This window comes from Ochotona princeps, chromosome 20, assembly GCF_030435755.1.
Source record: "Ochotona princeps isolate mOchPri1 chromosome 20, mOchPri1.hap1, whole genome shotgun sequence".
In the NCBI taxonomy this organism is placed as follows: domain Eukaryota; kingdom Metazoa; phylum Chordata; class Mammalia; order Lagomorpha; family Ochotonidae; genus Ochotona; species Ochotona princeps.
Window position 1 is genome coordinate 12,597,060 of NC_080851.1, and position 71,602 is coordinate 12,668,661.

The 71,602-nt window shown below is 45.7% G+C and overlaps 1 protein-coding gene across 1 annotated transcript; it reads left to right on the top strand.

The window, feature by feature from the left end:
* Window positions 1-15,222: 15,222 nt before the first annotated feature.
* SDHAF3 (succinate dehydrogenase complex assembly factor 3) lies at window positions 15,223-57,655 on the top strand. The gene is made up of 2 exons (XM_004582331.4): window positions 15,223-15,460; window positions 57,272-57,655. Exons 1-2 carry the CDS (start codon window positions 15,287-15,289, stop codon window positions 57,473-57,475), a joined length of 378 nt encoding a protein of 125 aa, XP_004582388.2. The 5' UTR covers window positions 15,223-15,286; the 3' UTR covers window positions 57,476-57,655.
* The last annotated feature ends 13,947 nt before the right edge of the window (window positions 57,656-71,602 follow it).

A 71,602-nucleotide genomic window follows, 5' to 3' on the forward strand; every position in this document is an offset into this window, starting at 1 on the left:
GCATCAATTGTTTCGATGCAATCAAAGTTGACCTATTTAACTCAACTTTCAGAGTCCTCGTTAGTGCAATATCATGATCTATGCCCATGCTTCGTTTCTTTTCTTCTTTTTTTTTTCAAAAGTATTGGTCTTCCTATTCAGAAATAGCCTGTTCAGGGTTTTCTTCCAGAATGCACAATGATTGAATGGCTTATACTGTTTATGTGTAATGGAGTATGTGTGTATATATATTTGTATATGTATTCCCTGGTCGTAGCCTGGGTTCAGAACTGTCTCCGAGGTGGCTTCCCACCTGGTCGGTGGTCACCCAGACTGAACAGCTGCTGATTTCTACATCGCGGTGATGTTTTCCTTCAGTCGTCATACTGTGCTAGAATTGGCATGGATGAAGACCTCAGACACGGTCTCCCTGGCACAACCTTCTGTGTTCTTCCCTGCCTCTTTGCCAGGGTGATGATTCTCGGGGCAAAGCTGCTTCCAACGGGCTTCCAGCAGACTCGCTGGCTGCCAGAGGAGGGATTTCCGAAAGGGCTGTAATGCTGGAAGAAATGATCCTAACCACATCTCTTCCCTGTGCTCGCACAGAGCTAACTCACAGAAGAGGCCTCGCGGAAGGATTCTCATGGGGTTTCTGCCATGGAGGGCTTAGCGGGTCTGGCCCTGTGCACTTACACAGGAGAGATTTAGACTGGGTGGTGGAATTCCTCTCTGCAGATCATGGAGAAGGCAGATCATGTCACATGAAGGAAGCAACGTGTGGTCACCTGAGGCTCCCTGGCCTCTTGCACTGAGTGCAGAAGTTCCACCAGAGGCAACGCCAGGCAGTGCAGCGTCAGCTTCTGGGAATGCTGTGCTGAAAGGAAGACGTGAGGCCACAGGCTGGGTGTCCTGAGTGCTCTGTGGCCGGTCCTGTCGACCCTCCCAGCTTGACCCAGAGCTCTCAGGCACCAAGGGCTGCTGCTGGAGACTGCTGTGCCTCGGTCTTTTGGTGTTGTGGACTCCAGTTCTTTGACAGAATGTTTTTTCACAGAACATGTGGCAGACTGGGCCTCTGCAAAATAAATTGATACCATGGACAGCATGAACATGGATGAAAACCAGGATATATCCACATTTATATGGGAATAAGTGACATTTATGACTGTGTTCAGGAAAAGCAGGACAAAATGAGGAAAAGGACAATGCCTATGGTGCTTGCCCTAGCTGGGGGCACGGGAGTGAATAGGGGAATATCTGGCCTGTGGGCCACACGAGGTCCAGAAAATCATTTAGTCTAACCTTGTTAAGGCTATCATAGGCAGGATTTGAAATTCAATACATCTATAGCAAACTGACTTTTAAAAATATTTATATTTCTGGGCCCGGCGGCATGGCCTAGCGGCTAAAGTCCTCGCCTTGAAAGCCCCGGGATCCCATATGGGACTCACCAATAACATTTAGGGAGATTTCTTTGTCTTTTTTTCTCTGTACACCTTTATTTACAGAAGCATGAGTAATGCTACCTGGACCTGAAGAGTTTAGTGAATGAATGAAATGTGCATATATAAGCCCCTGTCATAGGTGGGTCACTGTTAACTTCATCACACTTGCCATGTCAACTATTTCATCATACATGTTTAGAGTCTGCTGTGTTAACACATACTTGATAGCATGTATGTGTTCCTTCTTTTTTTTTTTTTTAAGATTTTATTATTATTGGAAAGCAGGATATACAGAGAGGAGGAGAGACAGAGAGGAAGATCTTCCGTCCGATGATTCACTCCCCAAGTGAGCCGCAACGGCCGGTGTGTGCCGATCCGATGCCGGGAACCAGGAACCTCTTCCGGGTCTCCCACACGGGTGCAGTGTCCCAAAGCTTTGGGCCGTCCTTGACTGCTTTCCCAGGCCACAAGCAGGGAGCTGGATGGGAAGTGGAGCTGCCGGGATTAGAACCGGTGCCCATGTGGGATCCCGGGGCTTTCAAGGCGAGGACTTTAGCCGCTAGGCCACGCCGCCGGGCCCTGTGTTCCTTCTTGATCTCAACTTCTGCAGCATTCACAGTATTCAACAATAAGAAAATCCAAAAGTTTTGAACTCTTCAGCTTTCTAATTATTTATGTATTTATTTGAAAGGTGGAGTCACACACACAGAGGAAAGGAGAGAAAGAGGAGAGAGATGGAGAATGAATGTCCTATCCATTGGTCTACTCCCCAAATGGCTATGATAGGGACTAGTGTGCGATAAAGCCAGGAGCCAGCACCTTCATCCTGGTCCCCATGCGGGAGTCACATGCCATCCTCTGCTACCTTCCCAAGTGCATTACCAGGGAGCTAGACTGAGAGCAGCAACAAGGACTTAAACTGGTGTTACATGGGATGTCAGCATGACAAATCATGTATTCACCCACTGTACTACATTAGCCTCAGCTTTTTAGTCTAAAAAACTGTTCATCTACATGTGCCATTTATCAACCCTGGCTTTCTTCACTGAGGCTGTTAACGAAGTGAAGAGGGAAGGCAGACGCCTTCCCATGCCCTCCCATTGTTTATTCTGCTGGAACACGATGGCAGCCATTGACACTGGCTTCCTGAGGGGGCATCCTGTTGGCAGATGTTTGCTGAAGATGGTATTTGGGCCAACAAAATAGTTGAATACGTTGGCATCGTATGCTTGGGCATGAGCCTTGCTTCCCATAGGCCTTGGAATTCTCTCCAGTACAGGGAAGTACCAAGGACTTTAGGAATTCCCTACCCTATCAGCTGTAGGTGAAATCACAGGCTTTTCTCCTGCAAGATAAAAGAGGGTCTCTCTGAAAGGCACGTAGTTTGCAAAGAACTCCTCTGAGCTCTTTGCTTACCTAGCTGTGGAGGAGGTGAGGGCAAGAGGAGGGCTGCAGGCACTCCCCACTCCCCGTCCACCCCCCATCCCTTCACCACAACTCCAGCCGCCAAGGCTGAAACAGCCACACAGAGAGCTAAGGAAACTTTAAAAACTTGATTAAGGGGAAAAAGCAAACAAAATAATACTATCGTGGATTTACTTTGTCCGTGGCCTTGCCAAGGGAAACCACAGAGTCTTGCATTTGTATGCTTCTTATATAAGACCTATCTAATTAAAACAGAAGACAGGACAACACGCTTTCTTCTAAGTTCATTTAAATACATGTTTATGTTGCATTTAAATTCCCTGTGGGGTAATGTAATGAGGATCCGAAGGCATAAAAGCAATTTGATTAGGCAGCTGTAGAGCTTCCTGTGTTGTTTTTAGCCTAAGAACTTAAGAATCAATGGCCGGACTGGACTTCAGAGAAGATCCATCTATGCAGTTTGGGCAAAACCCCAAACTCGGAGACACTGCTGCCAGCGCTGGACGGCACGGCCTACCCTGCTGGTGTTCTTTCTCTCTTGCCTTAGCCTTTTTACTCAAAGATTACATTTTACTTTATTTTTATTCTTTTCTGTATTGATTTGTAAGAATGTTTTGTTAAAAAAAAATTTGCTTGTTTGAAATACAGAGTGATAGAAAGAGCGGGAGAGACGGAGGAGGAGGAGGAGGAGGAGGAGGAGGAGGAGGAAGACCTCCCATTGGCTGGCTCACTCCCCAAATGCCCATGACAGCTAGGGCTGGCTAAGACCAAGCCAGGGCTGGTTCAGACCTGCCAGTCTCTCCGGGTCCCCTGTGTGGGTTGTTTTCTTTCAAATGCATTAGTAGGAAGCTGGATGGGAAGTGACGGCGGAATTGATGCTAGAAAGTTCTGTTGAGATGCGAGTGGCCAGGGGCTCAGCTGCCTGTACCATGGCACCCACCTCTCTGCCATGACTTGAAATTAGACCTCAGTTTGAACAATACTTTTAATTATGTGAAATGCTTTATAAATCACACAAAGCTAGAGTTTTATTTTTCAATATGAAAGTAGTGGGAAACTTTCTAATCCAAGCTTGAAAGTTTAAAGCAAACAGAGTTGACCATATGATCGGAAAGGTGTTCTTTTTGTTCCCCTCATTTATTTGAAAGGCCAAGAGAGAGAGAGAGAGAAAGAGAGAGAGAGAGAGAGAGCGCCTCTGTCCGTTGGCTCACTCCCCAGAGGGCCACCATTGCGGTGGCAGGAAGCAGGAGCTCTGGTGGCTTTCCCACATGGGCTGCAGGGCCCCAAACGCTGGCGCCCTCATCCACTGCCTCCCAGGATGACCAGCAGGCAGAGGAAAGTGGAGGCGGCGTGGCTGGGAGTCAGACAGGCACTTTGGTATGCAGGCCTACCAGGCCTCACCGGAACCAGCTGCACCTCAAAGCCCGCCCAAAAGACAGCATTCTTCGACCAGCAGCCAAGCGCACTGAGGACTAACATCTTGCTATTTCCTTATCTTTGTTCTGCATGTAGGTTTTCTAAGTTTTTGTTAAAGTTGCACCAGTAGGGCCCGGCAGCGTGGCCTAGCGGCTAAAGTCCTGACCTTGAACGCGCCGGGATCCCATATGGGCGCCGGTTCTAATCCCGGCAGCTCCACTTCCCATCCAGCTCCCTGCTTGTGGCCTGGGAAAGCAGTTGAGGACGGCCCAATGCATTGGGACACTGCACCCGTGTGGGAGACCCGGAAGAGGTTCCTGGTTCCCGGCATCGGATAGGCGCGCATCGGCCTGTTGCGGCTCACTTGGGGAGTGAATCATTGGACGGAAGATCTTCCTCTCTGTCTCTCCTCCTCTCTGTATATCTGGCTGTAATAAAATGAATAAATCTTTTAAAAAAAAAAAAAGTTGCACCAGTAGAGACTTCCCTTGATGTTTGCCTTTACTATGGCTTCGAGGCAACCATGTTGCGCATGACTATTTAGTAAACTGCTTAGTTACTCTGCTTTTTACTGATTTTCCATTATGGTTCTTCTGTTCAGAACCCTTCCCAGATTGCCATGTTGCATCCAGACACTCTATCTGGCCTATGATCGTGTCTGTCTTTCCTTGTTCTCTTAGGACCTTGAGACAGTCTTTGTGTGGGCTTGTCTGTCTCCTTCGTGGCCAGACCTGGTTTTACCAAGCCACAGCTGCCTTCTTGTGGCTTCGTATCAACACAGGCATTTTAACTGCTTCCAAGGCAGTCTGAGTAAGAAGGTGAAGTTGCCACAGGCAGAATGTCTGTCAGCGTGGGTCTGGGTTTGAAGACGGGGTTTGTTCAGCTCTAGCTGGCGGTCAGGTGGCACTGGTGTCCCACAGCTTGTTCAAATGCAGTCTCTGCCCCCCTCCTGTGCCCCACAGAGTCTACACTTATGCGTTATGCCAATAGATGTGTTAGCTTGGGAAGCACTGACATGGGTACAGGCTTTCCGTACAGTCAGCCCCCGGCAGGCCGTCCTGAGATGGCAGGAGGGTTCTGCAGCAGCAGCACTCGGAACCAGCGCCGCGCGTTTCGGTCTGGTTTTTCCTGAGCATCTTGAGCAGCCGTTTTTTATCTGATGACTCATCAGAGCAGCCGGCCCTGAAGAAGAAAAAACGAAGCACAGCACACATTTTTTAACCTCCCCTTTAATTATGTCTAAATTTAATTTATGATTGTTCTGGATTCTAAAAGGATATTTTTAAAGAACAGAGTTAATTTTACATTTATGAAAACATTTTAGTTGGGTTCTTGTGAACACAGAATTTCTTTAATATGTATTTAGGAGATACTTTAAAAGTCTATGGCAAAAAGGGTTTAAAAGATAGGTCTATTTTGGTGTGAAGTGTTTTTGAAATACATGCATTTTTAAATAATATGCATTTTTTACTTTCAGGAGAAATCCTCATATGTCTATGAAAACCAGTCTCTGGAATCTTTACTCTGTCAAAGTTCTTAAAAAGGCTAGAATTCTAACATTTATCTACAAAAGGATACATACATTTGTTCTTCTTTGGTTTTTATTTTTGTTAATACAGATTCTATCTGATCTGACTTTTAATGTACATTTCTTTTCTTTTTTTAAAAATATTTATTTATTTTCATTGGAAAGACAGATTTACAGAGAGAAGATACAGGGAAAACTATCTTCTGTCCACTGGTTCACTCCCCAGGTGGCCACAACAGCCGGAATTGAACCAGCCAATCCAAAACCAGGAGCCAGGAGCTTCTTCCGACTCTCCCACGTGGGTACAGGATCCCAAGGCTTTGGGCCGTCCTCTACTGTTTTCCCAGGCCACAGGCAGGGAGCTGGATGGGAAGTGGGGCCACTGGGATTAGAACCAGCGCACATATGGGATCCCAGGACTTGCAAGGTGAGGATTTAGCTACTGAGCCATTATGCCAACCCCTTAATGTAAATTTTTTACTTGAGGCTTATGACATTGTTAAATATTTCAATAATCTCATCTGGTTAAGAAAACAATTTTACTACCCCAGATCCACTTGGAATTGGGAGTTGAAGTAAACAGACAAATTAAAATTTTGTGATTTGAACCACAATTCTAAACTTAATTCTAAGATTTTTGTGGTGATTCATTATGTTTGTAAAGAAACATAATGCCAAAGTCTTATTTTGTAGAACAGGAACAAATGCTTATTTGTTTAAATTCTCTTCGTCCAGGTTTGAAAGTAATTTCTAAAAGATTTATTCATTTCTTTGAAAGGCAGAATTAGAGAGAGAGGGAGAGGCAGAGAAAAAATATTTTTCATCTTCTATTTTACTTTCCAAAAGACTGCAAAGGCTGGAGCTGGGCCAGTTTGAAACCAGGAGCCAGGAGCTTCTTCTGGATCCCCCACGTGGGTGCAGGGGGACCAAGCATGCGCGGTCATCCTCTATTGCTTTACCAGGTACATTAGCAGGAAGCTAGATCAGAAGTGGAGCAGCAGGGTCTAGAACCAGCGCCCATATCAGATGTCAGTGTTGCAGGCAGAGGCTTACCCTGATATGCCACACTGCTGGCCCCAAAAATAATTTTTAAGAAGTTATTATTTCAGAATAAGGTGGTTTGCAAGCCCATCAAGGCCCTATTCTTCATTCCACGAGTTAATAGTTTTCCTTTATTGTGAATACAGAATGACAAGAGTGATTAAACACTAATTTTCACTTGAATTACCATATTTATTCTTAGCATTAGTAATAACAATTCAATTTATTTCATAAAACAAGGCCATGACCAAAAAGTTCCACACTCATCATTTATGCTTGAAAATTGAGTATTTACTGCAGAATGGCCCTTGAACCAGTGCAGATTTACTCTTAGAAGAACTCACCAGCTCCAAGAACAGCTCTACTTGTTATTGGACACAAGGTCATGCAGCTTGTACGCAGCAGGACTCTCAGGTATGAAACACACACACACACACACACAAGTTGCTATGGAGATGACAGATATGTTAATTAATTATAACACTCTTTTCACAATGCATACATACACAACTGCTTCAAAAACTATGTAGAGGGCCTGGTGTGGTGGCTCAATTGACTAATCCTCCTGCTTCAAGCACCAGGATCCCATTTGGGCGTTGGTTTGAGCCCACTTGCTCCACTTGCCATCTGGCTCTCTGCTTGTGGCCTGGGAAAGCAGTTGAGGATGGCCCAAAGCCATGCAACCCTGTACCCATATGGGAGACCAGAAAGAGGCTCCTAGCTCCTGGCTTCAGATCAACTTCGCTCTGGCTGTTGTGGCCATTTGGAGAGTGAACCAGTGGATGGAACATCTTCCTCTCTGCCTCTCTTTCTCTTTATAGATCTGACTTTCCAATAAAAAGAAAATATATCGTTTAAAAAAAGTTTATGGAAACTTTATATTTATTGTATTTCCTCTCAACTTTTGGAAACAGCCTTGAATGTCAAATAACACGTTGTGTACCTTAAATAGTACAGTTTTATTTGTCAATTATTCCTTAATAAAGCCAGAAAGATAGTGTTAAGATATTAAAAAATTAGGTAATTGTAGTCTGATTCTACTATATCATTATTTTAGATAGTTCAAATTTCATCTACCTAACAGTAATATTATGATCCAACATAAGAATTAGTTAAAAATCTTATTTCTAAAGCAGGCTGCGTAGTTTCTGCTGGCAACTTACACCCTCATCATTGTCATCACTCATCAGCTTTCCTAACTCTAATCATTACTTCCGACATGTCAGGCCTGAAGAGTCTAAATGCTCTCTACATACTAGATCTTTAAATTGCACAAGAAATTTAAAGATTTATTTTAATTTTTATTGCAAAGTCAGATATACAAAAAGAAGGAGAGTCACAAGAAGTTTAAATATTTTTTTAATATTAATTTATTTTTGTTTTACTTGCAAGGCAGAGAGAGAGAGAGCTCCTCTAGCTCATTTCTCAAATGCTCGTAACAAGCAGAGCCAGAGCAGGCCACATCCAGGAGGTCATCGCCTCTCCCAGGTGAGTGGCAGTGGCCCAGGGACTTGAGCCACCCTTGCCGGTTCCAGGGTGCATGGTAAAAGGAAGCTGCAATCCAAGTGGAGCCGCCAGGACTTGAACCTGTGCACTGTGATGTGGGGTGGGGGTGACCCAAGGAACAGCTGACTTATTGCTCCACAGAGTCCACCCCCAAGCAGCTTTTGAGACACACTGGGTCACTTGCCTTCCGGGAGAATAAAACCAAGGTTAGAGGAGTTAAAACGAGAAAGTGCAGCTGAAAGGCGCCGGAGCTGGAACCAAGCCCAACATTCTCCTGTCGCCTTAAATATGTGGAAATGTGAATTTATTCTAATTTGGGGTAGAAATGAGAAGAGAAATAATTTTTTCTAAAGTTTGGTTTTTTTTGCATTTACTTACATTTTTACTTTCATTTTCTGTGGGCTAAAAATATGGCACTTTCAAGTAAAAATGGTGTCTGAACTGTTGTTTAGAATTTTTTCTTTCAATTTTTTTTTAAGATTTATCTATTTTTACTAGAAAGATATGTTTACAGAGAGGAGATAGAGAGAAAGACCTTCCATCCACTGGTGCACTTCCCAAGTGGCCACAACGGGCAGAGCTGAGCCAGCCAGCCAAAGCCAGGAGACAGGGCTGCTTCTGACTCTCCCACGTGGGTGCAGGGTTCCAAGGCTTTTTGCCGTCCTCGACTGCTTTCCCGGGCCACCAGCAGGGACCTGGATGGGAAGTGGAGCAGCCAGGACACGAACTGGTGCCCATATGGAATCCTGGCAGATGCAAGGTGAGGATTTAACTACGAGGCTGCTGTGCCAGGCCCTTTCCTTCAATTTTAAGAGCACCAAGCATAACATGTGGGTTACGGCCTGTGTTGGGTTAAGCCACTGCCTACAGTACTGGCTTTACATTTGAATGTTGGTTTCAGTCCCAGGTGCTCTGCTTTCAATCCAGCTCCTTGCTAATAGCCTGGGAAAGCAGCAGAAATGGCCCAAGTCCTTGGCCCCTGTTGCCCATGTGGGAGAAGAAACTCTTGGCTGCTGGTCTAGTCCTGGCCATTGTGGCCATTTGGGGAGTGAAGCAGTGGAGGTAAGCTCTCCGTCTCTCTTTATCTTTGTAACTTTGCTCTTCAAATGAATAAATAAAATTTATTTTATTGAAAAATAAGACAGAGTTTTATATATATAAAGAAATCATGCCTTTGCCACTTCACTCCCCAAGCAGCCGGAATGGCTGGAGCTGAGTTGATCAGAAGCCAGGAGCCAGCAGCCTTCTCTGAGTCTCCCACGTGGGTGCAGGGGCCCAAGAACTTGAGCCATCCTCTGTTGCTTTCCCAGGCAATAAGCCGGGATCCAGGTGCAAAGTGGAGCGCAAACCAATGTTGATGCTGTAGGCAGAGGTTTGCCAAAATGCCATGGCACTGGGCGCAAAATAAGATTTTTTTTAAGGTGGGTTAATAATTCAGTTGCAATTTTTGCCTTTGGTTGCAGCAGGATATTCTATCCTAGTGTATCAAGACTGTAGGAGAGCTTTAGAAGTCTTTGTGCCATGAGGGATGCCTGAACAAGGCCATGCTTTACAAAAATGGATCTGAGCATTTATGTCATACTAATTGGAGGTGGAAAGAAATTAAAGAAAGGAGATAGAACACTATTGCAATACTTCCTTTTAAAATATTTATTTATTTGTATTGGAAAGGCAGATTTACAGAAAGAAGGATAGTCAGGGGGGAAGATCTTCTATCCACTGGTTCACTCCCAAACAGCCACAGTGGCAGGAGCTGAGCAACTCTGAAGCCAGGAGCTTCTTCTTCTGGGTCTCCCACGTGACTGTAGAAACCCAAGGACTTGAGCCATCCTTTTCTGCTTTCCCAGGCCATAAGCAGGTAATGGGATTGGAAGTAGAACAGCCGGGACAGGAACTGGCATACAAATGGGATGCGGCACCAAAGATAGATGATTAGCCGGCTACGCCCTCGTGATGGCCGCAACTATTGAAATTCTTGCAGCAAGACAGAGTCCAGGCTGCACAAGAGCGAAATGCGGAGTCCACTCAGCCCCGTCTGTTGTGGCCACTTGTGGAGTAAACCAGCAGACGAAGCTCTCTCTCTGTAAATATGCCTTGCAAATAAAAATAAAAAATCTTGAAAAAAGAGAGAAGGAAAAGTGAATGAAGAGGAACGTCTCGGCAGTCAGATATGTAAAGAACAGGAAGATGTCACAAATGGCCAGAAAGAGATATGGGTCAGAGAGAAAGTTCTTTGGGGAAAAAAGATGGGGTGAGTTTGGTACGGATCCAGAATGGGGGAGAGCACCTGCAGTTCGGACCTACCCAGGGGTTCCAGAGAGCAAGGCTGCAACCGTGGAGAGGTCAGAGGTGTGGCAGCTGTGGTTAAGAGTCTGCTGACGTGAGGAGAGTGGGCTTGGCCAGGCGGGGGCAGCAGAGCATTGCCAATTGCTGGGGACAGCCGGGCAGGCCAAGTGCAAGGGCCCTGAGCTGTTGCCGGTTAGCCTAGGGTGGGGGCTGGAAGAACTGCACAAGCGGCTCCCACACGTTCTGGATCTCTGTCCAGGGCGTCCAGGCTGTCTATGTAAGTTGTGCTCCAAAATGCTCATTTTCCTAGAGAAATGTGTTTTTTGGCGGGGAGAGGGGGTGTAGCCTTAGGGAAGATTCTGGGGGAGCGTCAGACATCTGTGTTCTCTCAGTTATGGTTTTTCTTTTTCTTTTTTTCACGTTATATTCTTTTCCTCAGAGACAAATTTCACTTTCATGGGTTTAAAGTGTTGTTAATTTTACAGAAATCTTTGTTTTCCTTGTTGCCAGGAAATCTCAAAAAGGAGGCTGACCGTTTAGTAAGTGGCTCGCACCAGCCCGTCATGAACGTCTTGGGCGTGTTTCCAGGGACCCAGTGTTTCTGAGGTGGCGATTTCGGCTGTTGTCCATGCTGGCTGCCCATCTGACTCACCTTAGGGGAGCTTCCAAGCACGCTCAGTGTCAAGGTCACACCCACTGCAGTTCAGAGTGAGTCCTAATTGAAGCGCTTTGGAGAGAGGCCCAAGAATCAGTATTTTCTACGAGTTTCCTAGGTGATAGGAAATACAGTGAAAGTTGAGAAGCGCTGACTCAGGTCATTAGACAACTGCACACAACTAGGCAACTTTTCAATGCATGTCTCAGGACAGGCTGCTCCTCCAAGCACAAAATGAGTAAAATAAGCTGTGTTTCCACAAGCTGTTCTCCCTCCTGAATGTAACTGCTCTTGCATAAAGGAAAATGTGGAGACCTCTTAGTCTTAGCCCCTGTCTTCCATTTCTCCACCTGTGACTGGTCCCTAAAGCCAGTATCCTCCGTGGTCCTACACCTGCTCTCCCCGAGCATCCCCGGGGTGCTTTGGTGATACAAGGAGAACTGTTGCACTAATGCAGTGACTGGCATGGGTTTGCTATGGGTCCATGAAGGTCTTTTTCTTTGAATGAGCCAAGGTGGGAATTCATCTGTTCTCTCAATGGTGTCTCCTGCCCCAATTGCCAGGTTATTCTTTTTTCCTTTTGTTTTAAAAAAGTATTTTTTTAGATTTAATTTACCCAAAGGCCAGAGATACAGAGACAGAAAGAGAGAGATCCCTTTGGTCTGCTGATTCACTTCTCAGCCACCCATAGAAACCGAGCAGAACCGAGCCAGAGCCAAGAACCAGAAATTCCATTCAGAGCCAAGAACCAGAAATTCCATTCAGAGCCAAGAACCAGAAATTCCACTCAGAGCCAAGAACCAGAAATTCCACTCAGAGCCAAGAACCAGAAATTCCATTCAGAGCCAAGAGCCAGAAATTCCATTCCATTCGGGTGACCAGAACCCAAGTACTGGAATCTTCATCTGCTGAGGCTTATAAGCAGGAAGCTGGAACTGGGTGTGGAGCTGGGACTTGAACCCAGGAACTCTGAGATGGTATATGGATGTTCCACACAGGCATTGCAATCACTGGGCTGAATGTCCTGCTCTGATTTTCCTTTATAAAAGACTCATCATGTCCTCCTGGTTCAAACCTGGAAGGAAATGCCCGTTTCCTACCCACTAAAGATGAACTGCTCTCTGGACTGTGTAAACTCTCTTTGAGTCATCAATTGAGGTTTGGTTTTTAACTTCCCTGACCCCAGTTTTACCAACTATACAGTCCTACATTCACACACACACACACACACACACACACACACACACACACACACTCTGAGGGTGTTTCAGGCAGTTGTGCAAAGGGCAGGTGTTGTGGCACAGTGGGTTAGGACATCACCTGGGATGTGCGCACAGAAGCAGTGATCTGAACCCTTGCTTCTCTGCACTTCAAATCCAGTGCCTGCCAACTCACCTGGGGGACAGAAGACAATGGCTCAAGTATTTGGCTTCCTGACACCATGTGGAGACAAAGATGGGGCTCCAGGCTACTGGTTGTAGCCTGACCTAGCTCAGACTGTTGTAGGCGTTTGAGGTAGTGAACCAGCGGAGGGAACTGCTCTCTCTTTCTGTCTGAGATTCCGAGGTAAGATGAAAAAGAAGGGATCACTTCTGATGTTGTTGGAAGCTTATTCTTCCTGTTCTGGATGTTGTTTCCTTATCTGATGAGATGAAACTATTTCTGAATCCTGTAATGCTAGCCTCTCCCACTCCCCCAACCCCTTGCTACTTCTGCCATCAAGAAAATGCTTTAATGGGATTTGTTAGCAGAGGTTACTTACAACGTTTTAATGTTCAGACTAAGACATCATCCAAGGTAACAGTCCAGTGTGTGCCATGTCAGCGTTCTCTTTCTCTTGTTTTTGTCATTTTTTTCTATCTTGTTTGATCTCAAAATTTTCTATAGTTTCATCAACAAAATTCTCTAGCCAGCCACCTCTTTGCCCCCTGTCTGTGCGGTAGGTGTTCCACGTAGGTGGAACCATATCGAAGAGTTGGCGGCTGTGTTGATCTTCTCTGGGCGTGTGCCCGGCTGTTAGATTTTGTGGACCCTGAAGGGCTTAGATGGTATGTACTTTCCACACACTTAGGATGAATCGGCCTCTTTCTCTTGCAGCAAAAACCCCTTCAAAGTAAATATTTCGCTTTACAAAACGTTAGGAAGAGAATGAGGTGAATCAAGACTACGGGTTAGTGAAACTGGAAGTCCCCTAGCTCATCCGACAGAGGGGAAATCCAGGCACAGAGCACCGCTCCGACTTGCTGAGTAACACACAGGCTGGAGCCGCAGGGAGAAAGGAGAAACAAAGATGGCAGGACCTCGCTGGGGCTCCCGGCAAGGAAGAGAGCTCACATCTCGGCTCTTTTGACCACAGAATGGAAACTGGTCTGCAAATTGGAAAGTCCAGGGGGTCATGGAAAGTTCTGTCCACAAAGCAGAGCTCACCATCCAACTCATTGTAAAAATTAGTCCGTCAATCAATCAGCAAGAAGGGTCATCTGTCATTATTCTCACTGTCCTTGCTAATCCCGCTGCCCCAGGCCTGACCACACCACCATGTCTTGGCGTCTCTCCCACTCACCATCCCTATTTCCAAGTATTTATTTCCCAGTGCCTTGTGGATCTTTCCTGCTCCTTTTATGCTGAATTAATTTTAAAAAAAACCTATTAATTCATTGGCAGAATGTTTTCTTTCCACATTTTTCTAAGAGTTTTGGCTCTGAAATAAGTCTCTCTTGTACATGGACTTTAACCCCAAAGGAAACCAGAAAAGAAAGTAAACTGGAGCAAGAAATTAATTTTCAATTTACAGGGATATTAACAGATGAAGTATGGTGATGAAAAATTTCCTGAAATAAAATAACCGCACTGGCATGCAATCTTTGCCATCCAAATTAATCTTTGCACAATTCCAAATTAAATTCAAAATTAAAATTAAATCCAAATTTTACAAAAAAAGTATTCAATGTCCCTTTACATAAATATTTTCCTGAAATTGAAATGAAGGAAATAACTCCATTTAAGACAGTGCATCTGGGAGTGCTTACTATTTATAAGGTGCTGTGGTGGCCCAGGGATTCGCCAGGAGGACCGGGTTCACTCCCGCATGCCAGTCTCTTTCTCACCAGCCAATAAGCCTTAGTTCAAGGCGTGCGCACTGCACGGACCCAATAATCATACATGACTATCATACAGGGTTAATAGCCAATGTTTATTAACAGCATCAGACTTAAAGACTGAGGGTTGGGTAGGCACAGGGGAGGAGGGGGTGAGGAATTTACACACCAACAGCAAGAGGGAGCTCCCGCACCTCTGGGTGGGAGGGGAAGCACCTCACCTCTCTGACATGTTATCTAATGTGCATTTCCACATCAAACCAGGCTTGCAGCTAGTCCTGGCTCCTACACTGGCAAGGCTTCATCATCTCCTCTCTTAGTCAATTATCTTCCTATAGATCTGATCAGTTGTCCTACAATACACTTGTCCCGTCACAAGTCTGGTGGAGTCATCTATAAGTCACCCACAAGATCCCGTCTAAATGGAGTTGGTACAGTAGTGGCGAGAAACGTGGAAATGATATCAGTGCCAACACAAAGAATAAAGATGGGAGGGCACACGGGATTCCCTGGCAGGTGCCTGGGGGCCGAGGGCCAGCGCAGCCGGGTGGGAAGGACTCTTGCGGGTTCAGGCTGCCCGCAGCTCCGGGAGGGTTCTGTCCATCTAACTGATGTCCATTTAGGCAGATTTGACAAGGGACACGGGTGGACGGAAAGGGTGGTGGGCTGGCCCTGCGAGGTGACAGCCCGCTCTCCCTGCAGCGCACGCGGCCCCCAGCCAAGAGCCCGGCCTTCCGCCCACCGCCCAGTCGGCATCTCCGGAAGTACGGATTCCCGAGCTGACCCGGCCGGCCGCTGAGGGCGTGCCGCCTTCCGTCTCGTTTCCGGGTCTCTCTCCGACTTGACTGTGGGGCGAGGAGACGCGCGGTCGCTGTGCGCAGGCGCCGGCTGTGGAGACGCGCGCGGCGTAATGGCCGTACCGCACGTCTCCAGGGTCCGAGCCCTGTACCGGCGCCTGTTGCAGTTGCACCGGGTTCTGCCCCCAGACCTCAAAGCCTTGGGCGACCAGTACGTGAAGGACGAATTCAGGAGGCATAAAGCCGTGGGTGCTGCCGAGGCCCAGCGTTTCCTGCAGGAATGGGAGGCAAGTGACCCAGAGCTTGGGGGGGTCCCTTGCTGGTGTCTCGGGTTGCCCTGTTCAGAGCGCGCCTGTCCTGGTTCGGCCCCGGTGCCTCGAGCAGGATGGAGCGGTGGCAGGCACGCCATCACCTCCCAGGTCACTCCAACTTTCTGAGTTGTTGCAGAAAAATGCCAGGCGCTGGAAAGTCAGGGAAACGCACGGAAGACGGTCCAGGGCTCTAGAGCGCCCCGACGTGCCCCGTGCCTTTGTACCTGGCGAGAACCCGTGGACCAAGGAAGGCTTCTCTCAGGTGGCCCTGAGTTAGTGTTCTCTCTCGGGTTTTTGAGACTCTTGATTGGGCTTCAGCTGTTTTCTCCGTTTGCTGATAGGCAAATCAGATAACAATATAAACGTGACTGTGTTTGGGCTTCTCAGCTAGTAAAGAAACTGGGCAGAATAAAGTTAGGGAAACTTGGCTTTTCCAGGATCTCAGGTCACACTACCGAGCCCCGTGACTCACCTCTGTTGCAGTAAGTGGCCCCCTCCTTTAAAAAAATGCGTTTTATTTATTTGAAAGGGAGAGAGAGAGTTCCGTCTCCTGGTTCACTCCCTAAGTGGCTATGATGGTGTTGAGTCAGGTTCAAGCCAGGAGCCAGGTGGGTGCAGGGCTGCAATCACTTGGCCATCCTCCGCTGTTTTACCAGGCCCGTTAGCAGGGAGCTGGATGAGCAGTGGAGCAGCCGGAAGGCAAAGCAGCGCCCGTATGGGATGCCAACATTGTGGGCTACTGCATGTACTCAAACAGACACACAAGCATGAAGGATCGTCTTTCAACCTTTGTTTCTTTTTTTTAAGGAAGGGAAGCTCATATGCAGATGATTTTTTGGGCCTGGGGCCTATAGGACTCCAGAGTTCTGATTCACAAATATTAATAAATAAATTTGAGGTTAAAACACTATCTCAGGCACCTGAGGGCCTGAAATGGCATTAAAAACACAAGTGAGGGGTTCTTGACTCCAAAGCTGATGGTTAAAGAGGAGGTAACAAGTCTGCTTTTTTAGGATTCACAGAAGTTTTTATTTCATGAACAGAGCTTTTTTTCCGTTGAACTTGGGTGTGCAGAGGCCGTAAGGAGACACCCAGGGAATCACAAAGGGTTGGCTGTGATTGCCTTGCTGAAGCTGTGGACCTTACGTCTTCGAATGCAGATCCCCAATGTGTTTGTAAAGTGATTTGCTCTTGGGGCCAGAAGACCTGGATTCAGGTTCACGCTGGGCTATTTGTTACATGTCAGATGGGTTAGCTTTTCTGGTCTTACTGTCCTAGGTGTGAAATAGTAACAGTATTTATGTATTTCAAAGTTAGGCTCGAGGCACTTTGTTGTTAATTGCGGTGGTTGTGTGTTTATTAAGTGGTGTCAGTTTGTGGTTGGACAGGGAGGATTAGCTAGCCCTGTGTGGGCTCTCAGAGCCTGAAGTGGAAGAACATGGAAGCTTTTTGGTGGAAAAAGTGGGGAAGAGTAGGAACTCAGAATAAATTCCTGAAATGGTGTAGGAGAGAGGAAGAGAGTGCATAAAAAAAGAACTGGGTACATTTAAAGAAGAGTGAGGTAGAGGCTTGTTATTAGGAATTTAGCTGCCCTCTAATTGTGTAGAGTGCCCATAGAGCCTTCACTCTGCTTTGCCTCGTGTGAGCATGTTAGAAGGGGGGTTTATTGATGCACGTTTTGGGGGCGGGGGCTCTGATGCTAAGCAGAGACCCGGTTTCTTGTTCAGCTTTGCCAGGTGATGTTCCAGAGGTGCTGGTCTGTTTCCTTTATTCCTTCAGAGTTTGTCAGAGTACTTTTGTAGGGAGCTTTTGTCTCTTCCCACTGTTTATTGAGCTTGGTTTCTCACTCAGGTGTTTGGAATGAAGAAGGGAGGACCCCCCTCCCCCCCCAACCCCCGCTCCACTGCATGTTAATGGGCTGGCAGCCCAGGAGTGTGTGTTTGGGAAATCTGTTAAAAACATAGTTGCTGGTCCTCAGTAGGGCTGAAGAAGACATTCTAGTTGAAACAAGACTTGGCTTCCAAGTTCTGACAGACATTGACACCTGCCTGTGTTCTGTTACTGACTACTGGGTTAGTGTCAGTGCTTGATGGGTGGAAGGTGGAGACACCATCTAATTATGGTGCCTGGGAGGTCTGTAGTTCTCTGGGGGCTTGCCTGGACTCACCTGGGAGTGGTTGGCTTTAGAAGCTGAGCCTGTCTAGCTTCTGTGTCCTTGGGCCCCCAGGACCGGTCCTCCCGACAGGTGCCTAAGCCAAGGGAGTGGCCCCATGTGGGGTTGTGAAACACATTTTTCCCTCAGTCGCTGCTTTCTTTTGTGCAGTGGAGCAATGTGTGAGTGGAGGTTGTGTTTCTGCATAAAGCAAAGAATGTGTGAACAATCAATCTGTAAACAGTTGAGATCATTGTTATTGCCGTAAGGGGCACAGAAATGATAATAAATATATTTTGCTTGTTGTTCTCCAAGTGGAATAGGCGAGACTAGAGAATTCTAATTTGAAGATTAGTCCCACATGCAGTGGGCGTTAAGAGGAATGGAGGAGATTGAGGAACCCATAGGAGGGTTAAGATGACTCATGAGCAAGTCAGTTACCATGTCAAGAAGGACTTCCTGGGCTGGAGTTGTGGCTTAGTATGTAAAACCACCACCTGTGACACTGGCATCAGTAGGGAGATGGAAGGGGAGCAGGCAGGAGATGTACTGGCATCAGTATGCCATGTGGGCTTTGCATATGGAGCCCCAGCTGGCCACAACACTGGCCTCCCTTTGGGACATTTTGTGTTGAGAAATTTCTGGTGGGACCGTTTGGGGTAGAAGCTCTCGGCTCTGCGTTGGTCTGCCACTTGTGACACAGGCCGTGTCTGGATTTGGAATTCAGTGTCTGTAGTTGTCAGTCCAAAGGTGTGGATCCAAGTGCAGTCATACACTTTTATCCCTTTTCAAGTTGCGGCTTAGCGACCGTCTTATGGTGGGGCTCAGCGTGGACAGCATGTGACAGACACGTCACCATTCAGTAAAGCACCAGCAGAGTCAGAGTGAGTGTCATGTAAAGCAGACAGTCCCCTGGAAGGAGCCCAGGTGACCCACTCGTGGCTGTGGCCATTCTCTAAACAGGCCGCTGGGGCACTACTAGTTTCCACCAGCTCAACCCGATAGGAATTGAGGTGTTCAAAGTAGTGCACTGGTAGACGCAGTATTTTAATCTGCCCGTTTAGCTGTTTGTAAATATTGGACTTACCTACGTGAAATAAGGTAATATTTGAAAGACATATACTGCATTTTAATTACCCATTCTACTGTTACAGCAATACTAAGGTAAGATTAGAAAATCAAAGATGCCAAAAAAAATGTCAAGGAAGTTAAGATATTTGTTTCAGTGGCTTATTTCATTTCATAGTGTGAATCATACCAGAGAGGTCAGATACTCTTTGGTCCATCTCTAATGTCAGAGGCAAACTCTTCATTTTTTCTTTTGAGAATACCAAGGCTTAACCAAACCCTTCCTTCTCTTGCTCCTTGTGCCTTGCCGTTCTGTTCAGGCAGCCTTGGCTGTCCCTGCTGCCCGTCAGTTTTTCCTGATGGGTAGTAGCCTTGCCATGCTGCCCACCAGCTTTTCTCCCCTGTGACCGTGGAGCAGTGTTTTGCTCCCACTGCTTTTCTGCCACGTCTCCCCTAGATCCTGGGTCTTCCGTGGGGACATGTGAGTTGGTGGGTTTGTTGTCAGGATGGAACCTGGAACATCATGGGCAGAAGCCAGGCCTTTTTTTTTTTTCAATACTGGATTTTGAGTTAAGGAACCTGCCTGGTTCATGCCTGGTGGCTCTGTCCCTGCCCAGTGACCCTGTCCCTGCCTGGTCTCTGCCCGGTCCCTTCCTGTTCCCTGCCTGGCCCCTGCCCGATCCCTTCCTGCCTGTTCCCTGCCTGGCCCCTGCCTGGTCCCTGCCTGGCCCCTCTCTGGTCCCTTCCTGCCTGGCCTCTGCCTGGTGGCCCTGTCCCTGTGAAGGGTCTCCTTTATTCTCCCAACACACTCCAGAGTGGGAGCCGCCCTTCTCCATGCACCTCCCTTGTCCCAAGGCTCCATAATCGATCTATTGTTAATCATATCAATTTTACTTTGTCTTTTTAAAAACTTTATATTTACTATGTAAAAGGAAAAGTCTCATACATTTCATACGCACATTTTTAAGAGCATAATGATACTTTCCACCCTGCCCTCTCCCTCAGCAACTCCATTCCCCCTCCTCCTTTATTTCTTTTTTTTTCCAATTTTTGCAATGGCATGCTCTCAATTTACTTTATAACAACAACCTTAACCCCCCACTAAATAAAGCACTCAACAAATGGTAGGAGAAAAACTCCTGTTCCTCAGCAGTGGAGGAAAGGGCTGCCGTAAGCAGCAGCCAAATTGCAAAATGTTGCTTTTGCTGATATACCTTTTAAAAAAGTTTTATTTATTTGTTTGAAAGGCAGGGTTAGAGAGTGGAGAGACAGAGATCTTCCATTTGATGGCTAATGACTGCAGGGGCCGAAGCTGGGCCAGTCCGAAGCCTGGAGTTCGGAGCTTTTGGGTCTCCCACATGAGTGCAGTGGCTCAAAGACTTGGACCATCCCTGCTGCATTTCCAGGCACAGTAGTAAGGGGAGTGATGTTAGCTCATTTGTCAAAAATGAGTTGGTTTTGGATCTGTGGATTGATTTCTGGGGTGCCCGATCTGTTCCATTGGTCTTCGTATTATAAGGCCCCCCCAACAGGGAAAACCTTACCATCTGTCTCGAGAGAGTGAGTTTCCCCAATGACCACCAAAGACGAGGCTTGATGCAAAAGCAAGAGGCGTTATTTGGTCACCAGCGCTCTGGGGCCGGGGTCAGTTCCTCACACAGGAGGGAAGGCACGGACCTCGAGTCATGGTATAGCATTCTTTTTAAAGGCTAAACCAAGGCTAAAACCATAACCACAAACAGGGAGGGCAAAACCATAAACATAAACCACAAACAGGGAGGGCAAAACCATAAACATAAACAGGGAGGGGGAAACCATAAACATAAACAGGGAGGGGGAAACCATAAATATAAGCAGGGAGGGGGCCACGCAACTAGGGGCGGGGGCTAGTTGCAGGTGCCCCTTATCTCTCAGGCTCCCAGGCTCTATCTAAACTTAATCATGAAATGTTCCTTCAGCTATTCACTGTCCTCTACCGCAAGCAAAATACAGAAAGCAAAGAAAAAGCAAATTAAATCCTTCTGTCCTTCCAATCCCAAATGTTCCCCTTCAGTATCTGTTCTTGTGCAGGTACAGGGTGTTTTGATTCTGACATTTAATATGTCTGGTTTTGATTGGCTTTTCAAGATCCATTAACTTGTGTGTGGAAGGAGGAGGGACACACAGAGGGCCAGAGAGAAGGAGATGTTCCATCTGTCGGTTCGCTTCCCAGATGGTTGCAATGGCTGCAGCTGAGCTGATCCGAAGCCAAGAGCCAGGAACTTCTACCAGGTCTCTCATGCGGGTGCAGGGCCCAAGGACCTGGGCCACCCTCTGCTGCTTTCAGCTAGCAGCTGGGACTAGAACTGATGCCCAAATGAGAAGCTGGTGCCTGCAGGAGATGGATTAGCCTGTTGAGCCATGGCACTGGCACCTTGAATATGTCTTAATGCTTGGTAATCTGATGGCTTCAGCTTTGTTTTGACTGTTTAAAATTACTTTAGTCAGGGCCTCTTGTGTTTTCATATGAATTTTAATGTCAGATTTTCTGGATCTGAGAAGAATGTAAGATATTTTGATTGGGATCACGTTGAATCTGTACTTGCTTTTGGCTGATATTGAGTCTCCAGTCCATGAACATGGAAGGTTTTTATGTATTTTGGTCATCTGTTTCTTACCTGAATGTTTTCTGATCCTTTTTGTGGAGGTTGTTTACATCCTTGGTTAAATTTGACCTAAGATATTTACTTTTTTTTTTTTTTATAGTTATTGTGAATTGTACTGATCCTACAAGTTCTTTCTCAGCCATAGCATTGCTTACGTACACAAATGTTATTGATTTTTGTGAGTTTTTTTTTTAATCCTGCCACTTTACCAAACTCTTATGAATTCCAGTAATCACTTAGTAGAGGCTTTTTATTCTCCTCTGTATAGAATTGTGTCATCTGCAAACAGGAATAATTTGACTTCCTCATTTCCTATTTGTATCCCTTTGATTTCTTTTTCTTGTCTAATGGCTCCTAAACTTCCAGAATTATGCTTGGTAGTAATGGTGAGAGTGGGCGTGCTTGTCCTTCTCGGGATCTTAGTGGAAATGCTGTGGGTCTTCTTCATTCTACATGATGCTCGCTGGGAGTTTGTTACCTATTGCCTTTAGTATGTTGAGATTTGTTCTATCTCTACCCAATTTGTTTACGATCGCTACCATGAAAGGATGTTGTATTTGATCAAAATGCTTTCTTTGCGTCCATTGGGATATTATATGGTTTTATTCATTTTGTTAATGAGGTGTATTCCACTTACTGATTTGCCTATGTTGTACATCAGAGGTAAATCCCCACTTCGGAGCTTTTTGATGTGCTGTCAGATTTTATGAATATTTTGTTGAGGATTTTGTGTCCATGTTCACCAGGGATGTTGTTCTATAGTTTTCTTTCTGGTATCTTTTCCTGGTTTTCTAAGCTGATGCTGGCTTTATAGAAGGAATTTGGAAGGATTCCCTCCCTTCGAAATGTTTTTGAATAGTTTGAGAATTGGAATTAGGTCTTCTTGAAAAGTTTGGTAAACCCCAGCAGTGAAGCCATCCACTCCTAAACTTTTCTTTGTTTTGGAGGATTTTTATGTCTGACTCAATCTCTGTCTTGAGTATTGGTGTATCATGTTTTCTATGTCTTTATGACTCAAGTTTGGTAAAATTTTTTTTAAATTTCTTTTTTTATTGGAAAGGCAGATATACAGAGAGAAGGAGAGACAGAGAAGAAGATCTTCTGTCCGATGGATCACTCCCCAAGCGACTGCAACGGCTGGAGCTGAGCCAATCTGAAACCAGGAGCTAGGATCCTCTTCCGGGTCTCCCACGTGAGTGCAGGAACTCAAGGCTTTGGGCCATCCTCAGCTGCTTTCCCAGGCCACAGGCAGGGACCTGGATGGGAACTGGAGCTGCCGGGATTAGAACCGACGCCCATATGGGATCCTGGCACGTTCAAGGTGAGGAGTTTAGCCGCTACACTATCATGCCAGGTCCAAGTTTGATAAATTTTTATGTGCCTTGAAACGTATTCATTTCTTGCAGATTTTCCAATTTTTGGCATATGGCTTTGAAGTAATTCTCGATGATTCTTTTAGTTTCTGTGGGAATTGTAGCATATCCTTTTGTATTTCTGATTTTTTTTATTTGAATCTTCACTGCCCACCCCATGCAACCCCATCCAAATCCCACCTTTTTTGGTTAGTTAAGCCAATGATGTATGCATTTTGTAACATTGCTCTCATGTGAACCAATGGGTACTGTGGCCTAGCCTGTGCTATCTTGGCTCTTGTGTTCGCCTAGCCCAGTCTGTCCTGCCCCCAGACCCAGCCCACAGACAGATGCTGTAGCCTTGCCTACCCTGGTCTGCCCATACCCTGGCTCTCACGATCCTTGGTGGGAGCTGTAGCCCAGTGGGGGCATCCCCAGAGTTTCCCCCCAGACCCACTCTCAGCCCTCTGTCTTGTGTGTGCTAGTTGGTGCTTTGCCCTAGCCCAGCCCAGCCCACCTCACCTCACCCCACCTGCAGTCTCAGCTCACAAGGGCAGGTATTGTAGCCTAGTCCAGCTGGGTGCAGCCTACACCAAGTCCTGGATCTTGTGCTTGCTAGTGGGTGCTGAGGCCTGGTCCAGCCCATCATGGCCGCAGACTTGGCCCATGCAAATACTGACTTACTGCAGACTTGTTTGGCCCGGGCCAGCCTCAGCCCCAGCTTTTGTGCTCTCCAGCAGGAGCTGTGGCCCAGCTGGGAGAGTTCCCCAAGTTCTACTACAAGGTCCACTCCCAGCTCTGGATCTCATGCATGCCAGTGGGGCAGCAGCTCTGCTTGGCATGGTCTGCCATCAGTCCCAGCTAAGCCTGGTCCTGCCCAACCTCCTCCCAGCTCCTGCGAGTGTCAGGTGGGTTTCTGTCAGGTGAAGTCTGGGGTCCAGTCTGACTCGGTATGTCACCACCCATAGCTCTCCACATAAACCTGCAGGTGCTGCAGTCCCACAGAGGTGAGCCCACAATTCTACAACATCTGCCTCAAATCCAGTTCGTTCGCATTTTGGTGAGTGCTGTGGTCCAGTCTAATGTGGCCTATCCCCTGCTCCGACACTCGCAGGCAGGTACTGTGACTTAGAGCAACTGGGCATGCCTGCCCAGCCCAGCTTGTGGGAGTGCCAGCAGGCGGCAGGTGATATTTAGCCCGGCCTAGGTCTCCCACGTGGGTAGTTGCCTTGACCTGACCCAGACATGGCCTTTGGTTCCCCTACTCTAAACCACTCTATCTCAGCTCCCTGTCCTAGCTGTGAGTGCAGTGGCACGGCCCGTGAAAGACCCCAGAAGCCATTCCTTCCCTGTCAAACATGCCATCAGCTGTTCCCCCTCTAATACATCCTTAGGCCCCCTTTCCTGGGCATTCTGCAGTCTCCTGACCCCTGGCCTGGGGCCCGGGGGCTGGGGTAGAATGTCCAGGCCCAGAGTCCCTGTCTTCTCCACTTATCTTTAAGGAAAAAAAGCAATGAAACTGACATACTGTTATAGTTAGTACAAATTTAGCAGGTCTGGAATGCCTGCCAGCTACTGGCTGCTTTCTCCCAGGAGTGTAACACTTGCCAAAGTACAGAGCAACCTAGGCAGTTGCCTATAGCTAGGGCAAACTTTCTATTTAAAGGAGTTCTGTGTAAATCCTTTTATAAAATGACCAATCAGCACCTAATTTGTTTCTTGGTGTAAAACTTCATTTGTATATGTTAGATTTGTTTTAACTAGTTTGGCCTACAAATGTTGCTGTATGCATCTAAAAGAAAAATCTTCATTCTTTTCAACTAAGTGCTATTAAAATAAACTCCATACCCTAAATTAAAAGTTGCAGCAGAGCTTATTTGTTAGGATTATGTATTTTTTTTAAAGATTTATTTATTTTTATTGCAAAGTCAGATATAGAAATAGGAGGAGAGACAGAGAGGAAGTTCTTAGATCCAATGATTCATTCCCCAAGTGACCGCAGTGGCCAAAGCTGAGCCGATAAGAAGCCAGGAGCCAGGAGCTTCTTCCAGGTCTCCCATGCTGTTGCAGGATCCCAAGGCTTTGGGCCATCCTCGACTGCTTTCCCAGGCCACAAGTAGGGAGCTGGATGGGAAGTGAGACTGCCGGGATTAGAACCGGCGGCAACATGGGATCCTGGCGCATTCAAGGTGAGGACCTTAGCCACGAGGCCACGCTGCCAGGCCCAGGATTATGTATTTTTAAACTGTATTTCTTAAATGGTAGCCATGATGAGTGTGAGAATATATGAAGTTTAAAGTTGTTCAGCTTTTTTTTTTAATGCTTGACTGAAATTCCACGTCTTATGAATTTACCTTTCTTTTAAAATTTGTGCTTTATTTTAATCTGTAGTTGTAGAAGTGGATGTTTATGTTAACTTTCAATACAATATTAGATTATTGCTTAATATACTTTGATTATAGTGAGAACTGTATTGCTTTGTTTAATGTTTATGAATTTGGAGAGTGTGTGGTAGGGAGGGACAGAGACAGAAAAGTTGACATCTAAGAGAGAGATTGATTGAGATCTTCTCTCTGCTGGTTTATTCTGCATATCTTGCCAATAGAAGGGCCGGGCAGCAGCCAGCAGCTGGAACTCATTCCAGGTCTCCCACAGGCATGACAGGAGTGACACCCATGGGCCTTTACCTGCTGCCTTGCAGGGTACGTGTGAGCAGCAGGCTGGATTGGAAGCTGGGCTGGGCCTCGCACCCAGGTTCTCCAGTATAAGATGATGAGTGTGTCCCAAGCTGTGCCCAGACTGCTGCACCAAGTGCCTGTTCCTTGGTTGATAGTTGGAAAAGACTCATGATTATTCATCTTTTAGTTTGCACACTGAACTGCTGTCAGCCAGTCCGTCATAAATAACATGTGTTTTTAATGTAGTACAAATATGGTGGATTTGTGATAAAAAATTAAAGTGATTGCCTTTGTGAATAACTGCAGTGTGCATTAAATATAGATTTGAGGGAGGAAGACTGAGGTCAGGGCTGGAAGTCTAATACTTGTGTGGTCTTGTCTCTCTGAGAAAGTCTTAGAAATTATAGCTGAGAGCTCTGTCAGTCTCTCCTCCGTGCAGCATCTCCCAGATCCTGCACAGCCTGCTGGGTTGTCCCTCAGAAGGGAGGCCATCCCACAGACTTCACTGCATTCTGTGAGAGCCTGTGGAGTGGAGGAGCAGCTGTGGGGGGGCCGGTCCTGGGAGCCAGGACCTCAACCAGCGGCGTGCCAGGGATGATTGCTGAGGGATTAAGTTCCCAACAGGGGCGGAGAGAGAAGTGTGGAGGTCAGTTCAGACAGGATGCAGAGAGAGAGAGTTCAAATGAGGCCGGGGGTCCGCTGAGCGGCCGGGGTTTCTCTTCCTTCCACGCGTGGCCACCTGAGGCTGCAGACGTTGCCCCATGGTGCCTCCGACGCGCGGCTGAGGACGCTGGTCTGAGCAGTGCTGGCAGCAGCGATCTGGGGAAGACGTCTCTTTTTCTTTGCCGTTGGATTTGTGGTTATGCCTTCCTCTACCCACTCGTCTGCCCTGCCACTTGCCACCCCCATTCTATGGCTTTATTCCAGGGACATGTGAACACCTTTCTGTCTTAACGTTTCTTTTAAGAATGGCATTGTGGCTGTGAGAGATTCCATTTTAAATTTATTGTCACTCACCACTTTAGTGATTGACCTTGGTTAACATCTCAGTGCCGTGTGGCTTACTATAATTTGATTAAACACTCCAAACCTCAGTTGGCTTATTAGTAAGATGTTCACAATGAACATAAGCATTAAATAAGTGTGTGTGATAGTTGCTCAGCGTTAGCTCTTCCGGTTCTGCCATGGAATAAAGAGGAGGTTCCTGGCAGGAAGGTTGAGGTGCCAGGGAGGGATTCTGAGGGTACTGACAGCAAATTTTGTAATTTCCCTGTTCTTAATTCTCCCTTATACACCTGATTAATTGCCAGATCCTGTTGATTCTCTCTGCTTTTTAGATATAACTGTGACCTCTTTTCCCCATCCAATTACTATCTCTGGATGTTTTTGGCATTTTTACCAATAACCTGTGTTTTCTTTTGTCTAATCACAATTTGGATAGTTTTGTTGTTCTATCACTGCCTTTCCTCCATCTGCCTTCAACCTGGACGTCAAAATGGAACACGTGTGGCCCCGCTGTGTTTTCCCTGTGTGTGTCCTGACATTCCGTCCTGCGTGGTGACTCGGGCCGTGCTCTGCAAGCGGCTCCGTGTTGATTCCTCGCTCACTGTTTGCTGTGAATGCCTCCTGTGTGGCCCAACTCTAAGACAGCTTCCCAGACATCGCCAATGCTGTGCTCGCAAGCTTATTTATTTATTTTTTTTGATTCTTTCAGTGAAAAACAAATTTTTGTGTCTTCTAAAAGTTTTTTCTTTACATTTATTTGGAACTTACTGCCTTGTGTCCTGCATTATAGTCCTTTCTGTACAGCCTGTTGCCACTAGAAAACAGTAGGTCTCTTGAGCACACACAAAGAAAGTATTTTACAATTCTTGGCTTACTTTAAAATGACCAGGACAGCGTTTATAGATTTATTTATTTGAAAGGCAAGATGATAAAGTGGGAAGGCAACTTGAGAAAGAGCAGAGGTCTTCCGTCTAGTGCTTTCTTCTCAGATTCTGCCAGTAGCTAGGACTGGGCCCCAGCTCTTGGCCCATTATCTTCCCAGGCACACCAGCAGGGGGCTGGGCCGCAAGTGGAGTAGTCGGCACCTGAACTAGTGTTCTGTAATGGGATGCCAACTTAACCTACACCAATGCAGTGGCAACACCAGCATCTTGTTTTTAATAGATGCTCAGTAGGTCTTTGAATTTTACCCAAAAGCAAAATGTCTGTCCCCAGAAAAAAGTTGAACCAAATACGTAAATTGTGGTGTTTGTACAGATTTATAATTGGCGCAAAGCTTTAAGTTCCTAAATCATATTTTGTATATATGTGAGAATTCAGTGTTTCACAGATTACTAGGCATATGCAAAGTACCCAAATTCATGGGTTGACTGTTTTTATTTTTTGTTATATGGGTCTTCTGATCTTTATAAAACTAATGTTAGGCACCTCTGGTTCCTAATTTTCAGGACAAGTTAAAGTGCTTGTTAACACATTCCTGTTTCTGTTGACAGTTGATGCAGTATCATAGTAGCATGTGTTATTTCAGCAATTTCCACATGATGGCAGTAGATCCTTACTTCTGGAAAGACTAAGAAAATTTTATATTCCATTTGCATCTGAAATTTTTTTTTTTTCATTTTCGAACTAGCAATTTCCATGTTTGTACTGTCTGGCGTGTGTATGTGTGTGTACATATTTTTAAATAGTTTAAATGTTAACAACACACACACTAACTTTACAGTAGAAATAATGTTTTTTTCTGTTCCACAATTTAATTGCATTTTCAAGGTTTCAGCAAAGTGAAAGTGTTCTTTCAGTATTTGTTTTGGCAGTTGTATTTTTTTTCTTAGTCTCCCTAGGAGGAGTTGAGGACAGCTATTTGCTATTTATAAACATATGCATATAAAACCCAACACACTAAAATTTTATTTGACTTCATTTTGAAAAATAGAGAATCAATTCGACATACATTCCCTTGTGTTAACTTGCCGACAGCTGTGTCCTTTGATTGTCACCAGGAAGTCTTAAGTCTCCTTTGAAACTTATTCATTCAGCAAATATTTATTAGTTGACCACTGTAATTCAAATAACAGCTTAGATGCTGGTAATTCATAGTACAAAAAAATTTGCAAAGCCCAGGAGGTTTTGAAGTCCTTGTTGTTTGAAGTCTTCAGTCTTGCCAGGCTGGAAGCCATCATGTAAGTGCGTGTGTTGAAGTGGCCAGTTAGTGCTGCTGGTTCTTCTTTAGAATTTATAAATTTCTATTTATTTACTTTCATTTTATTTTGAAAGAGAAGCAGAGACACAGATATTCTGTCTGCTAGTTTACTCCTCAGATGACCACAATGGCAAGGGTTGGGCCAGGCGGAAGCAGGAGCTAGGAACCAATCCTGTTCTTCCGGTGGTTGTCAGGGACACCAGTGCCTGAGCCAGCTCCTGCTGCCTACTCGAGTGCACATCAGCAGGAACAGGATTGGAGAGTGGAGCCGAGGGCTGAGCCCTGGTCCCCCGACAGCCGAGGGCTGAGCCCTGGTCCTCCTACAGCCGAGGGCTGAGTCCTGGTCCCCCTACAGCCGAGGACTGAGCCCTGGTCCTCCTACAGGGCAGGCAGGTGTTGCAAGTAGTGCTTTCACTGTTGCCCAATTACCCACCCTCTATCGTTTTTATTAGAAATTATACACAGATCAAATAGAAAAGATCAAATAGAGGTTTGGAAATTCTGTGAAAATATGATAATCCAAAAATTTTAAAGTATTTATTTGGAAGGCAGAATTAAAGTAGAGAGATCTTCCATCCCCTGGTTTATTCTCCAATTGATTGCATAGGTGGGGCTGGGCCAGGCTATAGCCAGGAGCCCAGAACTCCAGGCCTCCCATGTGGGGGTGGCAGGGGCCCAAGTGCTTGGACCATGTTTATTGCTGACCCAGATGGGACTTGGATTGAAAGTTGAGCAACTCACAGTGATGCCCACATGGGATGCCAGCATTGCAGGTGGTGGCACTTAGATGCTTTTTTTTTTTTTTTAAAAGATTTTATTGTTATTGGAAAGCCGGATATATACAGAGAGGAGGAGAGACAGAGAGGAAGATCTTCCATCCGATGTTTCACTCCCCAAGTGAGCTGCAACGGGCCGGTACGCGCCGATCTGATGCCAGGAACCAGGAACCTCTTCCGGGTCTCCCACGCGGGTGCAGGGTCCCAAAGCTTTGGGCCGTCCTCAACTGCTTTCCCAGGCCACAAGCAGGGAGCTGGATGGGAAGTGGAGCTGCCGGGATTAGAACCGGCACCCATATGGGATCCCAGGGCTTTCAAGGCGAGGACTTTAGCTGCTAGGCCACGCTGCCGGGCCCGGCACTTAGATGCTTTAGTTCACTCCCCAGATGACCGTAACAGCCAGGCCTGCAGGAGCCTGCAGCTCCACTTAGATTTGCATGTCGGAGCACATGGTCTTCCACTGCTCTCCCAGATCTAGGAGTAGGGAGCTGGATGGGAATTGGAACAGCTGGGATTTAAAGACGTGCTCCCTGCGAATGCTGACCTTAGTGTCACAGTCAGCCACTGCGTTACCACTGCACTGTGACACCAGTCACCCTGCTGTGCTTTTTGAAAGTACATATTAGGATAACAAGAAAAGCACCTTTTCACAGTTGTTGAAATAGTTCAGAAACTTGGGAAGAGATCTGCTTACTGGAGGATATCTCACATTAATATATTTTCACTTTAAATGTGTGAGTATTTAGACCCAAATATATTTTTAAAAGTTTTAGTTATTTATTTAAAAGTCAGTTACATGGGGCCCAGCGTGGTGGCCTAGCCTTGAACGTGCCAGGATCCCATATGGTCGCCGGTTCTAATCCAGGCAGTCCCGCTTCCCATCCAGCTCTCTGCTTGTAGCTCGGGAAAGCAGTCAAGGATGGCCCAAGGCCTTGGGACCCTGTGCCTGCGGGGGAGGCCTGGGGGAAGTTCCTGGCTCCCAGCTTCTGGGACACCTTCCCGGTTTATCCTGGTCACTTGCTAATGCTTGAGACTCAGGTTAGGTGGCACATTGTCCTGGACGTCTCTTGGGCCACAGGCTCATGACTCGGCCCAAGTGCTTTCAGTGAACTTGGTGTCTATTTCCGTTGTGAGGCACTCATCATCTTCATTAGGCAGTGTGGTAATTAGCTGCTCATTTGTTTGCTTCCCCCCTAAATTATAAGCATCTCTGACTCAGACATCGTGAGCTCATCTTTGTGTGTTGAGCCCAGCCTTTGCTGAGTGACATAATAAGTGATCGGTGCTGTGTGAGCAGCAATATCACATCTCGTGATTTCAATGGTGAGGGCTTGTTTTCCAAAATTACTCTCCCAAACTTTTGGAGTTATTTATCCTTCATGTACAACTGTTTCATAAGTTCTGAACTATCTTATTATCGTAACATACACTTCTGCGGTGCGTTCATGAACTGTGGCAAATTGGTAACTTTGAACATTTGGGGTTCCTTTTGTAGCTTGATGGTCCTGCCATTTTAGAAATATATGGGACGTTTGTCACAACTCATGAATCAGTGGGGCTGCATGGCTCCTGCCTGAAGTCTACTGCTCACTCACACTCGCCCATTTGGTCACACCTAAGGCGCTTTCTGTTCCTGTGTCCGCGCTGGGAGACCACCTTGCATTTCACATCGGGTTACCACTCTCCCGCTTTGCTCCCTTCACACTTCACAGCTTCCAGACTCTCCCCACTTCCCGTGAACTTGGCACTCTTGAGTAGTGCTAGTGGGCAATTTGTGGAATGTGCCCTCGTTGAGATTTGTCTCAAGTTTATCTCATCACAGAACTGGGCTTCCAGGTTTTGGTAGGAAGAATGCAGAGCTGAAGTGCCACTTGAACCCCATCAAGAGTACTTCTCTGGCCTTGCTTCGCCTTATTAATGAGGCTATGGAGTTGGAACCAGAAGTGCCCCTTTTCCGTTTTCTTCTGTCTGTGTGTGCATTATTAATGCTGTCTTCCATTAGAAGCTTCTTTGTGAGCATCTTTTAAAGGAGTTAGTTTAATTAAGCTAGATAATGTAAATTATGAATCCATGGAGCTGGCATATCAAATGGTAGCAAATCCAGATGCCGTACACGCAAAGCCAAGGCTGTGGAGGTGCAGGAGGTCTCTGGGGGCATGGGGAGTCCCTCTTCTTTCCTTGCAGTAGTTACCATCTGTCAGTTTTCCCATGTAGATTTGATCCACCCTCCACTGCTTTCCCAGCCCTAAACAGGGAGCTGGATTGGAAGTAGAGCAGCCTGGACAAAAACTGCTGTCCATTTGGGATGCCGGCGCCGCAGGCTGAGGGTGAGGCCCAGAACACCTGTTTGAGTCTCAGCTGCTCTGCTTCTGATCCTGTTCCCTGCTAATTCGTTTGGGAAAGCAGTGGAAATGGCCCAAGCCCTTGGGCTGCTGCAGCTCCCATGGGAAGCTCAGCTGGAGTTCTGACTCCTGGCTGTGGTCTGGCCCAGCTCTGGCCATTGAGTGATCGAATCTGCAGGTGAAGAGCTCTTTTTCTTTTCCCTCTCTGTCACTGTATGCTTAACACATGGTAAATATTTTTATAGAGATAAGAATAGAAGCCATAAGCTTCTTCACCTAAGCTCCTTCAGAAGTTCAAGGCGCTCTCCACAGGTGACGATCTCCACGGTTTCATCCACCCCGAAAGAACAGACCGTCGGGCCCGGCGGCGTGGCTTAGCGGCTAAAGTCCTCACCTTGAACGCCCCGGGATCCCATATGGGCGCCAGTTCTAATCCCGGCAGCTCCACTTCCCATCCAGCTCCCTGCTTGTGGCCTGGGAAAGCAGTTGAGGATGGCCCAATGCATTAGGACCCTGCACCCGCGTGGGAGACCCGGAAGAGGTTCCAGGTTCCCGGCTTCGGATCGGCGCGCATCGGCCCGTTGCGGCTCACTTGGGGAGTGAAACATCGGATGGAAGATCTTCCTCTCTGTCTCTCCTCCTCTGTGTATATCTGGCTGTAATAAAAAAATGAATAAATCTTTAAAAAAAAAAAAAAAAAAGAACAGACCGTCTAGGGAGTTCTAGCTCTGGCAGTGTAGTCTTTTGTGTATTATTAGCTGCAGAAAAAAAAAAAAAAAAAGGTGCCCTTTAAGGATGTTGTGAGATTAGAAAATCAAAAGGGGACAGAAGATGCGCAGTGGTCCCTCATCGGCCCCCCGTGTGGTGCGGCTGAGGCCGAGGAGGACTGAGATAGCTTCTGGGATGTTTTTCTGTTAAGGCGTTGGCTGATGGTCTCCACACGCTGTCCTAGTGAGAGCAGTTGGAGGAGGTGGCCTTTGTCAGGGTCAGCAAGCAGAATGCCCTGAACCTCCTCCAAACCTGTTGCCACGACCTTTGCTCTTGACTGGTCCCTGGTGTTGTGAGCAGAGCTCCACGGCCACCACTCCCATGGTATTTCGTCTTCAAGTTTATGCTGGTAAAGTCATGATTCGTAGCCTGTTCCAGGTCTTCAATGACACACCTCAGCGTCTTGGTCCCACATGTTTGATGTGTCCATTGAAAATGCCGCTCTTGTTTGCAGCTGTTCCCGTATCCACTGAGCAAAGGCTGCCACCTTAGTTTCTAGTAAAAATTTTGCTCGCTGAAACGTTCAAGCTGGTGTTGGCTGCTGTTTATTCTGTTGGTCCCTCTCCCTCTTCAGTGAAGAGCATAGACAGGTTAATGTTTCCTTGGATGTTGATGTGAGTGGTTTGCTCCTGCAGGCTTCACTTGGAGCAGCGTCTCATCTCTTCTGAAGACGCTATTCATTTATAAACTGTTTTTTGGGGGGGGCATTGCCATAATTAATTTTTTAAAAAACTTTAAAATATATATTTATTCTTGGAAAGTCAGATATACAGAGAGGAGGACAGACAGAGAGGAAGATCTTCCGTCTGCTAGTTCACTTTCAAAGTGACCACAACGACTGGAGCTGAGCCAATCCGAAGCCAGGAGCCCAGAGTCTCTTCTGGGTCACCCACATGGGTTCAGGGTCCCAAGGGTTTGGGGGGATCCTCAACTGCTTTCTCAGGCCACAAGCAGGGAGCTGGATGGGCAGCGGGGCAACCAGGATTAGAACCGGCCTCCATATGGGATCGCAGTGTGTGCAAGGCAAGGATTTTAGCCGCTAGGCTACTGCGCCAGGCCCTAAAATGTTTTTAGAGAGAGACATCTCCCATCTGCTTGTTCACTCTCCAGTGCAAGGCCACAGTGCTGGGATGGGACCAGGCTTGGTTCAGATTTCCCATGTCGGTTGCAGAGATAAAACCACTGGATCTAGCCTTGGCTGCCAGGACTGGGAGCAGAGCCAGGGCTTCCACGTAGGCGCTGGCATGGTGAAGGCGGGCAGTCACACAATTGGTATTCCAGCTGCTAGGCCAACACCTGCCACCATGCCCCGTAAACTAATAAACTATCGACGAGTTTGCCATTCTTCCACCAAAGCTCACCATCAATGTGATGTTTATTTTTCCTTGTTTCAGTTTTAGCTGTATTCGTCTTGCTCTCATGGGGACTGTTTTCAACTTGCTGTTTGATTCTTCTTAATGCTCAAACTAGATCCTGTGCAGACCTTTTAGCAAATGGCAGGACTTTATTTTGGTGCAGAAAAATTCTAAATGCATGCCTTTTTTTTATACACATTTCCAATGAATAGTTTGAAGATCCTCTCCTACATGAACTGGGTCATTGGAAAAATGACATTATAAAATAATATAAATATAAAATATAATTCAGTCTAGAATTGTATTGAGGACACAGAAAGCAAATTGAAACTGTGATTAATTAGCATGGATTATTTTACTTCCAAATAGATGCCTAACGTTCAGTGGATGGGGGTTTGTGGAAGTAGGTAAGATGCCCCATCTTAGGTTGGGGTGCCTGGGTTTACGTCCCAGCTTCTCCTCTGATGCCAGTTTTCTGCTGGGAGCAGCAGGGCGTGACTCAGTGCTTGGGCTCCTGCCCCGTGTCCTGTGTGGGAGAGCCACATTGAATTCTTGGCTCCTGGCCTTGACCTGACTCAGCCCTGGCTGTTGAACTTCTGGGAGTGTGTTTTTTTCTCTCTCTCTCCCCCTCTCGCTCCCTCTCTCTACACCTGTCTATATTCTTACAATATAATAAATAAGTGAAAAATGTTATTTTTTGGCGTGGTCTTTGGTAACATGTTCTTTGGTTATGGAGTTAATATTTTTTTTGGTATTTTTTGAGTCATTTCTTGAGTTCATATCTTATTGATACATACTTTAGAACACTTTGTAAAGTGATTCTTAATTTTTCTTTTTTTGCTTAAAAGTTTGTATCCCAAATGAATGCACATTTAGGGCTTTGATCATTCTAGGTTAACTGAAAAGAATTGCATTTTTTCTACTACTTTCCCTTTTTTTTTTTTTTTTTTTTTTTAGTGATTCTGTTACTATTTTGGATTGTTCCCTTGTCATATATTACTCATGTAAGGCATTATCATTCAGAGAAATAATTGAGTGGATTTGAGTGCAATTTACATACACTTATGTTGGCTGTGCTGTATTCTCATTTTTAGCTGGAAATTTACCTATAGTTTTCATAATTTTACTGCTCCTAAATTTTAATGCTAAAACTATGAGTGGTGAAATCTTAAAAAAGTACATATGACAGCAAGCTTGCATTTTAGTATACCTGATTCCTTTTCTTAGTGATTTCTGTTATGAAATTTAAGATACCATTGGAGTGACCAACATAGATTGCTCCAGATAAATTATTAAGAAACATGCACAAACATAAAAAGTCAATTTTGATGGTTTTGTTTTCTTTTTAATGTTAGTAACTTAAATATATAAAGATAAGTTTGTTGAAGTTTAACTAGAATGTGAATAAGTCAACTCTTTTCTTAAACAAATTCTTTACTCTTATGGCAAAATACCATGCATGTCTTCCTTTAGATTCCAGTTCTGTATCATTTTGTTGATATCATTGATCAACATTTTTTTGGAAAAAGATTTATTTTTATTAGCAAGTCAGCTATACAGAGAGGAGGAAAGACAGAGAGGAAGATCTTCTGTCTGATGATTTACTCCCCAAAGTGGTTGCAATGGGTGGAGCTGAGCCAGTCCGAAGCCAGGAGCCTGGAGTCTCCCAGGGTCTCCCACATGGGTACAGGGTCCCAAGGCTTTTGGCCGTCTTCAACTGCTTTCCCAGGCCACAAGCAGGGAGCTGGATGGGAAGTGGAGCTGCTGGGATTAGAACCGGCGTCCATATGGGATGCTGGCGCGCGCAAGGTGAGGATTTTAGCTGTTAGGCTACCACTCCAGGCCCTGATACTAACTTTTATAAGAAATAATCTCAAAGTCTGTACCATTTATGTGATAAAAATGGATGCCTTCCTCTTGGAAGATGCGTTGTCAGCACTACTCCTGAGGCAACTCTGCAAGGAGTGCCCTGTAAGCAGTGACGGGAAGCCACATCCCTTGAACATCTTAGGTCCAGAGATTCCCAGGAAAAACTGGATGCTTTTCAAAGCATCTCATCTTCCAGTTCTTCTCCTAAGTGGTTTTGCTGCCCTGTGTGTCCCCAGTTGTCCCTGGCGTCGGTGGCTGTGCATTGGGCTTGCCTGTTTCTGATGGCTGTCCCCCCGGGTTGGCGTCTCTGGCTGCTGCTGGTAGGATTGTGAGACAGGTGTCACCTTTGAGCTGGTCCTCTGGGGAACTCCAAAGCCTTGTGAACAAGGTCTGTTGTGTTGCCTGTGGTGCCTGCTCCGTGGGTCAGGAATGTGGCTGAATGTGGCTGGGGACGTGGGCAGGGATCAGCGCGAGCTGAAAGGCCAGTTTCACTAGCTGGGGTACAAGTGTCCCTTAGAGCTGAAGGGGTCTGAGGACGCTGGCTTGGCCAGCTTGTTGCTTTGTGGAGGGACAGATTGCTTGAGTTTCCTATTGCCTCATCCTCAGTGACATTCAGTCGAACACATGCTAGCAAGCAAGTCTACCTGGCAGACCTTAGGTAAGGAACGATCGCGGCCAGGCTGTGTTGAGCAGTCTAATGGCAAAGGGTCCAAATGGAGGTACATTTTGGGCAGTTGTAAATATGGGACTGTAGTGAAAGGCAGGGGTGTCAGAGTTGAGATTAGGCCTTGGTTTTGGTCATTCTAATACTTTGTGTTGGAATTTGTAATTTGTGGAATAGACAGCCAAGGGTTACTGAGGCCTGAGAATTAATTGGAGAGCAGTTGGTTGATGCAGGTAGAGAGATCTATGAAGAGGGGGCCACAGGATTTTTCTTTAATTTCTTCTTGTTCCTATCTTTTGGTCATTGGTTTCAAACAATGTGCAGACATAGAGTACAATCTGTTGTTCTTTAAGAATGCTATTGTGTAATCTGCCTGTTTCTGATAGGTTAAGATTACAGGAAGGAGTTGTTGCTGATAAGTCAGTTCTTGTCAGTAATGCAAAATCAGAATAAGGAGAACCTGATTTGAAGGTAAAGTAGGAGAAAGTCTAGCTTAGTGTAGATGAGGACAGTTACAGACTTCTGCCTTACGCACTGCATTCTATTGACTGAAGATGCTTTGGGGTTCTTATGGAGGCCATAGAAAGGGGGAGTTGGGAATAAGGGAACCAGAGATGGGAACAGGTAGTGCCTGGTGGTCTTCAGGCAGGTGATGTCTGGTTTGAGTCACAGTGGTTGATCTGCTTCGGTGTTAAGCACCTGTCCCAGTTCCTGGGTGGCTAGCTATGCCATTCTCTTCAGGAATTTATCTGATGACAAGGTGGGCTTCAGGACTTTCGGCCCTGGACCAAGTCATCAGAGTGTTGTTTATTGGCGAAGCACCTGACCTCAGGAGTCCCATGGTGAGAACCTGGTGGGTCTGGCGGTACCACTCCCTCACTTCCAGCTGAGGTGGGGAGGGTATACTGCTGGGACTCGCTGGTATCTAGCACCTGCATCCCAGGCCCTGGCTGGGGCTTGGCTTCAGAATGGTTATGCTAGCATGGCACCACTACTTGCTTTTTCATTATTCATTGGTGCTTTAAGGAAAAAGACCCAAAGTCATTCTTGTTTTCTTGTCAGCTTTCAGGTTGCCAATTCCTATCCTAAACCCAGGCAGTTTACTTTGTCACAGTATTAGAGCTTTTCAATCTGTCCAATGAGCCTTTCTTATAGTTAGTTTATTTTGAAAAGATTTATTTGAAAGGCAGAGTAACAGAGAGGTGCAATGCACACACATTACACATGTACATGTGCAAACATAGGCGAGAACGAGAGTAGGTGAGTGAGAGAATGCAAGAGCGAGCGAGCGAGCTTTCATCTGCTGGTTCCCTATAAATGGCCACAACAGCTGGAGCTGGGCCAGACCAAAGCTAGGATCCTAGAACTCCAGCCTGGTCCCCATTGGGCGCAAGGCGCTGAAGCACTTGGGTTATCTTCCCCCGCTTTCTTAGGCTCATTCGTGGGGAGCAGGATTGGAAGCAGAGTGACCAAGATTCGAACCGGTCCTGCAATATGAAATATTGGCACCATGAGTGGTGGCTTAACGTGCTACAGTACCATGCTGGCTTTTGAACTTGACCAACCCATTTAATAAATACCAGCTTTCTGTTATGTAGTCTTTCAAGTTGTCAGGTCAAGGTTATCTTGGTCTCTGTTTCATCTAGTTCTTTATTTTTGTCTCTATTTCTGTTGTTTAACACTTTGTATGAAGACCTGTAGGCATTCTATGAGAAGGCAACACTATGATATCGACCAAAATCTGATATAACTTGCCCATTTCCTGAGTGGGATACTTGGGCTTTAATTATTTGGAAGTACTACAGATACCGTTGAGTTTCAAGTGTATTTCAAAAATATGATATAAACTATGTTATTACTTCTTGGGAACTTCAAAATAATTTCTCTCTAGTGACTTAATATGTTATTCTTCTTTGAAAAATCAATCTTTAATTAGGCTGCAAAAGGTAAGCTCTGCTCATGGAAGTTTTAATTGCTCCCTAAGTGTATTTTGCCACACTAATTGGAAAGGGAGGGCATTCTATCATAGGCTGTACTAAAGAAAGTAGAAACACCAAAAGCATTTCCCATAACAGATTGGTTTAGTTAATGTGAACAGTTTGTCTTTTAATGAAGTATATGCATTTTAAGGAAATTCTCAAGTTTAGGAGTTTGTATTTTTAAAATTACTTTTTCTTTTATTACTGTGAGAAATAATAGAAGAGCCTACACTGTCTTGTGTGTCCTGGAGATGACACACACCCCTTGGAAGGCAGGCCCTGCGTCAGTGAGCTGGGGAGACCTGCGGGGTGACAGGGCCTGGGCTGACGCCTCTGGGTTCTCCCGCTGCTGGAACATGCTCTGGCCAAACCAGGAGAGAGAGAGGGCAGGATCGAGATGGCCCGGGGTCTCCTGTCAGTGGACAGTACCGGAGACAGATCTAGTGTGTGCAGTCCCAGTGTTTATCTGCTTGGAAACTGGGTGCAGTGGCTCTAATCCCCACCTGTTTAACCTGTAGTTGGCCTGGGTCTTCCAGCCGTGCGTGCTCAGTGGGGGGATCAGAAGCTTTTCCTCTGAGGTCAGGAGACACCGAGGAGGATCACAAAACTGCTGTTTGTCATTGAAGGCCTCACGAGAGCGGTCAGGAAAGAAAAGATGTCTGTACAAGGCATCCACATCCGGAAGGAAGAAGTAAATTATTTCTGTGTGTAGATGGCATGCTATCATAATGTAGAAAACCCTTAAAGAACCTACCAAAAGACTTAACAAAGTTGGAGAATATAAAAATCACGTGTAGTTCTGTATACTAATAACAAGTTATCTGAAGAGCAAATTAAGAAAATAATTCTAGTTTTTAACAGCACAAAAGAATAAAATGCTTAGGAGTAAACTTAGTAAGAAGGAGAGGGACTTAAAAACAAACACTGTCAGAAGTAGTTGAACAAGATACACAGCGTGGAAAAAGAAGTGAACATTATTAAAATGTTAATTTTACCCCAAGTTAAGTATAGATCCATGTACTCCTTACCAAATGGCATTTTTTTTTTCCAGAGAAGTAAAAGGCCAAAATAATCTCAAGAAAGAACACAGATCGAAGTGTCACACCTCCGGTCCCCGGGGAACCGTGGCCTAAAGCTCAACAAGACATCCCACTTGTCACCCTGGCCAATAGGTCACAAATGCTGATGAGGGTGTGAAAAAGCCAGGACACTTGTGTGCTGCGGGTGGGTGTATAAACGGTGTGGCTGCGGGCCTGGCAGCGTGGCCTAGTGGCTAAAGTCCTCGCCTTGAACGCACCAGGATCCCATATGGGCGCCGGTTCTAATCCCGGCGGTTCCACTTCCCATCCAGCTCCCTGCCTGTGGCCTGGGAAAGCAGTGGAGGACGGCCCAAAGCCTTGGGACCCTGTACCCGCATAGGAGACCTGGGGGAGGTTCCTGGCTCCTGGCTTCGGATCAGTGCAGCACCAGCCGTTGCGGCTCACTTGGGGAGTGAATCATTGGATGGAAGATCTTCCTCTCTGTATATCTGACTTTCCAATAAAAAAAGAAATGGTGTGGCTGCTACTGAAAACACTGGGGAGCCATTCCCCTCCATATTCATTTCTGGGTATCCATCTGAAAAAAGAGAAATTGAAGTCAGGCTCTTGAAGAGGTAATTGCACTGGTCTGTGCTGATCACCACTGTGGCTCTCTCTGATAGCAGTGTCCACCAACTGTTGAGTGCATAAAACAGTGTGGTATAAGTAGACAGTTGATTATTTAGCCTGAGTAAAGAAGATTCCACAGGTCATTGTGCTTAGTGAACTAAGTCAATCGTAGAAAGCCAAGTTCCACATGCCTCTGTTTACATGCAGTATCTAAAGTAGTCACGCTCAGAGCAGCGCACAATAGAACATGGCAAGGGGGGTGGAGATGGGAAGTTGCTGGCCCAAAGGTATAACACTTCCATTACACAGGATGAACAAGTTCCGATTTGCCAAGTAACATTGTTGCCTGTGGTTAACTACACTGGACCCTACACTTAAACATTTGTGAGATAATAGATCTCGTGCGTAAGATTTAACTTTATGTAACGTGTGTCTTCATTGTCATAATTGTGGAAATTAATAGAGTCTACATTTTATTCAATGACTTTTACCGTTGAATTTTAAGAACCTTTTAAAGTTAGGTTCGTAATTCTTTTTGAAAAGTTAACTGAAAAGTTACATTAAGAAATACTGCATGTAAGAACAAACGAGATGGCAAATTTATTTTGTAAAGAATTTCTTTTCCGTAGGCTGATTACCTTTGAATGGTGTGTATACGAGGGGCAAATAATGTTGTATAGCATTTGTAAGAACTCAGAAGTTTTTTTTAACAGTCTTGAAACTTTTTGTCATGAATTTTCTTAAAAAAAAGATTGTTTTTTAATTTTAAAGTTAGATTTAGAGAAGAAAATGGGGAAGGAGAGAAAGAGCAAAATGGAGGGAGAGAGGAGGAAGGAGGGTGGAAAGAAAGAGAGCGAAAGCAAGCAAGCATGCAGTCTGTGGTTCACTCTGCAAATGGCCACAGCGTAGCCGGAGCTGAGCCCATCCAAAGCCAGGAGGCAGCAACTTCTTCCAGATCTCCCGCGTGCATGCAGGGGCCCAAGCATTTGGCCCACCCTCTGCTGCTTTTCCAGATCATGGGCAGGAAGCCGGACTGTTATGGAGCCTGTTGAGCCATGATACCAGCCCCACAGGTAGATGCATTTGAAGTGATCAGAAATTGTGTTTTTCTACTTTTCATTCTGAGTCATTTTACATGTTGACCATCATGAAAATCTGTCAGATTTTTCTCTACTTTGCTTAAAGTAAAAAATTTGTAACTATTTTGATGAAATCATTTACTATAACATAATGTATACCTATTTCTAGTAAGTCTAGTCTTAACAGATTGATAGACATGCATTTTTTTAATTAATAGACTTTTTATTATTATTATTATTTTTAATTCAGTAATTACATTGTATTATGTAACACAGTTTCATAGGTACTTGGATTCTCCCCACCCCTCCCCAAACCCTCCCACCATGGTGGATTCCTCCACCTTGTTGCATAACCACAGTTCAAGTTCAGTTGAGATTCCCCCATTGCAAGCATATACCAAACATAGAGTCCAGCATCTTATTGTCCAGTCAAGTTCAACGGCTTCTTAGGTATAGCCTCTCTGGTCTGAAGACAGAGCCAGCAGAGTATCATCCTGATCAATTAAAAACTCCAACATACCTTCAGCACAAATTTACATCATTATGGAATTAATTGACATAGTAATGAGTAACCAATATGGTAAAAGTAAATGCGAGTTCTTATCCACCTTCTGTGACCATCTCATTGACATTTCAATTTTAGTTTATACACAACATATAACATACCTAACATAACATGTTATACATAGCATCATATCATCTTAAATTAAGGCAAACACGTGGTATTTAATCTTTTGGGATTGGCTCATTTCCCTTAGCATTATGGTTTCCAGTTTGGCCCATTTGGCCACAAAGAACTGCATTTTGTTTTTTTTAATAGCTGAGTAGTATTCCATGGAGTAGATGAACCATAGCTTTCTTATCCAATCATCTGCTGATGGTCATTTTGGCTGCTTCCATGTTTTTGCAATTACTGATTGTGCTGCTATGAACATAGGAGTGCATGTTGGTTTCTCATAAAACAAGTGTTCTGGATATATTCCTAGGAGTGCTATTGCCGGATCATACGGTATGTTGAATTTGAGTTGTTTGAATATTCTCCATACTGATTTCCATAGAGGCTGTTACAGCCTGCAGCCCCACCAGCAGTGGAGTAGGGTTCCCTTTTCCCCACAACCTCGCCAACAAGTGTTGTTGGTGCTTTTATTCATGTGGGCCAATCTTACTGGCGTTAGGTGGTACCTCATTGATGTTTTAATTTGGATTTCCCTTATTGCCAGGGAGCTTGAGCATTTTTTCATATGTTTATTTGCCATTTGGGTTTGTTCTTTTGTGAAGTGTTTGCCCATTTCCCGTGCCCATTTCTTGAGTGGCTTGTTTGTTTTGACATTTTGGTTGTTTTGTAGCTCTTTGTATATTCTGGAGATTAGCCCTCTGTCACCTATGTCGTGTGCGAAAATCTTCTCCCATTCTGTGGGTTGCCTTTTTACTTTGTTGATTGTTTCTCTAGCTGTACAGAAGCTTCTTAGTTTGATGAGGTCCCAATTGTTTATTTTAGTCTCGATTTCTACTGCTTTCGGAGTCTTTTTTAGGAAGTGAGGGCCTACCCCTAAGTGTTGCAGTGTGTTTCCAACATTTTCTTCCAAAAGTTTGAAGGTTTCTGGATGTAGGTTTAGATCTGTTATGATAGACATGCATTTTAAAGAAACTTTAAATACTACTTCATATTACAGAACATTCTTGTGAAGTTGATAATAAATTGTAGTTCTGTTGTTTTTATTCTGGGATTATACTGAATGCATTGAATTTCCATTTTAATATAATGAATATTTTATAGCCTAAGTAGAGGAAAATTTCAGAAAATTTTGCTAGGTAAAACTGATCTTTGAAGTTATTTCAGTTTTAAGCTGATAATTTTTTAGAAACGAAAACTCCCTACAAATTGTGATTATTGCTGTTGAAATTTACTCTGGGATTAAGCCAAGTTCCATTAAACTATATTACTGTCTTCTCCAATCCACATTCACTTGATTGTCAGTAATGTTCCAGGGCCCGTGTTAAGCTTTTTATCTTTAAAGTAGAAATTGATTTTTCCAAATATTTACTGAAGTGAAATATGTAAGACACAGTATGATGTGACATTTACGAATGCTGGGATTTTGATTTGAATCCTTTATTAAATCTTAAACTGTCTCCTTGGGCTATATGAGAAAGTTGTCTAAAATTTGACTTGAAATTAATTCTTAGAAATTTTATTTTGGCTTATCGGCATCTGCGGACATTTGCCGTAGTGTACCTTCCATTGCTTTGTTAGTAAGGCTTCAGAGAGCCTGCGTCAGAGTGAGCCAGAGCACCTGCAGCGTCAGAAGCAAATGTTAGTGTTCCAGCAGTTGTGTCACACAACTTGGCCCCTTTGCACAAGCTGCTTATGACATTTATGTTAAATAGAACTTCTTTTCTGCATAGGTTATACACTTACATGTAATCTGCCTTTCATATCCATGGGTTCTGCATTCCTGGTCAACAAACCCCACATAGAAAACACTCAGAAAGTTGAATTTGTACTGAATATGAACAGACTTTTTCTTGTCATCGTTCTTAAGCAATGTAGTATCATTTAAGTAAATTAGAGGCGATTTAAAGTGCACAGGAGGACATGCAGAGACCCCATGCTGTTTTACGTAGGACCGTGGACACTTGGGCTTTGAGGATCTGCAGGGCGAGGGAGTTCCTGGAGCCGGTCGCACAGAGACACTGAGGGGCAACTTGATGACTGTCAGTATTCTGGCAGGTGCAGCCTTCCCAGCAGGGGAAGAGGAAAATGGTTCTAGTGCCCTCCCCTCTCCTTGCCACAGGGCTGTGTCCACCCGCCGGGGCGCCTCACTCCTAGGGCAGTGCCGAATCCAGTCCTGTATTATACTTGCTGTCAGTTGGAATGAAGCTTCTATTAATGTCATCCTCCCATAGATTGAATGCTTTTTCCATCTTAATTAAGCACATAGCATGTTTACGTTAAAATCCACACAGCAAAACTAACATTTTCTTACAATTTTACAAAAGATTCATTTTTTTAAAAAAGCTGTGTTTATTTGAAAGAGGGAGAGAGAGAGGGAACAGAGTACCTTCTGTCTGCTGGCTCCAATGGCCTGGATGACTTTGACCCAAACCGGGAGCTGCTTCCAGGTTTCCCATGGGGGTGCAGGGGCCCAAGCATTTGGGGTATCTTGTACAGCTTTTCTAGCCATATTAGCTGCCAGAGCTTGAACCGGTGCCCATTTGGGATGCTGGTGTCACAGGTGACAACTTGACCCACTATGCAACACCAGCTCCAGAATTTTTTTTTTTTTTTTTTTACTGTAGGTTTCAGCAACTTATTTCTCAGCTTCCCCTGGCATATCTGAGTTGGTATCCTCACTAAACTTGCCCTTTGGGGTTGTTATTAGGCAAGACACAGGTTACATGGTGTTCTGCGGTGCCAGAACTGATCTAATATCTGAGACGGCTACTAAGGGACAAATGGGCAGGCCGCATATACTCTGTGGGCCATGTGTGTGTCCCAGCAGGGATGGGATGGATTGGTGGGAGGTCTCATCATGCTAACTCAGAAAGGTATGCAACTCAAAATGTAGGCATCGGTTATTCCCTGAGCCTGCCCTTATTGTATTCAGACTGTCGCTGACCTGAGGTACCTGAAGCCTTGGGAAGTGAGAGCAGGTGCAGGGAGCCTCGCACGCAGCAGTGCCTCTCCAGGCTGAGTCCAGCAGGGTGCTCTGCAGGGCCTCTTCTGGCAGGGGACTGGCCCTGTGCAGTTTCTGGTGGATCGGGGCTGGAGGACAGGAGGATGCATTGCTAACCAGTTCTCAGAGATCGGAGCTGCTGCTGCTCCCTGCTCTTTGCTGACTTATAGCCTAGATAAGGGCTAGCCAAGACCACCACACCAAAGGCTTCAGGATGTGGGCGTGGGCTGGGGATGCAAGAAGCCATTAGGAAGCAGGGCAATAGGAAAGTTAGGTGTAGTGTGTGGGCTTCTAAAAAAATGCTTATGATTCATCTTTTAATTTTTTTCCAAGATTTTTATTTCCACAGTTTTGAAAGTCAAGTGCTAATAAAGCATTTATATTTTAAAAATCACTATTGCATCCCTGCTCTCCTGTGTAATTGTTTCCCAGAGGCAGTTCGTTTTGTTATAAGTCAAGTCACATGGTTGGGCACGCCTTTCTTCAGTGTATCTGTGTTCCCTAAAACAAGACAAAATAGATTTACAAGCATCTGATCGAAGTACAGAAAAGAGCAATAGATTTTTTTAGTATACACATCATTAGAAGTGAGTACATTGTTATGATCTAATATACATAAAATAATTTTATTGTTAAATTGATGTTGGCTTTTTTTCTCAAACAGTGCATTTCAAAATATAAGGCCTTTTATCACTTCAATTTTTACCTTGGTTTTCTGATTTCTGTTTCATGTAAATGATTGGTAAGAAGCAGGAGGGCATTTCAGGTGGAGAGAGCAGCTAAGTATTAGTTACATCGGAAAGACAACCAGAAGCCCTGAGAGGTCCGCAGAAACAGAAGAACAATAAACGTCCTTCGGGACCAGGGAGGAGAGCTTTCTCTGGTCCGAGCCTGGCTCCACCTCTGGACCCCCACCCTCCCTTGCAATGACCATCAGGATCGCTTCGAAAACCCCTCATAGCAAACAAACAATCATACAAACTAAAAAAACCTAAAATAAATAGACAAACAACAGAAAGTAGAGCTTGGAATCTGACAGGAAAGAGCTGGCATGGATTTGCTCATGCCTCGCTGGGTGGGACACAAAGATTAGTCACTCTTCACCGTGGTGTTGGGGACTTTCCTGCACACCCCCCCCAAAAAAAAATGTTCTGTACCTTAATTGTTGAAAAATGTCTTGTTAGAGTTACAAGCCAGTCTAGATTATCCTAAAATCTGCCAAGATCAGTAAAATTATACTTCAACACAACAAATGGCTAAATACTAAAATGAAATAGACACGAGACAGCTGAATGGTACCTTATAGCCATTTTAAGGTATATAGCAGCCGGTCCTGTATACAAACTAAAATTGAAATGTCAATGAGCAAATCATAGGTTGTGGTTAGGACTTGTTTTTTTTTTTTTTTTTTTTTTTTAACATACTGGTTACGCAAAACCATGTCAATTCCATAATGTTACAAATTGCTGTTAATGTTATATTGGGACTCTTAATTGACTGGGATGATATTCTACCAGCTCTAACTTTGGACCAGAAATGGTCTCCCCAAGAAACTGTTCAACCCATCTGGACAATAAGTAGCTGGACTCTATGTTTGGTATATGTTTGCAAGGAAAGAATCTTGATTGAATTTGAACTGTAATACTGCACCAAGGTGGAGGAATCCACCAGGGGGGAGGGGCGTGGGGAGGGGTGGGGGGATTCCCAGAGCCTATGAAACTGTCACATAATGCATAATAATTAATAAAAAAAAGTAAAAAAAAAACAGCATAAAGAGCTGCAGAAATTGATCTACTGAGAGGTCAGTTTCTTTAAGGTAACCTGGCTTATCCAGAATTCAGGCAAGTCTCCTGTGGAACCTGTCATGATTCTAGCACTTTCTGCATGCCTAAACAGAAAGGAGGCACTGTTTTATGAGAGAGAAAGGGCAGCTGTTTTATGAGGACGGGGGAGAGAAATGGTGGGTGGTTGGTGATCTTGAGAAAGCCATCTGCCCTAGTGTGTCCTCTACTTTTGGGGAGAATCCTTCTTGGTAAGCTGTGCTTTGAGGCCCCCAGTGGTGCCTGGTCCCTAGAGGCTGAAGTGGAGGGATGTAGGCTCCAGACCCCATGACCCCAAATTATGGTGCGGCTTGGGTGGGGAGTGGAACTGATATGGTCCCTCCTGCTGGGGGGTTAAGGGCAGTCTGGTGACCTGATCGCTGGGTGCTGGATGGGCAACGGCCAGGTGGTTACCACCTGGTAGGTCATGGGAGGATTCTTTTTCCTGGTGAACATGTTCTTTGTCACAGTGTGTTAAAGTTTTGCCGTACTGTGTCACATCTGAGTTTGTAAGGGCTATAGGTCCTGTAGGGGCAGAGCTCTCTTGGTAACTGTTTCCCAAGGAGTTCATGTCTGTTTCCCAGTAGGGATAGATCTGAGTGTCATAGGACCAGTGGTAATATCCTTGGGCAAGCAAGTAATCTAGTCAATTTTTTTTTTTAAAGATTTTATTGTCATTGGAAAGCCAGATATACAGAGAGGAGGAGAGACAGAGAGGAAGATCTTCCCTCCAATGTTTCACTCCCCAAGTGAGCTGCAACGGGCCAGTGCGTGCCGATCCGATGCTGGGAACCAGGAACCTCTTCCGGGTCTCCCACGCGGGTGCAGGGTCCCAAAGCTTTGGGCCATCCTTGACTGCTCTCCCAGGCCACAAGCAGGGAGCTGGATGGGAAGTGGAGCTGCCGGGATTAGAACCGGCGCCCATATGGGACCCTGGCGCGTTCAAGGCAAGGACTTTAGCCGCTAGGCCACGCCGCCGGGCCCAATCTAGTCAATTTACTTTGACAATTTCTTTCTTTAATATTTTATTTTTTATTGAAAAGTCAGATTCACAGAGAGGAGGAGGGACAGAGAAAAAAATCTTCCATCCATTGGTTCGCTCCCCAAGTGGCCACAACAGCCAGAGCTGAACTAGGAGCCAGGAGCCACGAGCCAGGAATTTCTTCCAGGTCTCCCATGTGGGTACAGGGTCCCAAGGTCTTAGAGCATCCTCTGCTGCCCTCCCAGGCCACAAGCAGGGTGCTGGATGGGAAGAGAAGCAGTTGGGACACAAACTGGCACCCATATGGGATCCTGGTGCATGCAAGGCGGGGACCTCAGCCACTAGGCTACCATGCCTGGCCCAATTTGACAATTTCAGTTTTAAAAACAGAAATACTGCCACTTGAGGCTTTAATTTTCAAACAAATATATGGGCCTGACAAACCAAGCACTGGTTTTCACATAGATAAAATATGTGCCTTTTATCCTTTCAGTAGAAGTCAAGGCTAGAGTAGACAGGCATGTCATACTACAGAGAATATTAATTTCAGTGACAGATTTTTGATGTTACAAGAGAAGGAATGAGGAAGGGCATACTCAGAACTCCTTTCAAGTTAAACACGTAAAAGGCTAGATTATGCTTGTTTTCTTCTGGCAAGATAACATTTCTTGATTTCATATTAGGATGCCTGAAATATATTTCCTGTGTAAGCTCATCCGTTCCAATGGTCAAGTGAGTTTTTGAGAAATTGAGGAGGGTAAGGTGCAGATTGCAATGCGAAGTTGGCAGTGTCACTTTTCACAGAACTTGTCAGGTGAAACAACATTGAGTCGTGTTGGTCAGCTCATTTTATGTCCCTCTGCCTCCCTGCTTCTCTTCAGTAAGTGCATGTTAACACCAGGTGCTCCTGGCTGCTAAAGGCACGTGCGTTTCCAGGTATGAACTTGGCCTTCATGACTTTGCCTTTGAGTGTTCATAACATGAACTGGGCATGGAAGCACTTGTGTAGAGAGTGCAAGGAGGTTATGGGGGCAGTCCCAGGCCGGGGAGTAGTAAGGATGTTGCTGAAGATGGAGTATGCCTCGGATGCGGGGAAGAACATGGAATATTTGGAAACTATAGGTATGGCATGTAATGAGGCTGGTGAGATAAACAGCCAGACAATTTGAAGAATCAGGTACATGTCTAGAAGTTATTTGATAAGCGTAGTGAGAGTGATGTGTAAGGGACTTTGTGACCTAATTGTTAGTGTCCCACTTTTCTCCACTATAGTGGCTTGCTTGGCAGATCGACATGGATTTGGCAGATCTGGGTGCTTGGTCACTTAAATGCTTGCCAGCGTTTTACTACACTTGGTGTCATGCCACAGCAGTTAGTGGGTGTGTTCAGGACGGCCTGGCACTGCTCTCTTGCCTTTTGTGACTATCCGATTGTCGTGAGATTGAATTTTTGTAGCTTCTTTGAATGGGATTACTTTTTAAATGTCTTTCTTAGCAACTTTGTTATTGTGCAAAAAAGGGTACTTTTTTGTTGGTTTGGTATCTAATGACATTACTGAATTTATTATTACTAAGTTTTTTGGTGGCATCTTTAAATGTTCTGATTATGAAATGCTGTCTGTAATTAGAGATTATTAGACTTCTCCCGTACCTGCTTAGATGTCCTTGTTTCCTCCTCTTGTCCCGTTGCCTTTTCTCAGACCTCCGGGTCCTCCTGGAGAAAGAGTGAACAACATTGTCTCAAGCCTGACTCGGAGGAAATGGTTTTGACTTTCCTCACTTGGGTATGATTTTGTCTGGGGCCTTAGAATTGATCTTTATTGTGTATACCTACTTTGTTGAGGGTCATGATGTTGGATTTTATTTGTGCACCTACAGAAATAAAATGGGGTTTTTGTCCTTGATTGCATGGACATAACACATTAATTTGGTTTATGCATGTTGAACCCCCTTTATACCCATGGAATAAATCCACTTCATCATGTCTTTTTTGATGTGTTGTTTTGATCTGCTAGTGTTTTGTCAAGATGTCTGCCTTCTGTGTTCATGAGGGATGTTGGTCTTTGGTTGTCAGTTGTGTTACTGTCTGGTTTTGCTGGGATAATTCCAATTCACAGAATGAGGTCGAAGAGGACTCCCTCTCATCTAGTACTCTGAAAATGTTTCAAGAAAATTGGCATTCCTCCTCTGGTGAGATCCCACTTGGCTCAGGGGTGATCTGGAATATGAGCCGTGGGGACTGTGTGCTGATCAGCCCGTTGGTAGTGACAGGCCACAGTGTCGCTGCTGCCTGCCAGGGCTGTCTTAAATGCTGCCATGATACAGCTGTTGCTTTCTCCTTATTTGATCTTTTGTTGCAGCCGAGGAAACAAGATACTTCTAGTCAAAAATCTTACTGTTTCCAAGAAAAGGTAACTTTAGTATAGCATTAGGTTTTTTTTTTTTTTTTTTTTTTTTTAAGATTTTATTATTATTGGAAAGCCGGATATACAGAGAGGAGAGACAGAGAGGAAGATCTTCCATCCGATGTTTCACTCCCCAAGTGAGCCGCAACGGGCCGCTACGCGCCAATCCGATGCTGGGACCAGGAACCTCTTCCGGGTCTCCCACGCGGGTGCAGGGTCCCAAGGCTTTGGGCTGTCCTCTCCTGCTTTCCCAGGCCACAAGCAGGGAGCTGGATGGGAAGTGGAGCTGCCGGGATTAGAACCGGCGCCCATATGGGATCCCGGGGCTTTCAAGGCGAGGACTTTAGCCGCTAGGCCACGCCGCCGGGCCCAGCATTAGGTTTATAAGTGTTTTTAGATGAAGAAGTCATTAAGTAAGTATGTACTTGGGCTCCTGCTGCCCACCTGTGAGACCGGGATGGAATTCCCAGCTCAACCTGTTGTCGGCATTTGGGGAGTGACTAGCAAGTGGAAGATGTGTTTCTTCCGTTGTCACTTTTTTAAAAAAATATTTTATTTTGATAATCTTTACATAGTTGATTAGGGCACAGAGGGTCAAGGGCTACAGGAAGTGGGCAAGACCATTGTTTCCACATGCTCTCTCCTTTTTTCTCCTTCTTTCTGGGGGAAGAGGGGAAATAAAGGGAGCCCCACTCTGCCTCCCACCCATCCCAGGTCCCCGACATGGGGCACGCTCCAGGGGCACCACTCAGGTGGTTTTGATAGTTCAGCAGTTCTGTTTTTTTTTTGTTTTGTTTTGTTTTTTTAATTATTTATTATTTAACTTCAGTAATTACATTGTATTATGTGACACAGTTACATAGATACTTGGGTTCTCCCCACCCCTCCCCAAACCCTCCCACCATGGTGGATTCCTCCACCTTGTTGCATAACCACAGCTCAAGTTCAGTTGAGATTTCCCCATTGCAAGCGTATACCAAACATAGAGTCCAGCATCTTATTGTCCCGTCAAGTTCAACGGCTTCTTAGGTATACCCTCTCTGGTCTGATGACAGAGCCAGCAGAGTATCATCCCAGTCAAGTTCTGAATTGCTGCCAATCCTGCCATTTCAAGCATGATGAAATCTCTCCAGAATCCACTGGCTGACACAGTCCACCTTAGAGTCTCTGTTTGCCCAGGTATTCACTGCCAACACATGGCTGGGGTAGTTGATCGGTTTGTTCTGTCCTCTGTCCTCTGTTGTGGTACCAGGTGTCCTGCGGGTTCCAATGGACTGTCCTATCCTCCACGTGCACCTGGATATGCTGTGCACTGTTCTGTCTTAGCCTCTAAGAAGGCTCAGCTTTGTCACTCTGCTTCTAAAGCATCAAGCATATCTTTCAAAAAAAAAAATAGTTCTAAATTACACTGCTCCCAGCTTTATTTGTATTGTGAGCTTGGGGTCAGAAGTCTATGAGATGCAGCAGTAAAAATATTGAAGTACTGTTTTGTAGGAATTTAAGTGCAGTGCAGTTGCTAAGCTTCTAGGAACTTTTGGATGAATTTCACAGATATACGTACAGCTCCCACGTGTGACGTTGTTGCGGGTGTGTGTATGACTCACACAAGGCCGCACAGAATTCACTCTGGACAGCGCCAAGGGTGTTTGCAAGCCAGATCTACATTTGCTCACCACCTTTGTTCTAGCTCCCTGTGTTCCCCCTGGAATTACTGATGAGTCCCGAGTCAGTTCTGCTCCCCTGAGTACACACTCCTGTGTGACATGAATGTTACACTCTTGTTAACTACTTATGTCCTATGAATCAATGCCGTGGAAATGCCTGGGGGGCTGAGAAACTGCGGGTGATCACCCAGCAGGGACGTGGGTATTGCAAAGCCTGTCAAACGCGATTGATTCTCCTTACCAACAGACTCCTTTTTCCTATAGTATGTTTGTATTGGCACTTGGGCAGGCGGGCCGCAGGTTTCCAAGGTATCTTTGGCCTGGTTCTTGTGATTTGGGCCACTTTCAGGTTTCTCATGGTTTTGCTTTTCAAGCAGGCATGGCAGTTTTAATTGGTTTTCTGTGGAAGTAGTCATGAAATATTGAAGTGCAAAGTTGCTGGGTCGAATCTTATGGTAAGTGATTGATGTTGGGAAGAAAGATTTGTTTTAATTTTATTGCAAAGTCAGATATAAACAGAGAGGAGGAGAGAGAAGGGAAGATATTCCGTCTAATGAATCACTCCCCAAATGACTGAAATGGCCTGTACTGTGCTGATCCAAAGCCAGGTCCTTCAGGTCTCCTATGTGGGTGCAGGGTCCCAAGGCTTTGGGCCATCCTCGACCTGCTTTCCTAGGCCTCAAGCAGGGAGCTGAATGGGAAGTGGGGCTGCCAGGATTAGAACCGGCACCCTTATGGGATCCCGGCATGTTCAAGGCGAGGACTTTTGCCACTAGGCCATGGCACCGGACCCTTCCCTAAAGTCAGATATACATAGAGGAGGAGAGACAGAGAGGAAGATCTTCCGTCCGATGGTTCACTCCCTAAGTGAGCGCAACGGCCGGTGCTGCGCCTATCCGAAGTCGGGAACCAGAAACCTCTTCCGGGTCTCCCACACCGGTACAGGGTCCCAATGCATTGGGCTGTCCTCAACTGCTTTCCCAGGCCACAAGCAGGGAGCTGGATGGGAAGTGGAGCTGCTGGGATTAGAACCGGCGCCCGGGGCTTTCAAGGCTAGCGGCTACGCCGCCGGGCCCTCCCTTAGAGATTTAAAGGTGCCCTTCTTAGTTCACAGGAATAGCTACACAATTTATACCTGGCCGGTAAGACCATATATAATGATTTATGTAGTTAAAAAGGACGGACTATTCATGTTCTGATTTTGTGGAAGAGAATGTAGCATTTTCGTGATTTAATGTCAACTCTTCATGCTATTAAGAAAAATGTTAAAATATTGGAAATGGTGGGTTTTATGTATAGAATCAATGTTACTTATTGTCTTGAATTATACTCTGGTTTAAAACATCTTAGACACATAGCAGTTTTAAGGCATTAACAATACAGAGATTTTGCTAAATCAATGTTTTTCTACATATGAATATCGTTTTGAAAACTTAGTATAGTTATAGAATTTGACAGTTTGGATTTTTTTTCATATCATTACTTTGGGGTTATGTATTTGCAATTTTAAAGAACAAGAAAGGACACATACTGGACGCTTGATAAAGTGTTTTCTTCTGTCGGTGCTGATGGTCATCTCATTACTGTCACACTCAGGAACAATACAGTGTCTGATTAGGACCAAGCCTAAAGTCGGAGCTGTAACTTCCCATTCCAGCATTTCTCAGAGCTTCATTCCTGTTTTCTTTCTCTACCATTTAGTTATATAAAAACTTACTGTCAAAGACAGCACAGAGATCAGATGTTCGGAACAAAAATTTCATCTTGTTTATTTTTGTTTATTTTTTTTAAAGATTTATTCATTTTATTACAGCCAGATATACACAGAGGAGGAGAGACAGAGAGGAAGATCTTCCGTCCGATGATTCACTCCCCAAGTGAGCCGCAATGGGCCGATGCGTGCCTATCCGAAGCCAGGAACCTGGAACCTCTTCCAGGTCTCCCACGCGGGTGCAGGGTCCGAAAGCTTTGGGCAGTCCTCCACTGCTTTCCCAGGCCACAAGCAGGGAGCTGGATGGGAAGTGGAGCTGCCGGGATTAGAACCGGCGCCCATATGGGATCCCGGGGCTTTCATGGTGAGGACTTTAGCCGCTAGGCCACGCCGCCGGGCCCCATATCCTGTTTATTTTTAAGTATTGTATTCTTATGGTTTAAAAGCTTATTTGCATATGTCACTATATAATGCAATTTCTTACTTAGGGAGCTTTTGCTGTCACTGTATAGGTATGCTCCAGTTAGGCTTACCCATTTGTATACGTGTAGTTTTTCCCTCACCACCCGCATGTGAATGGGTCCTGGGCTTTTCTGGACTGGTATTCTTGTTACTCATACTTAGTCTCTCAACTGTGAAGTCCATTTTAATGGTTTCTGTGACTTTGCTGTGTTCTGATCTTTTCCTTACTTAAACCATGGTGGCCAAGATGTGTTCATGAAAACCTACCACTCCATTTTAAATTATGGTATTTTTATAGGATCTTTTATTTGAAAGGCAGAGTGAGACATCTTCCATTTGTACCTCTCTGCCCGGATCCCTTTAACAGTCAGGGATGACCAGGCTGGCTTCCTGTACAGTGATGCGACACTAGTAGTTGAGGCATGCTCTGCTGTCGTCCACAGTGCACATGAGCAGTAAGCTGGGGAAGTGGGGGTGGAGGGGGAGAGACAAACCCTACAGGTCTAGGTACACTCAGGGTCAGAGAGGAGGGAAAGATAGTTCCACAGTCACCTTTAGGTGCTGTCTCAATAAAGTCACGCCAGGGTCAGGGAGGAGGAGGAGAGGTAGCGTGGAGAGAGAAGAGTGAGGGTGACCCTGTTCAGCCTCATTCAGACCCCTTCTCCAGACTCGGGCACACCAGGGCTTAGGGAAGAAGAGGCAGACGGGGTGGTGTGCGTGGGGAAGAGAGGGCTAGAGGACCGTGGTCATCTCCACACAGTCAGCTCAGGGACCAGAGGAGAGCTAACGGAGGACAGACGGGGATTAAAAGGAGAAATCGTGTGGGAGAGGGGGCTGGAGTTCCTTGGTCATCCCGCTCAGGCCCCCTCTGCAGACTGCCACGTCACAGGTTAGCAAAGGACAGAGACAGGAGACAGAGTGACACGTGCTATGGGTCCAGACCCGCTCAGAACGTCTTAGGGCTTTGGTCATGTCCAAGCACAGACCCACCAGGGGTTAGGGAAGAGATGGACTGTGACAGAGGGAGAGGAACAGAGTAGCTCATCAGGCTCTGCCTTCGAGCAGTGAGCCAGGGATTAGAGAGGAGTGAAAGGAAGAGTACCTCATTCATCCTTGTGCAGGCCGTCTCTAAGCACGGTGAAACCAGAAAGGGGTGAGGGAAGGAGAGAGAGAGACGAGGTATAGAGTACCTTGGTCATCTCTGTGCAGGCCCAAACCAGGGGTGAGAGGAGGGATGGGGCAGGGAGAGGAAGTGTACGGAGGATGTAGACAAGCACAGGGGAGGCGTACCTTGGTCATCTCCGTTCAGGTCCCATCTCCATACTCACACCGCACGTTAGGGAAGAAGAGAGTGGAGGGGAGGGGTAGAGGGAGGAAATAAGCCAGGGAGAGAGAGAAGGGAAGCAAACAGGAACGCTAGACTGATGGCTGGGGCCTCCCCGCGTGCTTCAGTCGGGGCCAGGCACTCCCTGAGGCTCTCCCGTGGGGGTGGTAGCACCATCTCCTCTGCCTCCCAAGTTCACGAGGGGGTCTCTGGAGAAGAGGCACAGACGAGGTGAGACTTCAGACAGGCAGGCCCTGGGGCGCACCCTGCGATGCCAGAAGTTTTCTGGCGATTCCATTGGGGCGATGCATTACTGGGGGGAGACAGAGTGACAGAGCTTTCTGAGAGTGTAAGTTCAGGGGCTGCCTGCTGGCTTTATGATTTAAAGCTGGTGCCGCCTACCTGATGGCTTAGTTCCAGGTTTCTTCTCTGTAAAGCTGCCGTGTTTCCATCACTGCTTCGGAGACTGTGCAGTTCTTGTTTGGATTTTGCTGGTGATGACTTAAACCAAAAACAAACAAACAAAAAGCACTTTGTTTCAATTGAAAGGCAGATTTGACAGAGAAGGAGACAAGTATCTCTCACCTGCTAGTCCACTCACCAAATGATTACAGTAGCCGGAACTGATCCGAAGCCAGTAGCTGCTTCCAGGTGCAGGGTCCCAAGGCTTTGGGCCGTCCTCCACTGCTTTCCCAGGCCACAAGCAGGGAGCTGGATGGGAAGTGGAGCATCAGGGACACAAAGGGGTGCCCGTGTGGAATGCTGGCCACCACGCTGACCCCTCTGGTGGCAGCTTTTCCTGATGGTGACACTTTTTTTGCCTCCCCCGTTTCCTGCAAATTCACAGAGGCCTGTTTGGTGGTGGTTTGTTTTGATACAGGCCCTACTGCGTGCTTCTACGTTAGAGACCCGTAGTATCTGCTTCTTCATCACAAAATCTAGTCAAGCAAATATGCCATTTTTATTCTGAAGGCAGTTGTGTCCAGGGTGAGGCATGTGAGGTGCTGCTGGGCTGCCTGCCCCCTGTAATAGAGAGCTGGGCTCAGGCCAGCGCGGTCCCCAGCTCCAGCCTCCTGCTCGTGTGTGCCTGGGAGGCAGTAAGTGAGGCCCTGGGAACTGGAGTTCCTGCAGGCTCCTGGAGACACCTGGGGAGCGCATCAGCCACTAGAACATCTCCCTTAGCCTTGCTAAGATTGGTGTGACCGAAATAAGTGAAATTGTTCATGAAAAACATTCCAACATATCCTCACCACTTTGTTGCTGGTAATTGAGTGGTACCAGTTGAATTCAGACCGATAGCCAGGTTAATAAGCAGCAGGAGTCCCGTGGAGGCAGAGCCTGACTTAAAACACCTCCAAATGTCATATTGAATCAGTATAGTATATGTCCTCTTTCACAAGCTTGTCAGAAACAGAAGTAGCAAGTTATACCCAATTTCTTTTTCAGTGGGCAAGTTAAGGTGCCATTTCGATCCCAAGTTAGCCCAGCAGGGAGGAGTATTTCCAGCTGTTAGCAGTGTTGGTTGCTCCCTAGTCCTGGTGGGTACTGTTCCCTGCAGGAGGCTGGGTCTGGGAAAGCCCGTTTCACCTCCAGCGGAGCCTTACCCCGAGAGCGCAGGTCACCTATGACCTCAGGACGTGAAATGTGTTAGAGTGTGTTCCATAAAGCAGTGTTGTGCCAACATTGACAGTTACACTGAAAAAGAGCAAAAGTTCCTGAAAAAGTAGTGTTTTTTCCTAACAGAACTATTGCTGAAGGCCTAAAGATTTAAAAGCATATCAGAGAAGCATTTTAATTAAAAGTTGATTCAAAGCAGAGGAGTGAACTTAATTTTGCAACTTACCTTACAGTGCAGAAGGACTCCTTTGCTGTCCCGGGCAGTGTGCATGTCCAGTTTGCAAATGGTGTTGGGGGCGTGTACGTGCCCTGGGAGCCAGCTGAGGGTTCTCCCCGGCACTGATTCACTGTTGTGAACCTCCTGGAGTCCTGAAAATGAGGCATTTCAGATTACTGCTGGATAGCGAAGACACTATACTGTTTGTGTTCTGTTCTAGGCCACTTGGATTAAGAATTCTTCCCACTTCCGGGATTAGACAGGAGAGCGTGTGCCTGATGTGAGCTCTGTTGATCTACAGCCTTCCTTTTCCTCCTCCTCTTACCAGGCATATGCAGCAGTGTTATGGCAACAAGCCAGTAACAACAGACAAAATCCAACCGAGAAGGCATGTTTTGGCACCTTTCTCCCAGAAGAAAAGCTGAACGACTTCCGTGATGAACAAATCGGACAGTTGCAAGAGCTGATGCGAGAAGCCACGAAACCTAACAGGCAGTTCAGCATTACTGACTCTGCAGACCCCAAATTATAGTCTACATGGTAAAGCATCTGGAAAATTCTGTTTTCTTTTTGCACCTTTCATAGAAATAAAGCTAAACATTTTAAACCTTATTTCAGCTTTGAGAATGCTCGGCACTTAAGCCATTTTTTGATGATATGAATATAGTATTTATATGAGCATCCCTAATGAACAACTGTAAAGCCTTTTTTTTCCCTTATCAGTGTGTATATCAGAAGTGCTGTTCTGGCATCAGCCCCATTGCTTGTTCTGTCATTGCCACGAAGCACGTATCAGATGATGCCGGAAGTATTGCAAGAGTATTGCTGTAATGTGTGGTCATTCTGGAAGTGTCACTATTTCTAATAACCATGTACATGCGGTGACTATTCCATTGTCCAACGCATTGTTCATAATGAAAGGTAAAAGAGAAGCATCATGCTTTATTGTTACACTCGTTTGTGTCAGACTATGTAAAATATAATACTATCAAAATGTATTATAATAATCATTTAAATTATAGCTACCTTGAGGATCTCACTTATTCCATAATGGTTAGAGAGTAAACACATTTTCATAAGGCTTTATTACAATTTATTTATAGGTGAAGAAACCCAGATGGTGGGGTTGTCACTGGTATGTGGCTTAAGTCGCCACCTGCTGTGCCAGCATCCCATATAGGAGCTGGTTCAGCTCCCTGCTAATAGCCTGAAAAAGAGCAAGGGAAGATGGCCCAAGTGCCTGGGCTTCTGCCATCCAAGTGGGCAGCCCAGAGGAAGCTCCTGGCTCCAGCCTGGCCCAACATTGATCATTACAGCTGTCTAGCAAAACAGTAGATGAAAGATTTCTGTTTCTTCTCTCCTTGTAACTCTGCCTTTCAAATACATTTTAAAAATTGTTAAAAGATTTTTTTTTTTCCATTGGAAAGTCAGATATTACAGAGAGGAAAAGAGATTTTCCGTCCCCTGGTTCACTCCCCAAGTGGCCTCAGTGGCCAGAGCTGTGCCCATCCGAAGCCAGAGCATGGAGCCTCTTCCAGGTCTCCCACGTGGTGCAGGGTCCCAAGGCTTTATGTCATCCTCGACTGCTTTCCCAGGCCACAAGCAGGGAGCTGGATGGGAAGCGGGGCTGTTGGAATTAGAACCGGTGCCCATCCTGGTGACATGGCCTAGAAGCTAAAATCCTTGGCCTTGAACTCACTGGGATCCCATTGAGCGGCGGTTCTAATCCCAGCAGCCCTGCCTCCCATCTAGCTCCCTGCTCGTGGCCTGGGAAAGCAGTCAAGGATTGCCCAAAGCCTTAGGACCCTGCACCTGCCCGGGAGACCCTGCAGAGATTCAACTCCTGGTTTCGGATCAGCTCAGCTCCTCCCATGGCAGTGGCTTGGGGAGTGAATGAACAGACAGAAAATCTTCCTCTCTGGCTCTCCTCCTCTCTGTATATCTGGCTTTGTAATAAAAATAAAATAAATCTTAACAACAAAAAAAAAGAACCGGTGCCCATATGGGATCCTGGTGTGTGCAAGGCTACTCGGCTACTGCACCGGGCCCAATTTTAAAACAAAATATTTATTTTTATCTGAAAGGCAGAATTATAACAAAGTTTCTATCCACTGGTTTACTGTCCAAACAGCCAAAATAGCCAGAGCTGGGCTGGGTAGTCCAAAGCCATGAACAAGGAGTTCCCTCTGGGTGCCACACGTGGGTACAGGAGCACACATACTTGGGCCATCCTCCACTGCATTCCTAAGCCATTAGCAGGGGGCTAGACCGGAAGTGGAGCTACCAGGCCATGCACTGGTGCCCATGTGGGATACCAGCGCCTCAGACAGACTGAGCGTGCTATGCCCCAGTAAAATTCTTAAAATCCTGTTTTATGCCCTGCCTCCCTGTTTCCTCATCTGAGTACACCACCCTTTTGCCACCTCCCCATCTCTTCTTGCTGCCACTGTGACCTTGGTACCCACGTGGCTGACTTACCCACATGACGTCAGCCTGTCGCTCACTCAGCCACCTGGGTCACATGTATGCCCTGAACAGTGCTTCCTCTGAAATCAAGAATTAGCACAGGCCAGGCTTCTGTCATTTTGTCTTTACAGTGTGAGCCACTTTCTCTCACTGCATCTCGCTGCTCACTCAGCAAATACCTATTGAGATCCTCAATGTGCCAGATACAGTTCCAGATCATGGAGACGGTGCACACACCAAAACCAAAGTCAGCATGCTCCTCTCACTGTAATGTTCTAGAGGCCCCGTTCTCATGTTACAGCAACCCTGGCAGCGCGCTGTGGCGGCTGAGAGGTGCCTGTGGTGCTCCGCTGTTCCTGGTCCCCACGCCCTTCGCCAGGTGCCTCTGCGTGTCCTCGCGCCGGCTTTCCAGTTCAGGTCTCCTCTTACCTCGTAACTGGGTGTTCTTAATAGAACATGATAGTGACATATGCCCACTCAGGGTGGAGACCTCCCAGCCTGGCACACACACACTTGGGAACCTGCCTACCTACCCACAGCTTTTGCTGGCTCACAACATGGTCAGTTTGTGGGGAGCAGAGCAAACCACCCCAGCGGAAGCCAGTTGTAGGTATAAGAGGGAACCCTGCCAAGATGCAACTGCCTGACCCCTCCTGCCCAAGTTGCCCATCAGAAGCTAGAATCTGTTCTAGAGTGCAGTTACAACGGATATTTTACCAAGAATCTTAAGTAGCTTATGGAAGTTAGAAATGATGTTACCTTTAACATGATCATTACTTGGAGACCTAAGATTCTATCACAAGGAAAATATTCATAAATGTGGACAAAATGTTTCATACCAACGTATTATTAAAAATGGTTTCTAAGAGAGTGATAATTTGAGAACAGTAAACATGCCCCAGACATCAGGAAGGTGAACCGAGGTGTGATAATCTGTATAATTAAGTTAAATTTAGGTTTCCAAGTACTTTTTAATGAAATGGGAAATTTTCTAACATTACTTAGAAAAGATGCTGTAATATAGCATTTTCACAAAACATTTTTTTCAGTAATGTGACGAACTATATTAAATTTCAGAGTAGGTTTTTTTTTTGAGCGGTATCTAGAAGCTTGCAAATTCCATCAGATTGAATAATTGCCAGTTGCTTTAGCTAAGGGAGTTGGGGTGAGTGTCAGCTCTGTGACAATCCTTTGTGACTTAGTGGGCGGAAGACTGAGCCCAAAGCCCGCTGGAGGTGTGCAGTCCTCGGGTCAGCGTGGGCTGGGAGGAAGCCTGGAGCCCCAGTGCAGAGTGCCGGCCGGCCGACCCCAGGGAGAGCAGCCTGTGCTACGAATGTAGCACAGAGTGGCTCCAGATGAAAACCCTGCTGTGACCCTAGTATCCTCCAAACATGATCCTGGGCAGAAAAACTGTTGGGACAAAACATTGCTACAGATAGAGTGAGTTCTTCATGTGATAAGGGCTTGATTTACTAAGAAGGTAATTTTTTTTAAAGATTTTATTTTTATTACAAAGTCAGATATACAGAGAGGAGGAGAGAAAGAGAGGAAGATCTTCCATCCGATGATTCACTCCCAAGTGAGCGCAACGGCCGGTGCTGCGCTGATCCGAAGCTGGGAACCTGGAACTTCTTTCCAGGTCTCCCACGCGGGTACAGGGTCCCAAGGCTCTGGGCCGTCCTCCACTGCTTTCCCAGGCCACAAGCAGGGAGCTGGATGGGAAGTGGGGCGCCGGGACTAGAACCAGCGCCCAAATGGGATCCTGGCGCATTCAAGGTGAGGACTTTAGCCGCTAGGCTACGCTGCCGGGCCCTAGGAAGGTAATTCTAAATTAACATTCAGTTCACCCAAAGGATATTTAAATTGGTGAATAAAAGATTAAATTCTGACCCAGCTCAGTGGCCTAGTGGCTAAAGTCCTCACCTTGAATGCGCCGGGATCCCATTTGGGCGCCGGTTCTAGTCCCGGCGCCCCACTTCCCATCCAGCTCCCTGCTTGTGGCCTGGGAGAGCAGTCGAGGACTACCCAAAGCCTTGGGACCCTGCACCCGTGTGGGAGACCTGGAGGAAGTTCCTGGCTCCTGGCTCTGGATCGGCATAGCACCGGCCGTTTCAGTCACTTGGGGAGTGAATCCTCGGACGGAAGATCTTCCTCTCTGTCTCTGCTTCTCTCCGTATATCTGACTTTGCAATAAAAATAAATAAATCTTAAAAAAAAAAAAAAGAGATTAAACTCCCTGGTTTCTGGAAGTTAGCGCAATTCTAAGTAACAAAGTAGCAACCCTAATGGAACTTAGTGGAACTGGACAATGATTAAAATGTTTAACAAAATGTATGGATCACAGCTAAAACAGTACTTGAAAGAAGTTGAACTAATGTGTCTGGCTTAAGTAAGTTTGACTATCAACAAAAGAAACATCTCAAAATACAGGAACGAAGCAGTCTCAGAAGGAAACCAGGATTAGGAAGAAATAGTTAAAATCATTCTTCGGAAAGAACCAGTGACAACCTCTGGCAAAGTTCAGAGCAGGTACACATAACCTGTATTGAGGAACAAATGAATGCAGTTATATCGTGACATTAACTAGATGCTGTCCCCACTTTTAAAAAAATGATTACTTAATGGAAAAGCAGTTACTGTGGGAGATGACAGGAGTGAGGGGAGTCTTCCATGTATTCACATGCTCCCTGAATGGCTGCAAAAGCCAGGCTGGGCCAAGTCAAAGCCAGGCACCTGCATGGCCGTCCTGGTGTCCCGCAGTGACGGCAGGGTTGCCAGGACTTGGGACATCCCGGGCTGCTCTCCTGGGTGCATCAGCCGGGAGCGGGATTGGCAGTGGAGCAGTGGGCCTTGCACTGACTTCCGTCTGAAATGTTGGCATTACTAGTGGTGGATTAACCCTTGACACTACACTACTATGCCAGTCTGCCCCACTGAAGGCCAATCAATAACTAGTGTGAAGTGGACACCTGTTAAAAAGATGCAATTAATAAAATAGATGTATTTGACTCTATAGAAGTAATTGATTCAGCAATTAAAAATATTCTGAGGAAACTAAACCTTAATAACTTTATGGCTAGTACTGCCATGAAGAACGAAGCAGTTCTAGATTTAAACAGACCTTTCCAGAGAACAGAAACATGAATACTCCCTAACTCATGACGGTAACAACTCGTGATTCCCTAGGAAGGCCGAGAAGGAAAATCACTGGTCAGTTTCACCTCGGGACACAGATGTAAAATCCCAACTTAAGACAAACCCAGCAAAGGCTGAATTTGTCAAGATCCAGTAGCACACGCATGCCAGGAATCCAAAGTTGTTTTTGCATTAGAAAATCAATGACTATCCACCACATAATCAAATTAAAGTGGAGTTAATCATGATCATCTCATTAGTTGAAGGATGATTTGCTGAACGTTCAGCATTCATTCATGATAAAAATGCTCTTACACTAGATATAAAGTGCACTTCACCAATCTAATTAGAGGCTTTCTAGCAGACATCTGCCACCGGCATACGGAATTTCTAAAAGCTTTATCCCGGAGACGGTGCAAGAGACGGGGGTGTCTCATCACTTCTTTTCAAGTCTATAATATAACTGGGTATGCAGAAAACTAAACGAATCTACATTGTTATTTGAATAGAAGAAGATAGCATGTTTCCTAGATGCAAAAATTGCTATACAAAATTGTATTTCTAGATAGCAACAAACTGCAAAAATTTTCTAAGCATATTTTATCAACAGACATTAAATACTTCCAGAAACCAATTTAGCAGAAGATCTTCAAAGCTGGAGGAAATTATAAAAATGTGACTTAAGGACACCAAAGATGATTTAAGTCAGTCAAGTGCACTCCATGCTCAGGGTTTTGGAAATAGGTTAATTGTCTGCATGTGGCCTACCCTTTCAATGCAGTGTTCATCACAATTGCAAATGCTTTTAATTGACAAGTTCATTTAACATTTATGCATAAGAAAAAGTATCTAGAAAAGTCAAGAGACCCTTTAAGAAGAACTTAGTGACTGGGCTTATCTTACCAGTCATAGAACTAAGTGTAGCCTTTTTATAATATGGAACTTTGGTCATGGTGTAGTGCAGTGCAGTGGAAAAGGGCTGCTTTTCCAAGACTGGCCCCGATATAGTTGGTTGTCTGTGTGGGAAAGAAACTGCAGTGCCTAGAACTGGTTGCAGGTTCGTGAAGGATCCAATCGTAAAAGGCCAAGTGTTATACTTGCGCATAATTTGAAAAACAGCTTCCTCTGGGATCCCATATGGGCATGGGTTCTAATCCCCGCAGCCCTGCTTCCCATCCAGCTCCCTGTTTGTGGCCTGGGAAAGCAAAATCTAAAGCTTTAGAACCCTGCACCCATGTGGGAGACCTGGAAGAGGCTCCAGGCTCCTGGTTTTGGATTGACTCAGCTCTAATGGTTGTGGCTGCTTGGGGAGTGACTCAATGGACACATCTTCCTGTCTCTCCTCCTCACTGTATATCTGACTGTCCAATAAAAATAAATCTTTAGAAAAAGAAAAACAGTCTCAAAATACTGGAACAAGAGGATTTTTGATACAGGAAAAATGAATGTGATTTTGTTAACGTTACTTAAAAAAATACTATTTTGAGGGCCTGGCACGGTAGCCTAACAGCTAAGGTCCTCAACCTTGCATGCGCCAGGATCCCATATGGGTGCTGGTTCTAACCCCGGTGGTCCTGCTTCTCATTTAGCTCCCTGCTTGTGGCCTGGGAAAGCAATCAAGGATGGCCAAAAGCCTGTGGACCCTACACCCACATGGGAGACCCTGGGAGACTCTGGGCTTCTGGGTTCAGATCGGCACAGCTCTGGTTGTTGTGGCCAGTTGGGGAGTGAATCATCGGACTGAGGATCCTCCTCTCCGTATAGCTGACTTTCCAACAAAATTTTTAAAAAATCTTTAAAAAAAATACTATTTTAAGGGGCCAGAGCACTGGCTCAATTGGCTAATCCTCTGTCTGCAAGTACCGGCATCCCATATGGGTACCAGTTTGTGTCCTGGTTGCTCCACTTCTGATCTAGTTTCCTGCTTATGTCCTCGGAGTGAAGGATGGCACAAAGCCGTGGAGCCCCACACCTGTGTGGGAGCAGCTCCTGGCTCCTGCCTTTGGATCAGCTCAGCTCGACCTTTGCGGCCTCTCGTGGAGTGATTCCGCAGAGGGATGAGCTCTCTCCATCTTCTCCTTCTCTTTGTAAATCTGACTTATCAATAAACATAAAATAAATCCTAAAAATACCCTCTCTAGAACTTTATAATAATAAGAGAGTGTATTCCTCTCTATCTCCCTGCCCACCCCAAGAAACATTGTTTTGCTTTTACAGTGTTGCTGTGGAATGTTGAACAATGCGTGGAGCACAGTAAACACTGTAAAGCATTTGCTGTCATTGTTGTTGCTGCTGTTACTATTACATAGCCAAGGGCCGAGCCAGTGCCAGCAGCCTTGTACCCCGGGGTCCAGGACCCTGCACAAGTGCTCGTGAAGAGCTGTTCGAGCAGCTTCAAACCAAGCAGCGTGAACAGCACAATTACAGCTTACGAACACTGAGCCATTTCCATGAATGAACTCTCACCTTTATAAACATACTGATTAAAATAATTCAAATACGTACACAAGTCCACTTGTACCACGTTGAAAAAGAGACATGAGACAATGTTGTGAGATGCAGGTCTGAGTGGTTTAAGCTATGAAGAAAATCAAGTATAAAAACAGATCAAAAACAAAACAGAATAGTGGTGAACTGCCAGGGAGGATGAAGGCTGTGATTGGCAGTAAGTACGTAGTATCTTCCCGGTTCCTGGAATCAATGTTCTCTATTTTTAACTGGGTCATTTTACATGTTTCAGATGATAACTGTTCCCAAAAGGACATGGGAACAAGGAGATAAACTGGCACCTTTATGTGGACTGCCTGAAGGTCTTTAGAGACACTTGCCATGCCGGAGGCCAGCTCCAGCCGAGTTCAGAGCCCGAGGAAGGGTGTGTGGAGTCGGCAAAAAGGAGACGCGGACATGGTCACTTGGTGCCCACCATCAACAGTTCAAGAAGCTGTCCTGTTTGTTTACTCAGATACATCACAGACCTCTGCACGAACATCTGGTTGTTCTATTTTTAACTTTACGTGGCCATCACAGATGTTTGATTATATTACTTCTTACTAGATTCGCTTATTCCGACTAGTTCTGATTTGGAAACATCTCGAAAGTCCAACGTACAGAAAGATAGAATGTTGGCCTCAAATGCATTTCAAGAAATGCATCCATTTTGTACAAACTGTAAGTTAACTTGTGCTAGCAAAGGCAGAAGAGTTTAAAGCTAGAAACCTGAAATAGTACACCTTTTCCAAGGTCTAAATTACCTTAGTGCAAAAGCCAAAAGAAGCTGAATGTTGAATAATTGTTGCTATGCAACATTAGGAACATCACTGCATAGTCACGGGACCCAGGGGCGCTGCCACTCACAGCAGAGAGGGCCTGACCAGGCTCCAAGAACAGGCAAGATTTACTTTTACAATATGTAGATATCTGCTACAGACAGGCTTACTGAAATGTGATTCAATTTTAAACACAATTAAAGGAGATTATGTAAAAACACTTGAATAAACTAGATTTGAATAACTTGACTCAAGTAATTCATAATCCAAGTTTTCTACAGCACAGTGAAGACTTGCATTTGGTCTTAACACTTAGCCTGGCGAAACAGTCTGCTACAGCCCGAGACATCTGTCTCAGTTGGCCAACTTTTGCTCCAAACATGGGCTGCCATGGTGATGACGAATGTCACTTCCTGAGGGCAGGTGTTCTGTTTGCTGATGCTTGCCCATGAATGAATGAACACCTGAAGACAGTGTTACCAGTCAGGGTGCCTTTCAGAGACAAAACTGACTATAACGGAAAGTTCAGCTCACCCCTGTCCGAATGGCTAGACTCCAAAACTCGGTAAGCAAATGCTGCTGAGGATGTGGAGAAAGGAGAACGTGTGCACTGTAGGTGAGATGCCAGTTAGCATCCTCACTGTGGAAAACAGGGTGGAGTGCCTTGAAAACCCAGAAATAGACTGCTGTTTGATCCAACCATCCCACTACTGGGTATTTACCCAGAAGATGTGAGGGCAATAAATCAAAGAGGTGCCGGCTCCATCGTGTTTATGGTAGCACTGTTCATAGTAGCCAAATTTTCAGATCAGCCAAGGTGCCCCATTCCCAGATGAATGGGTAAAGACAGGGTGGTGTGTGTTTGTGTGTGTGTGTACAGTGGAATATTCAATTATAACGAAGAGTGAAATCATGTCGTCTGTAGCTACTGGAGGACATAAAGTTGAGGGAAAGAAGCCAGACCCAACAAGACAAACGCTGCAACTCATTCATGGGAGCTAACATTTAAAACAAATCTGTGTGCATCGATATTGCTGAAAATAGTTCTGAAAAACTTGCTTGCTTTTGTCAAACCAGTGGTCAAGAATGTTCTACTGTGGTTTCAATGCCTGTGATTGCTTGTAATTTACTGTATATGGGGGAAGCAGTCATCTTCCCACTCCATCACTGTTTATAGGCATTGTCTGCATTCCCAAACTAAGGTCTTTTTGCTTTTGACTTATTTGATGAAGTATTAAGCCTTTTTACTATAACTTAAAATATGTTATCTTAAAAACTCAAGACAGCAAGCAAGAAAAGGAGAAGGGAGGAGAGCGGAAAGGATATATCAGTATGTTCTTATTGTATCTACATATCAGGCTGGATTTATTAAAAGCTAAAAATTAAAATTAAATACAGGAAGAATAATGAGTGAAGTGACCAAACAGAGAGAACTCTGATGGCCGTCCTAGGGCTGTGGCTGCAGGAGGCGGACAGAGACGCCTGCTGGTTAGCAGAGAGATTTGCCGGAGCTGCTTCCTGTCTGCCAAGTAAGCAGGATGCCCCTAGCTGGCAGGAGCCTGTTTCTGGCTGGCAGGTTCAGCAGTACAAGCGAGGTGGGTTGTGGGGATCCCGCTCACTCACTGTGAGGCCGTGTGCATGTCTGCAGGCTATGCAGTGAGGCAGGCCAAATGAGGCCTGGGAAAGGGTGGGCTTGGAACACATGGTTTACATGTCTGTAGGGACAGAGAGAGCAAGTATGGGGTATAGAAGGGCAGAGGATGGTAGCCAGGAAAGCACAAAGAGGGAGTCAGGTGAGATGCCAGGAGGCCTTGGGGTGCTCAGTGTCGGAGGGCTCCAGTGAGGTCATTGCTAGTCCATGTTAGGCCACCAGCTCACGCTCCTGGCTACTGAATCTTGTAGCTGTCCTTGACCACCACCCGGAGACTTACGCCACTCTGCTGATGACCAAGCAGCAGTACCCGGCACTGGAGTCAGGCAGAGGAATCCCTGGGCCAGGAACGACCCTCTAGCACCCTCCAGTGGCCAAACCTAGCAATGTGGTCACTGCCGGGAAGAGGAGGCCAGATCGCCATCACACAAAGCTGGTGTGGAAGGGCGACTTTGGAAAGGACAGGCTGGCAGCTGGTGTTTGGCAGACAGCGAACATAGAAGGTCTATGTGCCAAGCACTGGGATTTATATACATTATATATTACACACACCTACACGCATTGGACGATGAGTCTATTAATCTACTATAGATTATTTTACACAAGTTACTTAAACTCAATTTCCCTAGAGTTTGGGTTCCTATTTTATTTCCCATAGTACAGATCAATCATTTGAAGCAGAGGGGTGAAACCTGTTAAATGTCCACTAGCCGGTCAGTCCATCAGTTGGAATTTCAGCCCTTCCCATCAGTATAGCACCTGGGCCTTTAACCACTATTTCATTTACACTTGCTCCCAAAGGAAAAGACAACTGTTGGGCCAGCATTCTGAGTTGTGTCCCTGTTAGCCGCCCCTTTAGACACTTGCCTCCCAGTGGCTGTGCCCACCCAAGGGTCTCTTGTTGTTCACAGGGCCCTCACCATTTCTTCTGGCACCTGGCACCAGCTCTTTATAGACAAGCACCTGCTTTTGCTCACTGTGTAGTCTTGCTAAGCTCAGCATTTCCCCATGAGAATTCCCCATGCAGGGAGCTCCTGCAGGCTTGGCAGTGAACACTACACACATGAAGGCAAGAATTCTAAAAGGAGGCCATCGAGACGTGAATTTCCTGGGATCCTACATCTGGACTCAGATGGTGATACCTGAATTTACAAGGTATTGAGAGAGAAATACCCCTGATTACTTAAAGAGTGACACCAAATGGTGCCAACGGTTGAAACAGTCTCCAAAGGAGGTTAAATGCCAGTAGATCCCTGCAGACCAATGCTCCCACTGTCTCTACCTTTGAGTCAGCCCTGCGGATTAGCTAGGACATGGTGTTTACTATTTTAGTACAGTTTTTACACACCTTTCTAAGAACAGGTTTTTCCGAACATTAGTAGCATTTCTTATTCATTTGACAAATAGTTGGAGAGTCACGGAGCACAGCTGCTCGCAGGTAGAAAACGTTCAAGGAAAGTGTTTAAAGTGTTGCAAGTCAACAACTGAAGAAAGTACAAACTTTTCAGAAAGAGCCAGTTTTAAATGAAACACTACGAGTAGGGTCCATAAAGAGAAGGTGACTTCACAGAGAGTGGGCTTCCAGAGCAGGAGTGTCTGAACACCGCTGCCTGGCAGCGCCTTTGTGCTCCTGTGTTTCCTTCGCTCCTTAACATGATCTTGGTGGATTTTTTGGGCTCAGGCTACTGGCTAGACCCACACTTCCCCTAAGGCAAGGCCTGATGCACTCTGCTGCCCTCCAGTACCCCACACAGCATCCGATAACCAAGGCAGCCGTGGAGGCAGAGCCAGGCTTCTCTCCGCCTCTGAGCAGTTTTTCAATTTTTAGAAAGTGATTTCAATTCCTGTCTGTCAACTGTGACTCAAGATTGACCAAGATAACAAAAGGAAGTCTTTGAGGGCAAAAAGGAAGTATCCGGTTAGCCACATAATGCAATAGATTACACTAAAAGAGGAACAATGTGAGAATTGAACTTTCATCTTAGGAATAAACATGTTAACCAAGCCACGAAGGACTGACGTAATTCTCTAGTTTGATTCCCTCGACCAGGATCTGGAGACCCCAGGTCTAGGTTCTTCCCTTTATTTTCCCTTCTCCCTCTCCTCTTCTGTGTCACTCCCGTCCCTTTAAGCAAACGGGTCCATTCTCAGTTCTCTCGTCCTCCTGCCTTCATCGCATTTCTCCCCTGTGTCCACAGCCCGAACACTGAGCCTTCGGGGCCTCCAAAAGGAAACAGGCCAGGGCAGAGACCCCAGGTCTAGGAGAGGAAAAAGGGAAGATTTACGTACGCTTGTAAAGAGACCCAGTATACACTGTGAAGTGACTGAGACCAAAAGGAAAAACAAAAAACCAAAAATTCTTTTTCTTCTGTGTTGGACTCTAAATTAGTTTAGCCTTCAGGTAGTAAGGTTTGTTGCTATTTATTTTGGTTCTTCCCACTGCTACATATTTTAAAGGCATGGGGATTATTAGGACTATGTACAATGGGGACTGTGGCCAGTTTAAACAAGTAAGCATTTAGTTTTATGCTATTTCACAAGGAAAGATGGGAGGTGAAGGCCTGGTATGCCCACCCTTGCTGTGGCTTCCCATCTCATCAACAGGGCATGTGCCAACTGCGAGCAGCAGGGGGAAGCTTCCTTGGCATACCCAGGATTCAGGCAGCAGAGTGGAGGAAGGATCGAGCCCTGAGTCTACATCCTTTCTGAGAAGTTCTCCCCAAAGTCCCATATTCACCTGCTTCTCTCCATAACCGCATCACACACCTGGGAATCAATCCGAGTGCACAAGATTTGTTGCATTGAACTGCAGGTCCCGTTAACAGGAGCTAACTACCTGTGCCCCTCAAAGCAATGTGCTCCATCAGTCACTGGACTTGCTCAGTTGTGATTCACAAGCAAGTATCATGGTGGGGAGGGGGCTCTATGCTTAGTGAACAAATGAGCACGTGGATGGAGATGTGTTCATGTGCACACATCACGATTAGAACTGACCTGTGCTCACTTGACTCTTTTAGAAACACACTGAACCGTCTTTGTCTACAAGTGTCTGTAGCCACACAGTGTAAGTCCTAAATCCAGAAGGCAGACAGGAAGCAGCTGCACAGTGACAAGAACTTGGCTGCTTGCTTTGTGGCCTTTCTTTATCTGGGGACCAGCAGGACAAGCCTGCAATGAGATGGTGATGCTCTCCAGCATGCCCCTTCTGTTTAGGTTCCAGAGCTATTTTTTTCTGTCTTTGTGTGATCCTGTCCTTGGCAGGCCCACTTCCTCCCCACTTAGAGGGTCTGCTCCCCAATGATGACTCTTCCAATTCAGAGCCCCATGACCTCAAGGTCCCAGCTATCAGATTTTTTTCTTTCCTTTTCCCACAACACATGTGTCATCCTAGAGAACAGGTCTGGGAGTTACAGTTGCAGCTTTTCTACAACTGTAGCAGCCAAGCAAGAGGTTAGGACAGATGCTGCTGTATGCACCGGAACACAGCATGCTCGAACCTGCCCATCGGTTATAAGCAAAATGAGGCAAGTGGAGAATCCCTGGCATGGGGAGTGGGGTGGACTCTGCGCCAGTCTGCACTAAATGGGAACTTTGGACACATCACATGTTTTCTGCTGTCTGTTTCCTCAACTGCTCCCAGAGAGGTTTGGGCTGTGTCTCTTCAGCAGTTCATCTGGCTGTCACGTTATATAATCCTATCATTTAGGGTGAAGCTATTCCACACGCTACAGCTTTAGCACCCCGGAGGACCCGTGACTATACAGCTTGTGCGCAACTGATGTCTTTGAACTTAAAATGCATCCCGCGTCAGAACCTTCGCTCTTGTACATTGCTAAGCTATTTTCAGATTCAAATAGCCTGCCTGTTCTCGTGTTCACGTGACTTGTATAAAAGCTCACTTTAATTTACATTCATAATGTGAGCCTAAAGTTCTAAGCATGTTGCATATTATTTCAGATATTTAATATTTAATTTCCTCTGGGAAAGTAATTTTAAGAAATTAGACTTACAGATGAAGGGAGTGTGCCCGGTGGCCTTTCATCTGCTTTTGAGACAAACATGAACTTGCCTCTCTTAGTTTGCTCTGGCTGTGGTAACAGCACTGTTAGCCAAACACAGGGTAGGCTTATGTGTCAGAAAT

Excerpts from the sequence above, each read along its gene's own strand:
- SDHAF3 (XM_004582331.4), top strand. The coding sequence starts at position 15,287 with ATGGCCGTACCGCACGTCTCCAGGGTCCGAGCCCTGTACCGGCGCCTG. Across the intron at positions 15,461-57,271 it reads GTTTCCTGCAGGAATGGGAG|GCATATGCAGCAGTGTTATG; the intron begins GCAAGTGACCCA and ends TCCTCTTACCAG.